Below are 72,089 nucleotides of genomic sequence, written 5' to 3'. Positions count from 1 at the left end.
GCCTCTGCACTTCACCTCCATTCGGTGTTCACTTGGAAAATGCCTCCGCACTTGCACCCTCTGGTGTCTAACTTTGTGATTGACTCACACTAGTCAAATCACACCATGACCCTCACGGTCTTCATGTCCGTCTGAAGCTTTCCTTCACAGGTTAGCACATCAATGTGCTATTTCGACGTCGCTCCCGTAGTATCCGCTTCCGTAGCCCTCAAGATGCCCTTATTGGCATGGCTCCCGTAGCCTTTCGCTCCCGTAGCATTATGACGCCCTCCTTGGCGCGGTTCAAGTAGCTCCATCGCTCACTTGACCTTCAAACGCCCCTGGCATAGCTCACGTAGCATTCTGCTCCCGTGGCTCTCTTTGCCCCCAACCTTGAAGATGTGTTCACTCCCAGACTCATGATTTCGCCCTTATGCCTCTTGCATAGGCGGGATCCTCCCACACTCAATGAGGAGGATACATCTTAGCACTGTCGTCTCACTTGGCATACGGCCAGCTCTTGAGACGACCCTCGGTGAGTACTACATTCCCAAAGTCATAGCGTCGCTGCCTTTCCGGACAAAGTTCTTTGTCTTCCGTCCGTCACTTCCTCAGCAAGTAGCCAATGCTGCTGGTAGTACTTCAATACTCGCCCTATAGCCAGGTACTCTCCCGGTCCTGCTAGCACGGCTTCCCGGTTCGGTGTGCCACGCACTTGGACACTCTCGGTCCCCGATCATTCGACATACCCCTTTCCAGAATGATGACCCCGTCTAAACTTGGGAACTCGTCCCATTCCGCTTGCTTTGCTATGCTTTCAAATTCTTTTCCTCACCTTGGCAATGCCCTCAGGCAATCCAAAGTCTTCTCCCGAAGGAAAGACACTCAGCTTGATGCGTTGCCCGCATCCTTGGCAAGATCTCCGCTAAGATCATGCCCTAAGTTTATAGTCCATGGCCTACTCTTCGTAATATGGTTGCACGACCTGGCAAACATGGCATTCTCTTGGCCATCCGACTCATCGGCATATCACCTCATTCAGTAGCACCTTAGACTGACGAAAGACAATGGAATCACCCATTTCCTTCGTCGACCATTAGTATCTGGTTCTCAATCTTTGATGGCATATGAACATCAATCTCTGCTTTGACGTGATCTTGGCACTGACATCCAAAATGCACTAGCCATATCCACCCTCTACCTTGACATTGTGTCATGGCATAGTATGGCCTCAACCAGTCTGATAACAAGTCGCATCAGAATGATTATGTTTCAGCTCTGATACCAAGTCGTATTAGAATGATTCTATTTCTGCTCTGATACCAAGTGTCACGGGCCCATTTCCTTACATTGGGTAGCGGCACCTGCTCCGCCCGTGCGGCGCCCGCGGACTCCCCATTCGTGCCGCGGGCCAGCCTTTCCTATCCGTCCCAGGATTTCCCAAGCACGATCCTGTGCCTGTAGGTCGGGGCCTCGCCCCGACTAGTGCCGCCCGTAAGATTCCTAGGCCCTTGGCCCTAGACATTGTCGTGGCGCTCCACCTTAGGATCACAATCCTTGCGCGCCCTGGGGACTTGGCTTAGGACATGTCTTGTCCTTAGCCAAAGACTGAGCATCGCTCTCGCGTGCACAACCCAATCCTCAAGCTTACACTCGTCTAGTGCATCCGCGACTAGCTCGTGCCTCGCCCGAGTAAGGCAACCTTTAGTCCTTGGCCATTGTCATGCGCCTCTTTCGTGCCATGCCCATACATAGCCCTCTTGCAGCACGCTTCCATTCCGAAGTAGTGCAGTGTCGCCAACACCTGCACCTTTAGGCCAACGGACCCTTGCTTGCATGGCTGAACCAAAGCCATGCTCACAAGTCGACACATGATGCCCCTATGACAGGTGCGTCAAGTATCCAATCGGCGTGGAGGTCTCTTTCCAACACTCGGCAGCCCGCGGGGCTGGCCGTTCCACGATAGCAGCCTCCACTGCCTACTTGATGCCCAACGCAGGCCCTAAGGCGTTGCGCAACCCATACGAGTTCCCAAACTCGCATGGATGCCCTTGACACTCCCTTGAGTCATCTAGGCAGGCCCTTGGGGTGCGGATGCACTAGACGAGTGTAAGCTTGAGGATTGGGCTGTGCACGCGAGAGCGATGCTCAGTCTTTGGCTAAGGACAAGACATGTCCTAAGCCAAGTCCCCAGGGCGCGCAAGGATTGTGATCCTAAGGTGGAGCGCCACGACAATGTCTAGGGCCAAGGGCCTAGGCATCTTACGGGCGGCACTAGTCGGGGCGAGGCCCCGACCTACAGGCACAAGATCGTGCTTGGGAAATCCTGGGACGGATAGGAAAGGCTGGCCCGCGGCACGAATGGGGAGTCCGCGGACGCCGCACGGGCGGAGCAGGTGCCGCTACCCAATGTAAGGAAATGGGCCCGTGACACTCCCTTGAGTCATCTAGGCAGGCCCTTGGGGTTCGCCCCCAAGGCAGCTCGTTCTATACGGCTTGGTGGCAGCACGTATGGGGGAGGCAGGTCGGAGCTTTCATCACCTATACCCCCCTTATATATGCTTAAAATTAAAAAGCCCAAGTTGCCCGAGTAGACGTCTCTACGTCAGACCATCAGAAGGACCCCTTTCTCACCAGTTCCTGGCCGAAATTACAACTCCAAAATCTGGGTTGTAACATCCTCCCACACTCATAATGTCATCGTCCCTATGACACATAATGGTTTAAGACATCCCGGAGTCTGCCCCCTCAGGTATGCCCATTCCAGCTCCCTTAGTCATGTGGGTTGGACTTCCTCGAAGTCCTTTCTCAAAAAGGAGTCGTGCGCCATGCACTGCTCCTCCCAAGTATCTTCCAAGTGTGCCTCTGCACTTCACCTCCATTCGGTGTTCACTTGGAAAATGCCTCCGCACTTGCACCCTCTGGTGTCTAACTTTGTGATTGACTCACACTAGTCAAATCACACCATGACCCTCACGGTCTTCATGTCCGTCTGAAGCTTTCCTTCACAGGTTAGCGCATCAATGTGCTATTTCGACGTCGCTCCCGTAGTATCCGCTTCCGTAGCCCTCAAGATGCCCTTATTGGCATGGCTCCCGTAGGCTTTCGCTCCCGTAGCATTATGACGCCCTCCTTGGCGCGGTTCAAGTAGCTCCATCGCTCACTTGACCTTCAAACGCCCCTGGCATAACTCACGTAGCATTCTGCTCCCGTGGCTCTCTTTGCCCCCAACCTTGAAGATGTGTTCGCTCCCAGACTCATGATTTCGCCCTTATGCCTCTTGCATAGGCGGGATCCTCCCACACTCAATGAGGAGGATACATCTTAGCACTGTCGTCTCACTTGGCATACGGCCAGCTCTTGAGACGACCCTCGGTGAGTACTACATTCCCAAAGTCATAGCGTCGCTGCCTTTCCGGACAAAGTTCTTTGTCTTCCGTCCGTCACTTCCTTAGCAAGTAGCCAATGCTGCCGGTAGTACTTCAATACTCGCCCTATAGCCAGGTACTCTCCCGGTCCTGCTAGCACGGCTTCCCGGTTCGGTGTGCCACGCACTTGGACACTCTCGGTCCCCGATCATTCGACATACCCCTTTCCAGAATGATGACCCCGTCTAAACTTGGGAACTCGTCCCATTCCGCTTGCTTTGCTATGCTTTCAAATTCTTTTCCTCACCTTGGCAATGCCCTCAGGCAATCCAAAGTCTTCTCCCGAAGGAAAGACACTCAGCTTAATGCGTTGCCCGCATCCTTGGCAAGATCTCCGCTAAGATCATGCCCTAAGTTTATAGTCCATGGCCTACTCTTCGTAATATGGTTGCACGACCTGGCAAACATGGCATTCTCTTGGCCATCCGACTCATCGGCATATCACCTCATTCAGTAGCACCTTAGACTGACGAAAGACAATGGAATCACCCATTTCCTTCGTCGACCATTAGTATCTGGTTCTCAATCTTTGATGGCATATGAACATCAATCTCTGCTTTGACGTGATCTCGGCACTGACATCCAAAATGCACTAGCCATATCCACCCTCTACCTTGACGTTGTGTCATGGCATAGTATGGCCTCAACCAGTCTGATACCAAGTCGCATCAGAATGATTATGTTTCAGCTCTGATACCAAGTCGTATTAGAATGATTCTATTTCTGCTTTGATACCAAGTGTCACGGGCCCATTTCCTTACATTGGGTAGCGGCACCTGCTCCGCCCGTGCGGCGCCCGCGGACTCCCCATTCGTGCCGCGGGCCAGCCTTTCCTATCCGTCCCAGGATTTCCCAAGCACGATCCTGTGCCTGTAGGTCGGGGCCTCGCCCCGACTAGTGCCGCCCGTAAGATGCCTAGGCCCTTGGCCCTAGACATTGTCGTGGCGCTCCACCTTAGGATCACAATCCTTGCGCGCCCTGGGGACTTGGCTTAGGACATGTCTTGTCCTTAGCCCAAGACTGAGCATCGCTCTCGCGTGCACAACCCAATCCTCAAGCTTACACTCGTCTAGTGCATCCGCGACTAGCTCGTGCCTCGCCCGAGTAAGGCAACCTTTAGTCCTTGGCCATTGTCATGCGCCTCTTTCGTGCCATGCCCATACATAGCCCTCTTGCAGCACGCTTCCATTCCGAAGTAGTGCAGTGTCGCCAACACCTGCACCTTTAGGCCAACGGACCCTTGCTTGCATGGCTGAACCAAAGCCATGCTCACAAGTCGACACATGATGCCCCTATGACAGGTGCGTCAAGTATCCAATCGGCGTGGAGGTCTCTTTCCAACACTCGGCAGCCCGCGGGGCTGGCCGTTCCACGATAGCAGCCTCCACTACCTACTTGATGCCCAACGCAGGCCCTAAGGCGTTGCGCAGCCCATACGAGTTTCCAAACTCGCATGGATGCCCTTGACACTCCCTTGAGTCATCTAGGCAGGCCCTTGGGGTTCGCCCCCAAGGCAGCTCGTTCTATACGGCTTGGTGGCAGCACGTATGGGGGAGGCAGGTCGGAGCTTTCATCACCTATACCCCCCTTATATATGCTTAAAATTAAAAAGCCCAAGTTGCCCGAGTAGACGTCTCTACGTCAGACCATCAGAAGGACCCCTTTCTCACCAGTTCCTGGCCGAAATTACAACTCCAAAATCTGGGTTGTAACAAGCTGTCTCTCATGAACATGCTAATCATCCATCTCATGGAAGGATAAGGAGTTTCTGTTCTACTTGCATTGTCCGTAAGATAACTAGAATAATACTGGTCATTTTTGCAACTGTGATGGATTTCAAATATAAATAGCAGTAAAAGAAACAAAACTTATCAAATCTGTTGAATGCTAATCAATACTTCACACCAGTAAAGCAATATGCATTAATTCTACAGCTGTGGAATCAATCTTTTTTAATAGTTTCATGCAATATTCTTGAATGTTTGTCAGTTACTTTTAGCTCATTATGCTGACATGAGATGAGCTCTTCTTTTTTCGTTCTACGTATTATATTATAAATTTTCTTAAGTTTTCTAAATACTCTTTTTCAATTTTATTTCAAACATTACTTTTTTCTTTTTTTAATTTCAACCCAATTATATTCAAGCGCCCTTAACCTTGCGTTTGTTTTTGAAGGTGAAACAAGACAGTTGGTCACGTTTCATCATCTCCTTTACTTTCCTTTTTTAGATTTAATATACTAAGGATGCACACGACACGTTATTTTACTTATTATAAAAGTTTCAAATTTATTTATTAATTACGTATTCTTTGTCAAAAAATACGTCTTTTGAATTTCTTTTCTTCTTTTTTTTGGTATCAAAACTTTATGATGCCACCATGAGGGACAAACCAAACTATCCTTCAATTCACAGAAAATATTACTTTTACTTTATCAGTTTTTATTAAAAGAAAATTGATAGATGCCTTGCGAAGTATTAACCTAATTGCTACTAAGATTTACTAAAATATTTTGTTTCGTGGATGGGGATGTGGTAAGCTTAGGAGTAATATTTAAAACTAATTCTTGTTGGGAGTCACCAAATTATTTTCTTCAACCAAATTATTTCTGTTGGGAATCCGTGTTCGAAATCAGAAAATCAGAGAAGCAGAGAAACATTCATTTAATAAACAAAATAGAAAAATAATTCTGAGCCCGCAAGTTGCGGGTGTGTCCTTTAAGGAATTTAATCCCTCACTGTTGCCTAAGGTTTTGGATTAATTCCTCCCAGGATAGAACGGAATAACTATTCTGTAATACTGACAATCGAAATTACAGAATTTCAGCGAACTCAACAGACGGAGCAAATCACACTTGACACTTATGTATATTTGAAAATAATGCAACAATATAGAAAAGATGGGAGAAATTTTCAGATTTTTCATTGGTGGAAAATGAGGCTAAGCCTTTCTATTTATAGATAATGAAATGGTGAGATGAAGATGTGCAATCCAAGAGGTGCCTCTTTCATTTCCCATTCACACCCTTTAATAAAAATGCAACAATCTCCCACATGAATGGGGAATGGACATATGTGAAAAAACATGCATGAAAATACTGTGTGATTCACAACTAAGGATTAATCGCATCTGGATAAGTAGGTTTCCCATTGAACTTTCCGTAGTGAAGTTATGTCGGATATACTCGGTCAATCGGTAGATTTGATATCTTTGAACCGTCGAGCTTTAGTGTATACCTAGATAACCATAAGTCACACAATCAATCCTTAACTATCTTTGGTTCTCATTGTTGTGTTCGTTTCAACCATGAACACCACCTGGTTTGTAAGTGCATAGAGAACTGGCCTTACTAAATTCTCCTTGAAGCGGCTTACACTTCACACTTACATAAGTGATTCATAAACGTGTAATCCCATAGATACACTATTTGATATACCCTGTATCAAACTTAAAAATTATTAAAAAATCTTAATGCTTTATCCTTGGTACTGAACATTGTCTCATCACGAAAATGGACCAAAATTTTATTTGACAATGTTGAACTGTCACTAATGACTTTGTTTGATCTCCTTGAACCTAGATCTTGGGATCTCTAGTCTTCTAGGTAGAGTTACCGCCACAATGACTTGTCCTCGGCCATAGTCCCATTCCCTGCGATGATCTCTCAACTACCTCTCTAGTTAGGCCTTTTGTAAGTGGATCCGGCATATTATCACTTAACTTCATATAGTCAATTCTGATAATTCCCCTAGAGAGTAGTTGGCTAACGATTATACGTATTCGTCGTATATAACGAGATTTGCTATTATACAAAACGCTCTTAGCCCTTCCTCTTGCCGTTTGACTGGTGCAAATGATTTAGGCCAACATGAAATATCACTATGAAATTTCGGAGCCATTCTGTTTTTTCACCGGCCTTGTCTATAGCTATAAAATCAGCCTTCATTACAGAGCGGGCAATACCCGTTTATTTGGATAATTTTCAAGACACCGCTCCTCCACGGTCTGTGAAAATATATCCACTTATGGATTTAAAACATTCGAATCGGTGATCTAATTTGCATCATTGTATTCCTCTATTACTGCAGGATACTTACTGTGGTGCAAATCATAATTTTGAATATATTTTAAATATCTCAATACTCGTTTCATTGTCATGACAGTTCAATCTGAACTTCTTTATGTTGTAGACTAATACGTCTAGACTTTCTATTACATATCAGATTATTGACTGCACTTAATGTAGCAATAGTATATTATAACAACTGCTGGAATGATTGGCATCAGTTGTGGCCACAACCTTTTGATATCTAACACATTAATCACTCCACCATTTTCAAGCATTTGTATGATATTTATTCATACTTCTATATGATATGCAAATTATAGCACCTTCATTCATGAAACAAATCCAACTTGCAATAAAATCTAGTCATGTTCATCTGTTGGTTCACCTAATTATAGACCAATGTATTAATATGTTCGTTCATGAACGATCATGTTTATACAAAACATATAAACGCACTTTTCATGAAAAGTCTCATCCTTCCAAGTGACACTCTTTCATAAAGGAGCTAAACATTATAAATGTTCAATAAAGAACAAATCATTTCTGAAAAGCACGTAAACAACTGTCGAATGTGTAGTTTCATCACTAGTCATCACTAAGACTAAATAAGTAATGAATTCACCGACTATCATATCAATATCCACTAAGGATTGGTGTGGTTCAAAAATTATATCATTTAGACATTACGTCTAACATTCGCTTGTGTCATGCATAAGCTAAATGCCCTCATATTCAAAACATTTTAAAAGTGACGTGGACTGTGAGAGAAAATCAACCGTCCATCCCAACTAGTTACCACTGTTCATCAGAATTTCATAATATATCCCCATTAAAAGATATGATAATTGGCCTAAAGATATCCTGCCACTGATCCGAGCCCACAAGTTGCTTGTGTGTCCTTAAGAAATTTAATCCCCTCACTGTGAGGATAGAACGGAATAACTATTCTGTAATACTCGCAATCGAAATTACAGAATTTCAGCGAACTCAACAGACAAAGCAAACCACACTTGACACTTATGTATATTTGAAAATAATACAACAATAGAGAAAATATGGGAGAAATTTTCAGTTTTTTCATTGGTGGGAAATGAGGCTATGCCTCTCTATTTATAGATAATGAAATGGTGAGATGAAGATGTGCAATCTAAGAGCTGCCTCTTCTATTTCCCATTCACACCCCTTAATAAAAATGCAACAATTTCCTTCGGCACAAGGGATTCTTTTTTCCCTTTCTTTTCCGGATCAAATTAGGATTCTCCACCCGTGTGAGGATCATAGGTGTCATGCAAATTCATCACACATTGGTGTAAGAAAAAATTGGATTTGTGGCATATATATATCATCGGCGGGGCCGCAGTTGCAGTTCCATTGTTGATTAGATTTCGTGAGTTTTTGGGACTTATGTCAAAGGGTATCAACTATAGCATGAGCTGGTGGGGAAGTGCTGCTTGGGTATGGGATTTCCAGGTTGGCTTTTTACTGCTGACGAACAAGGACACATGAATCTCTTCCATCTTTTCTCGCATTTACCTCCCTGACATGGGCATGTTGGATGCTTTTGATTACGAGGAGGAAAAGGGTTATTGTGCTCATTACGTCGAAAAAGTAGTGATTTCTTCGGATCCTCTAATATCAAAAGAAGACTATATTTTGGCCCTGAAGCAAGTGCTTTACCAGTGTATCAGAGATTTTGCGCCTATTCTGACATCACTTGGCATGATGGGTAGTTCTATGGTGTTGATTTTTGGGGAAATGTTTTCATCTTCGACTTTAGATGAGGAAATTATCCAATGTCCGCAGAGTTGTGAGATAAGAGATAACGTAATAAGAGGAAACCTAGTTTACATCGTCTATTCAATGGGTGAACTATTAGTGATTGTATGGGTCAAAATCTAATTAGAGAAATTCGGCATGCGAAGACATTTGTTATGAGTAACCTACGATTAGAATTGAGCTGTCTGGCCGAGGTCAAGCAGTGATCAATAAGGCCGAGGTTGAACAGTGATCATCAACAAGGCCGAGGTCGAGCAGTGATCAATAAGGCCAAGGTCGAGCAATCATTAACAAGGCCGATGTCGAGTAGTACAGATAGATGTAACAACTAGTTTTGCTTTGGAATCTTCAAAGGAATATTCCCTCTAAATTGTACTTTTTTAGGGTTTTCTAGGGATAACCCTTATAAAGGGGAGACCCTTATAAAGGGGGGCAGACTCTCTATCTCTAGATCTAAATAAAAGAAACACATCTCTCTAAAAAGATTTGTTGATCTGTTATCCCACACTCTCTATCCTAAGATTCTTGTATTTGTCTATCATTCATCTTTATCAAATGAAAGAGGATCTGCCTCACTCATGATTGGGTGAGTCCTCTCTTTTATTTACATTTTATCGCCATTTAATGTTATATAATGCATGGTCTTTTTCATACTATTAAATCCGGCCATAACTACTGCCAACATTTATACTCAACTATATTTTTCTATTCATGTTATCCATCTCAGATCTAGAATTAATTATCCTTAACTAGGATTTACCCTCTATCTTCTTATTTAATTCATTTTAAGAAAAGATTTAACACTATTTTTTGGTAAAATAATTTGGCGTCGTCTATGGAGATTTTCTAGTTAAAATTTTTATTTCTTCTAGATCTAAAATTCAATTGTAACACTTTCTGTTCATTGTAGTGTCACCCTATAGCCACAAATGCAAACTTGAAAATCTGTAGGCAAAGGCTTTAAAGCATGCCTTTGTGATATCTGTGGCTTAACTTTCTCCCTCTCCTTTGGTCCTTGTGGTTTTTTTTTTTAACCCTAAAAACCTTCTTTTTTTTTCGTCCTTTCTGATAGGCACATTTTTTACCTACAATAAGTGTCATTAAGGAAGCAAAGGTTAAAAAGAATTTTATTAAAAATAACTCTTCTCATAAGGATGTTTGTGGCATACTGTCGGTGTCATGCAACACTATACCAAGTACCTAAACTCAAGATTGGTTTTGTGCACCCAAAGATCGGATTGGGTTACGAACGCGTCGGGATCGGGAATGGGACTCGAACTCGAGCTCCCAACAGGCGAAACAATTTTCCAGTCCATAAGATGGCCAGATATGACTAACGAAACCGAGCACGAGGTCGTGATTACAGGTCTACATCTAGCACTTGAGTACGGAGCAAAACGAGCCGTCCTACAGTGCGACTCAGCTCGTTGTCAATCAAGTCACAGGGACTTTCCAAATCAAGGAACGAAGACTGCAAAAATACCATGCCGGGATCTGCGAGCCGTTACCCGAGTTCAATGAATGCTTGTGAGCACCTAATTTTTGACCAAAATCAAAATTTTCACCACTTTTTAGTATGTAAATATTATTTGAGTTTAATTTACATATTTTTACCTTTATTTTATTTTTAGTAAGTTTTATTTAAGAAAATTTAAAATCATAAAAAAAATTATATGTTCTTGATTTTAAATATTTAGCTAGTATTTTTTATTTATTTTTACTAATGAGTCATTTTCATGTGGCAAGATTCTTCCTTATCTTTTGTAACAAACTCACATGCTCTCTCTAAAAACTCACATGCCCATACACTCTTTTTTCTTGGACACCAATTAATCCCTATACCTACCCCTATATAAACACACACAAATACACACAAGAGATGGACACACAAAAAGACCTAAGTTTCCTACACCTCTAACTTCAGACCTCACCCCATATTATGACTGTCCAACGGGACGGGACGGGACGACATTTAGCCGGGACGGTGGCGGAACAAAACGGTAGGCTCATCCCATCCCGCTAACAAACGGGACGGACGGTAGGCCCATCCCGTCCCGCTAACAAACGGGATGGGACGGAACAGGACAGGACGGGTTCGCGGGCCTTAAGTGCCGTTTTAAAAAAAGAATTATTTAAGCATTAAGTTTCGCAATGACCATTCCTTTGACAATGACTAAGTTTTTAAAGTTTGCAACATCTAGTTTTTTGACTTATTTAATAAACTTAAAAATTAAACGGAAATTAGAAAACTAAGTAAAGAATTATAAAAAATTAAAACAAAAGACTTGTAATGAAATATTCTAGTAATTATAAATTTATAATAGAGTTATAATTTATTTAATATAATTTCAAGCCATTAAGTAACTAAGTAAGAGTGTAAGACAATTCATAAAACAAATTCAATGCTTAGAGCCTTTTATTTTATTAATAGAACTTTCAAATCTCACATACAAATATAATTCTTTTGAAGAGCACCTAATCTACGCAGTCACCTTCTAGGAAGGGATCTATTTGAACTAAGCCTCTTAGTAGCCAATTAAAAATTATCATACTAATATTTGTAAGTTCCTATATAACTTCGTTGTAACTTATCTATAATTTCTCTCGGACATTGTTCTGGAATTGGCAATGTTGATTGATGTTCCATGAGTTCCATGTCGTCATAGCTCCCAGTGCTAAGTATCTCATTGTATTCTTCTTCCCTAGTTTCACCACCTGTTATTTCCATAAATTTATATTTATCAAATATTGATCTAACATAAGAATATATGTTAGCTTGGCAGTCTTCGAGAGATGGTTGTTCATTTTCTTGAATTGCTAAATTCTCATAAATTTTACGAACAAGTTCATTTGCACCTCTTAATTTTAAAGATGGGTTAAGTATAGTAAAAATTAAATAAACTTGGGGAATAGGAAAAAATACTTTTTAAATTTTGCAATCATTTCATTAATGGCCGGTGCATAAGTTGGATTAATTTTGCAATCATTTCATTAAGCTAGTTGTTGCAGTTGTGTTAGCACTTAGCAGAAGCATTATCTAAGGTGATAGTTAAAACTTTATCAATGAGTCCATAAAAATCAACAATTTGTAGAACAGTAGTTGCAATATATGCTCCAGTGTGTTTTGAATCAATAAATTTATAACCAATAATACGTGTTTGCATGTTCTAGTGATGATCAACCCAATGACCTGTAACAGTTAAATAATCACAACCATTAGAACTATGACCTATATTAGATGCGATAGACATTTTACAATCTAAGTGAAACAATACACAACGAATATAATGAAGATATTCAGTTTGAAATTTAAAAACATAATTTCTAACCGTGATCTTAAGAAAACCTTGAAAAACAGGATTATAAATTTCTTGTATATAATGAAAAAAAAAAAAAAAAAGACGCGGGACGGGACGAAATAGCCATCCCGTCTCATCCCATGTCCCGTTTAACACGGGCTTTTAGAATTAAGTGGGACGGACCACCTTATCCCTAATTAAAAAAAACAAAGACAGCAGTTCTCTTTCTTCTTCACAAAAAACGGCAGCACCTTCCCCTTTTTCCAAAGAATCTAACGCCTTCCTCCCACCTTTCCTGGTTGTTCTCAAAATCAAAAAGAAGAAAGGAGGAGCCGCGAACCCTAAGAGAAGAAGATCGACAGCCCTTCTTGATTTCTGGATCTCTCATTTTTCTACAACCTAACGCCCCCCCCCCCCCCCCCCTAGATTTGATCAAAATTCTTTCTCTCAAAATTGAAAAGATACACATACATATAGAAATAGGAAATCCAGCAACCTCCATCCGTTAAAAATGTTTCTGATTTTTGATAATTAAGCTGCGAATTTCCAAAAAAAAAGAGGAGAAATATTATGCCTTCTTCACGTTTCAATTTTCGTTTTGAAGATGGAATTTGTTTGAAGTTCGTGTTTGAGTTCGGGTTTGGGTTCAAAATTCCGGTGCCGATTCGAGATCCCGTCCGGGGTTCGTGGTTTCAATTTGGCTCGCGGTTCCTACTCGTTTGTACTGTTGCTTCTCAAATAAATTTTTGGAGTCGAACTTTGGAATTGCTATCTCTTCTGCCGTTATTAAATTATTTGGCTCTAACAGGTTCATTCTTCCCCCTCTTACTTCTATTTTAGCATTGATTTTCAATATGATTTGGAGAATGGTATTAGCCTTTGGTTCAATGGTTGATTTCTTGTTTGAGATTTGTTGAATCTTTTCGTGATATTTTAATTTAGATGCGTTCCTAGGAATTATCTTTGCTATATTGAGTAGCCCATGGATATTGTAGAGGTATTGTCTTCAGATTTGAAAGTTGGTTTAGGCCACATTTGTTTGCACTTAATGGAGGTCTGAATTTTAATCATTCGGATCTCAGACATTAAGTGAGTTTGTTTTTGAAGTATGAATCTTAATTATTCAGATCTTAATCATTAAGTTGTTTGTTGTTTTTTATTTCACAACCACATAATGTGTCTGAATAGGTCTGTATGATTAAGATCCATGACAGAGACTTAATTCATTAAGATGTTATCATCCATATCCATTATTAATTGTCGTCACCGTCTACCATTATCAACTACCACCATGTGACCACCATCATCCTCAATCATAGCCGCCGCCATAATCGACTACCACCACCCACCATTTGCCCCACTCCCACCACCATCATTTTCAAACACAAACAACACCCATCAACCTCAACTACCACAACTAACCACCCCATCACCATCAACAACCATAATCGGCACTGCACATCATTATTAACTACCACCCCCACCACCACCTTACCCAATCACAACTACCACCACCACCTGCCATTATTAACTATCACCACTCACCACCACCATCCTCAATCATAATCGCCACCACTACTAATCACCACTAGTTACTACCCCCGAACCACAATCATCAACCAAACCTACCACTAACCACCGCCTCTAGTCGGCATTCACAAGCACCACCGTTAGCCATCACCACAAGCAACCATATTTAAAAAAAAAATATATATATATATATATATATATATATATATATATATATTATTGATAGAATATTAGATTAATTAGTATTTCGTTTGAATTTTGTGTTTATTAATTTTCAAATAAAGATAAATTTTATACATTCAGATGTTAAAAATCAAACAGTCTTAATCATTTAGTTTTCAGATCTTAATACACATCTTAATATTCAGATGTGTATTCAGATTCAAATGTCTTAATCTTAATATTCAGATATGTATTCAGATTCAGACGTCTTAATCTTTAAAAAAACAAATGAGGCCTTAGTCTCTGTTTATCATGCTTTACCATAGTCCCTTATTTCATTCTTGAAATTTCAAATTTTAAAAGGAGGTCACTGTTTTGGAGAAATTTAGAATATATAATGAGTTTTTGTGAAGGTTATTCATCTAGCTAAGCATCTGATGTGTAAAGACTGTGATTGTGCGAGTTAAGTGAGCAATATGAGTGTCCTTAGTTGGCAGAAGAGGAATTAGTAGAATACTTAAATAGCTCTTACCATATTTTTGATTTACTCTCCCTTATTTTGTTTGTTTGTTAATTTTCTTTCCTTTACGTCGTGTCTGGTTGGTTTCTAATGTTTTAGATGCAACATATGTTTATTAATGATTGAAATGTGCCGTGGCGTTGGGATTTTAAAGAAACATAATTGAAATTTGAGAACTACATATTCACTATTTTATTTTATTGCCCTAGCGAGGAGTATGCTTAAGCCGATCTCATCTGGGTAGGCAATCTTTAGGATTTTCGACGGTCGCGTGACACAAGTACGTTTTTAAAAAAATGAATATTCGTAGAAAATGCTTTAGGTGCGACTTAATCTATCATTGTGATTGTGTACACGTTCGCGTGACATAATTACGATTTTTTCAAAATAAATCAAGGTACGCGTTCGCGCGACTTTGGCCAAGTTTTTCTTAAATAATTAAGCGTGATAAATTATGTACACGTACGCGTGACATGATTTAAGCGTCGATTTTTAAAATAAAACCAAGGTACACGTTCGCGTGACTTTGGCCAAATAATTTTAATATTAATTAAGTGCTATTAATTATGTATACGTACGTGTGACATGATGACAGTGCAACCGGACCAGACGAGATTCCGGTGGAATTTTGGAAGTGTGTGGGGAGAGCAGGTTTGGAGTGGTTGACTAGGTTGTTTAATATCATTTTTAGGGGAAGAGGATGTCGGATGAGTGGATGTGGAGTACGGTGGTTCCATTGTATAAGAACAAAGGTGATATTCAGAGTTGTAACAATTATAGGGGTATCAAATTACTGAGTCATACCATGAAAGTGTGGGAAAGGGTGGTTGAAGTGAGGGTGAGGATGACAGTGTTTGTATCCGACAACCAGTTCGGGTTCATGCCGGGTCGTTTGACTACAGAAGCTATACACCTTGTTAGAAGGTTGGTGGAACTATACAGAGAGAGGAAGAAGGATTTGCACATGGTGTTTATTGACCTAGAGAAAGCGTATGACAAGGTTCCTAGAGAAATTCTCTGGAGATGCCTGGAGGAAAAAGGTGTGTCGGTTCCCTACATTATGGCAATTAAGGACATGTATGATGTGGCTAAGACTCGGGTTAGGACAGTAGGAGGCGACTCTGAGCATTTTCCGGTTATAATGGGGTTACACCAAGGTTCTGCGCTCAGTCCGTTCTTATTTGCCCTGGTGATGGATGCGTTAACACACCATATTCAAGAGGATGTGCCATGGTGCATGCTATTCGCCGATGACATAGTTCTAATTGATGAGTCGCGAGCCGGTGTTAACGAGAGGCTGGAGGTTTGGAGACAGGCTCTTGAGTCTAAGGGTTTCAAGCTGAGCAGGACGAAGACGGATTACCTGGAGTGTAAGTTCAGCGCTGAGCCAGGGGAAGAGGGCGTGGATGTGAGGCTTGATTCGCAGGTCATCCCGAGTAGAGACAACTTCAAGTACCTTGGTTCGGTTATCCAGGAGGGAAGGGTGATCGACGAGGATGTCATACACCGTATTGGGGTAGGATGGATGAAGTGGAGGTTAGCATCTGGAGTCCTGTGTGACAAGAGAGTGCCACCGATACTCAAAGGTAAGTTTTATAAAGCAGTGGTTAGACCGGCTATGATGTATGGGGCTGAGTGTTGGCCCGTCAAGAACTCACATATCCAGAAGATGAAAGTGGCAGAAATGAGGGTGTTGCGGTGGATGTGCGGGTACACTAGGATAGATAAGATTAGGAATGATAATATCCGGTAGAAGGTGCATGTGGCTCCCATTGATGACAAGATGCGGGAAGCGAGGCTTAGATGGTTCGGACATGTTCAGAGGAGAAGCCCAGATGCTCCGGTACGGAGGTGTGAGCAACTGGTTGTGGATGGCACGAGAAGAGGTAGAGGGCGACCTAAAAAGTATTGGGGAGAGGTGATCAGGCAGGATATGGCGAAGCTCCAGATTTTCGAGGACATGACACTTGATAGGAAGATGTGGAGGTCGAGTATTAGGGTTGTAGGTTAGGAGGTAGTTGAGTCGTTCCTTAATTCATACCATTGTGGGACTAGCCATGTAGGGTTTTTATCTAAGATAGCTATTGGCAATGTTGTGGCTTACTATTTCGCTTTTCAGTGCATGTCCTATTGACTAGCTATCGCTTTTGCTTTGCATCTTTCTTCTAGATTTCATGGTGTTACTATTTTTCTTATGATTGTTGTGGTGATACTAATATTTACTAATATTGTCTCCCTTTGCTTTGCATCTTTTTTCTGGATTTCATGGTGTTCCTATTTATACTATGATTGTTGTTGTGATACTAATATTGTTTCCTTTTTGTTATTTTGTCATTTTGTCTTCTTTTTTTTTTTTGAGCCGAGGATCTTTCGGAAACAGTCTTTCTACTCCTTCGGGGTAGGGGTACGGTCTGCATACATACTACCCTTCCCATACCCCATTAGTGGGATTTTACTGGGTTGTTGTTGTAAATAAAATGAGTACACGTACGCGTGACTCGTTTCAAGATAATTCCATAATTACTAATAATCAAGCAATTAAAAGCGGTAAAAGGTAAAACGCACATAGATTCTAAAATGAGTAATTAAATTATTTAATTAAGCCAGGTATGATTGAAAGCGACCGTGCTAAAACCACGACACTCGGGAATGCCTAACATCTTCTCCCGTCTTAATAGAATTTCTTACCCGGTCTTTTGGTTTCGCAGACTTTTAAACAGAGTCAATTTTCCTTGATTTGGGATTTTAAATAAACCGGTGACTTGGGACACCATAAATTATCTCAAGTGGCGACTCTGAATAAATAAAAATAATCCCAATTCGAATAATGTCACTTATATTGGAAAAACTCCCTTATCCCCTATGCCCCTTTTCGGGAAAAATGAGGTGTTACCGCTCTGCCGACTCTGCTGGGGAATCTCTGGTTTAGGGTTTAGAATTCGAGCTTGTAATTTAATCTGTACTTGGCTTTGTTATATGTTGAAATTACTGTGTTTGTGAGCCTAATGTGCTAATTGCTGCTCATTACCGCATTAATATTATTTGGATTGCATTAAACTGTCTTCTTACGCCTCCCTTATGAGTCTTCTAAAAATATGGTGCACACGTACGCGTAGCCCGCTTTTCTGTTAGAGGGCGTACCAAATAGAACGAGGATGGATCAATCACTAGGCCGAGTAGATTTTCGTGCTCTCGGTACGTCGCTCTCACCTCGGCTCAAGTTGTCCTCTTGGGTAAGCCATGTCTAGAACACATCCCCAGGTTTAAACCTAGAATAGCAAAACCTCATGCCGGATCCTTAGTAGGAGCGCTTGTTTGCATCACGTGCATTTGACTTAGGGGACTCAACACAGGGGTTGGGTCCGTCTAGGACAGGTGTACCCGAAACAAAAGACCATCCTGATGCATCTTACCTGCTACGTGTGCATTTATTTGCTTCGGCTTGTTTGTTGACCGGTTAAGAAAATAAAAACATTAGAAAAACCAAGAGTGAGGTAAGATAGAAAATTCACCCGATTCTGAAAACCTCGATATTTGAAATTGCCTTGAAACTCTGCCAAATTTTTGAAAAAAAAAGGAGAAAAAATAAGCCAATTTTTTTTTTTAAAAAAACATGTTTTCTCTATTCCGCCAAATTGACCGAACAACGCGAGTTTGATTCTCACCGGATGTGAGATACGTAGGCAAACTTCATCGGTTTCGGCGCCCAATTTTCCAAAATTCAAAAATATTTTCCTTTACTTCCTTTTTAGAAAAGTCTTTCTTTAAGACTCCAATTTTCAAAAATTCAAAAAAAAAAATTCCTTTAATTTCTTCTTTAGAAAATCGAATATTAAAAATATTTTAAAACCAATTTTTTTTTCATTTTAGAAGTTTTTCATTCGAAAAGAAAATCAAATCAAAATCCAAAAAATATTTTCTACCTTTTTTTTTAGAAGTCTTTTTCCCAAAAATTGAAATTTAAAATAAAATCAAAATCTAAAAAATATTTTCTACCTTTTTTTTAGAAGTCTTATTTCCAAAAATTGAAATTTAAAATAAAATCAAAAATACAAAAAATATTTTCTTTCTTCTTTAGTAGTCTTACTTTCAGAAAACAAAATTAAAAAAAAAACCAAAATAAAAAATTCAAAAATATTTTCATTCTTCTTTCGAAAATTGAAAAGAAAATTCAAGATTTAAAAATATTTTCTTTTTCTTTAGAAGTATTTCTTTCATAAATTCAAAACTAAAGTTTAAAATCCAAAAATATTTCTTTTCTTCTTTAGAAGTTTTTCTTTCGAAATTCCAAAAAAACAAATGTGAAATTCAAAAATGAAATATATTTTCTTTCTTCTTTTGAAGTCATTCTTTTCAAAAATTCTCAACAAAAAAAAACAAATCTAAATCAAAAAATATTTTCTTTCTTCTTTTTAAGTGTTTCTTTCGGAAGTTAAAAACAATTCAAAAAAAAAAATTCAAAATCCAAAAAAAAGAGTTAGGTTATTTACTTTATTCTCGATTTTTCGAACTACGCAAGATCTGATTCTTGTTCTCACATTATACGTAGGCAACCCATATCACGTTCGATTGAATGATTTCAAAAAGAAAAAAAAGAGGTGAAAAAAGAAGAAGAAAAATGATAATAATAAGGACCGACTGAGTCAATTCTAACATGTCTTTTGTTTTGAATTGTAAAGAAAGTTTGAGGTGGTCGCTTTGTGGTAAGCTGACAACACAAAATTCAAGGAAAAAATGACAACTGACTTCGAAGCTGTTACGAGCGGTCATGAGACTCAGGGTCAGAGGGTTCAACAAGAGTCTACCATGGTTGAGGAAAATAGAGTATTGAAACAGAAAATGATTGAAATGTGTCAAGCATGGGCCAACGGCCAAGGATTGCCCTTTTCTTCTCATGGTTTCCCAGAGTTCACACCCATCTCGACTACTGCCATTCCGGTTTCATTGCCTGATCAATCTTATCCACTTGGGTTCAGTCCTTATCCCAACTGTACGACTACAACTGGAACTTCCGTTGCGTGCTCCCAAAGTGTGCCATTGACAACCAATCAGACAACCACTACTGTTATGCCCGTCTTCACCATCCCACAGCCGACGGTGGTGCAAAGGAAAACTCACGAGTCACAATTTTCTACCCAGCAAGAACAGTACCACTCTCCCGAGTACCACTCGTACCTGTTTGATCTTCCTGCAAAGATTGAAAAGCCTGCCCGAAAGACGGCACATGAAGAAATGACCCAAAGAGTGAATAGCTTAGAACGACAGTTGAAAAACATGCAAGGGTTGGCAGGTTAGAAAAGAATTGCCTTCAAGGATCTATGTATGTTCTCCGATGTTTGTTTACCACTTGGTTTCAAGACTCCCAAATTTGAAAAATATGATGGACATGAATACTCCGTAGCCCACCTGAAAAGGTATTGCAATCAGATAAGAGGTGTAGGAAGAAATGAAGAATTGCTAATGGCTTATTTTGGGAAAAGCCTTACGGGAGTAACCTCTAAATGGTTTATGGATCAAGACACATCTCGCTGGTACGTCTGGGATGACATGGCCCGGGCCTTTGGAAAACAATTCCAATATAACATCGACATCGCCCCAGACCGCAATTCCCTTTCAAACCTGAAGAAGAAACCAACTGAAAGTTTCAGGGAATATGCCATTAAATGGAGAGAGCAAACGACTAGAGTTAAGGCACCCATAGATGACCACGAGCTAATCACTGTCTTCCTTCAGGCTCAAGAGCTAGATTATTTTCAAAACATGATGTCCGCAGTTGGCAAGTCCTTCTCGGAAGCAATCAAAATGGGGGAAGTGGTTGAGAATGGTCTTAAGATAAGCAAAATTATAAGTCAAGCAGTTCTTATAGCCGCAACTCAAGCTGTCCAGATTGAATCTGTTAATTTTAGTGACACGAATGAGAAGGATGAAGAAACCATGATGACATTAGGGTTGAGAAGAGGTCCTAGGAGAAGACCTCGAAGGTATGGGCAGCTTCATCAGGTTTTCCATGACTCCCCTGAGCACTACTATCCACCTCAGAACCCACAATATTTTGTTGCTCTACCTCAGTATGTTGTCCAGCCACCAAGACACCCCGGAAGGTGAGTACCAACACCGCAAAATTTCCACCAGCCTCCATAAAATTTTCAAGTGCCCTATAACCCACATCCAAGCCAGGGGTATAGAGGGGAGCAAAGGTTGAAAGATAATTTTACACCAATAGGAGAGTCATATGCAAGATTGTTTGAGAAATTAAATTATGACATGATTGCAACTATCCCTCCATATCATGTGGACCCACGTGCAAGAAGTTTTGACCCTTCTAAAAGGTGTGAATGCCATTCCAATGTCCAGGGGCACAATGTTGAAAGTTGTCGGGATTTGAAAAGAGAAATAGAAAGGATGATCCAGGAAAAACTTATTATGATCCAAGACAGTGACACCCAGAATATCACGCAGAATCCTTTACATGCACATGATAATGCACACTTTGTAGGGATGATGTGTGGTGACATGGAGTATGAGAATCCTCTTCGGAACTTGCCGACTGAAATTGAAGAAGGCCATAATGATTCTGATGAGCAACTTTGTGGCTAAATGTCAAGCTTAGCAATTGGAAAGTCCTTCCCTCTTCACTAGGAAGGAATCTTGGTAGCTTGTTTTGATATTTTTTCTATTATCTGGGTTATTTCAGGGTTGTGATCTAGATTTTATTTGTTTTATTGAGTCAAACCATTCTATCCCTCTATTTTGTTTGTGTCAATCTTGTCTGTATGTTTTGTTGCTATTTTTATTATCCGGGTTATTTTAGGGTTGTAACTCGGATTTTTTTTTTTGTGTTGTTGTTTATTCAATGAAATACAATTTGTCCTTTTGTGTCATTCCATGCTTAGTTCTTTCCCGCTAGTTTTAGTGATATGACATGCATGCGGAGTTTTTGGCCAGATCTTAGAAAATTGATTTAAGTTTGAATTGGATAACTGAGAACAAGATACTTTTGAGTTTGAATAAAGAGTTGAAATACTTTGGAATTAAGGTAGAGTAAATTCACCTTCAAATCATCGTGAAGATCGGGTTTAAAGATGTTTAATCAATTGAAGCTTGGTCGAAAGCTTGACATTTAATGGATGGGAAGTGTCTTTCGACCACGACACTCCAAGACATACATGCTCATCAATGTTGTGATCATGAAAGGATACTATAATTGGCATTCTCGAGGCTAGGAGGCCCTTTTTCTGCTACCTAAACACTTTACACCATTCGTTATCCCTTCTGAGCCGGTGTTATTTTCTTTGACCACTCTCTTTTGGAATCAAATTTAGAGTCAGGTACGCGTGACCCGTTTCAAGATAATTCCATAATTACGAATAATCAAGCAATTAAAACCACGAAACTTGGGAATGTCTAACACCTTCTCCCCGGTTAACAGAATTCCTTACCCGGTCTTTTGGTTTCGCAGACTTTTAAGCAGAGTCAATTTTCCTCGATTTGGGATTTTAAATAAACCGGTGACTTGGGACACCATAAATTATCCCAAGTGGCGACTCTGAATAAATAAAAATTGTCACTCAAATTGGAAAAAACTCTTTAATCCCCTATGCCCCTTTTCGGGAAAAAAGAGGTGTGACCGCTCTGGCGACTTTGCTGGGGAAAGAACCCAGAATATCTGGTTCAGGGTTCAGAATTCGAGCTTGTAATTTAATATGTACTTGGCTTTATTGTATGTTGAAATTACTGTGTTTGTGAGCCTAATGTGCTAATTGCCGCTCATTACCGCTTTAATATTATTTGAATTGAATTAAACTATCTTCTTACGCCTCCCTTCCGAGTCTTCTAAAAATATGGTGCACACGTACGCGTGGCCCGCTTTTCTGTTAGAGGTCGTACCAAATAGAACGAGGATGGATCAGCCACAAGGACGAGTAAAATTTCGTGCTCCCGGTACGTCGCTCCCACCTCGGTTCAAGTTGTCCGCTTGGGTAAGCCATGTCTAGAACACATCCTCAGGTTTAAACCTAGAATAGCAAAACCTCATTCCAGATCCCTAGTAGGAGCACTTGTTTGTATCACGTGCATTTGACTTAGGGGACTCAACACAGGAGTTGGGTCCGTCTAGGACAGGTTTACCCGAAACAAAAGACCATCCTGATGCATCTTACCTGCTACGTGTGCATTTATTTGTTTCGGCTTGTTTGTTGACCGGTTAAGAAAATAAAAACAACAGAAAAACCAAAAGAGGTAGGATAGAAAATTCACCCGATTCTAAAAACCCCGATATTTGAAAATGCCTTGAAACTCTACCAAATTTTTGATAAAAAAGGAGAAAAAATAAGCCAATGTTTTAAAAAAAAACATGTTTTCTCTGTTCCGCCAAATTGACCAAATACACAGGTCTAATTCTCACCGGATGTGAGATACGTAGGCAAACCTCATCGGGTTCGGCCCCCAATTTTCAAAAATCCAAAAATATTTTCCTTTACTTCCTTATGTAGAAAAATCTTTCTTTGAGACCCCAATTTTCAAAAATCCAAATAATTTTTTTCCTTTATTTCCTTTAGAAATCTTTCTTTAGAAAATCGCAAATTAAAAAAATTTTAAAACCAAAAATATTTTCTTTCATCTTAGAAGTTTTTCATTCGAAAAGAAAATCAAATCAAAATCCAAAAAAATATTTTCTACCTTTTTTTAGAAGTCTTTTTCCCAAAAACTCAAAAAACAAAAATCAAAAATACAAAAAATATTTCTTTCTTCTTTAAAAGTCTTTCTTTCAAAACTTTCGAAAAACAAAAACAAAAAGCCAAAATCAAAAATCCAAAAATATTTTCATTCTTCTTTCGAAAATTGAAAAAAAAATTCAAGATTCAAAAATATTTTCTTTTTCTTTAGAAGTATTTCTTTTATAAATTCAAAACAAAAGTTTAAAAATTCAAAAATATTTCCTTTTTTCTTTATTAGTTTTTCTTTTGAAATCCCCCCCCCCCTCTCCCAAATAAAAAAGAAACGAAATTCAAAAAAGAAATATACTTTTTCCTTCTTTAGAAGTCATTCTTTCAAAACTTCTCAATAAACAAACAAATAAACAAATCTAAATCCAAAAATATTTTCTTTCTTCTTTTTAAGTCTTTTTTTCGGAAGTTAAAAAAAAATTCAAAATCCAAAAAAAAAAAGAGTTAGGTTATTTACTATATTTTCGATTTTCACGAACTACGCAAGATTCGATTCATGTTCTCACATGATACGTAGGCAACCCACATCAGGTTCGATCGAATAATTTCAAAAAGAAAATCCCTAAATTTTGAATTTTTCCCTAAATTCAACAAGGCCAACCTTCTTCATCAACAACTCCGAGATCTCAGGGTCGTCCGTAGGCACTTTTGAAAAATCGGATCTAACCTTCTCACTACGGGGGATTATTTCCTCCACCGTAGGAAAGCTCTCATCTTCAGCAACAATGGCAACCTCATCGTCATGAGGAGGCATGCGCACAACCAATGGGACAGGGTCAGGTACGCCCCTCCTCCCCGGAACTAGAAGATACATTGACTATTTTTGGTTTTTTAGAAAGGGTGTTGTAAGTATAGGAGGAGCAGAAATACAGTAGCAGGGTCAAGAAGGCAAGAACTCAGAATGAAGAAGGAAGAAGAAGGTAGAGCTTCAATATCCAGAGAGCAAAGGATAAAACAAATGGTTTCATATCCCTATTTATAAGAATTCAAGCATCGGAATTGAGAAAGCCAACCGCCGTTACCCAACTCAGGAATCGAAACGGCAGAGGCACAGAAAACGATGAAAATTGGAATAACGCGACATCGAGGAAGGGATTGGCCGAGGACAGTTAGGAAGCACCAAGGTTCGTGACCGAGGAGCTGACCACGGCCTAGGTCGGTTGTTGCGTCAACAGCTGCAACTATCACTATTTGAAATAAGATATTAAAGAGAATATTCCCTTGATCTGTACTGTTAGGGTTGTTAGGAATATGACTTGTATAAATAGAAAAAGGGATAAGGGGAAAAGGTATGTAATATTCATTTGATAAGAACATATTTTGAGAAGACTCTCTCTAGCAAAAATACAAACTCTATCTTTTTATTAAGATTTTATCATCTATTATTTCATACTTTTCCATCAAATCCGAGAATAGTTCCAATATAGATCAGATGCAAGAAACGTTCCTTCTGGGAATTTGAACATACATTCCTTAAAATTTACTGAATTCTGGATTTATAGTTGAATAAATTTATGGTAATCTCGATCGTTGGATAGACAGCTTAATCATTGGCTTGATGCGCTATGCATTTAGTTCAATTGGAATGATGATTCTATTGACAATTTTGTGACAATTGGCATTGGGATTTAGTGGGAACTTAATATATCATTTGGAAGATGCGAGGTACATTTTCAGATGAGAACTTTAGGTAAAAAATCCCATGTCATTAATTACAACAACGTAACCAGCCAGCTTGCATTGTGATCATGACATCTATGCGTATTTGCTAGCAGTGAATTTGTAAGCTAACAGTTGTATTCCAGAATTTACCAAATGAAGTAGAATCTTTCCCTTTCATGTCAAAGCATATGACTGATCAAGCCATAATCGATGAGGACAAGCACTAAAAAGTTTCGTCTAGATTACACAACCTGTTTCTTATTAGGACCAATTCCCCTTGACTAAGAAGTTAAATTTGTTAACTGAGGTACATATATAGCAATCAAGTTCAGAAAAAAAAAAAAAAAAAAGTCAATTCAGATTTTGATAAGATAATCTTTTGAAGTAAAGCCGTAGTTACATAGTGTTTTTTTTTATATGTTATATTGTCCAAGACAAGTTAAGGAGACCACATGCAAGCTTATTTGAACATCCAAAGCTTGAATAACAAAGGGTATATAACATGGAATCAATACTAAGTAACTCACAATTAGTCACAGTTACGAATTGTCTCTATATATGCCAATATCCAAAAGTTCCATCCTAATTAATATTGCACCACGAACTGAAGAGTGCCAATTTAATTGCGAAGTCGTGGTTGAAACCAAATAGGTGGATATGGGAAAGGTCGTCTGATCCTTCCCTCTTGCATACAATAAACACCTGATTGACGATTAATGATTTGAGATTTTTGGCCTAGAGTATTGATCGCATCCATGGTAAAATAGACGCAATTTTCTTGGCATTCATTGCCACTTGTTGCAGGAATTGAGAAGGAATTGCTATTTGGTGACACAAATACTGCTTGATCGCCCAAATTAGTGACATATTCAAACTTTTTACTTGTCTTGCACATATCTTCATATCGTTGGATTGTCAATTTACCAGTAGGATAGATAATGATATTATCGTCATCTTCATCTTCATCTTCATCTTCATAGTATGGATCTGTCCAGTCCCAAACTATAAGAAGCTCTCCCGTGATTGACTTAGCCAAATATATATATTTCAGGCCAGAATGAGCAATATTAACCTCATTATCACAAGCCTGAATATGATACAACTTCACCTCACAATAATCAGGCTTGAGAACGATGACATGGTTGATCTCGTCAACAATTCTCTTGTCGGATTCAAACTCGTTATCCAGATTTAATATCAAAGCGTGCAACTTACCAGCATGAAATAACAGGCTTTGGTATCTAATATTTCTTTCATCCGCAAATATTTTCCACGAGCTCTCTTCTTCCACGACTCCAATGTCACAATTACAGAATCCCAAAATTTCACGATTATTCACCTCATCCCGAAAAATGGCAGCCACTATGAGATTTTTGGTCAGATCATCTGAGACTGAAAATACTTGAACCGAAAGGACCAAAGATGGGGTAATTATATAATCAGGCTGAAATAATAAGGTTGGGACTGTTGTCAATGAAGGAAGGTTGACATCGATTTCTGAAATAGGATCGAAAAGAAACATGTCCGGATTATGATTAGGTCCAACTATAAGAACCAACCAACCGTTAGAAGTAGAAAAACAGTATGCAGGTCCTTGAGCTACTTTAGGGTATTTGTTCAGAATATGATTAGGTATCTTAAAAGAGTAAAAACGGCCATCGGACAAGCTATAAAAGTTGAATCCTATATGATCATTATATTCACAATCTTTGAGTTGCAAAAGCCAAGGGGCTTCGACATCTGATGGTTTTACATGCTCATGAGCAAACATCGATCGCCATGACTTGCAAACGGCAGACATGCGTATGTAGTTACCTATGCTTATTGTTTTCTTTACTATCTTCTCCATTATTTCTATGGAGACGTCTTCTTGCCACATGCTGCTCGAAAGAGCCATTGGTATTATATCAATAGCAACTATTTATGTACGTATTTATAAGCATGAATCCTGAAAAACCCCACACGGGTGGGAAAACCTAATAAAAAAAAGCAATCCTAATTTGATAATAATTACTAGGAGCAGTTATAGAAAGATTCCCAAGCGTTGGATTAGGGTTTTTAAACTAGCTTCGAATTTTCTTTTTTATCTTATATGTTTTTCATTTTCGACTTAGTCACAGATTGTTAAATCATTTAAAATCTTTAATTTATTCATTTGCTTTTTCTTCTCAATATTTTTCTTTTTGAAAATTCCATAGAAATGAATAAGGCCACATAATATCATACAAAATCAAAATATCTATATATTACAAAGCACAACATTTGAATATAAGTACGATCAGATGGGAGTGAAATTTTCAAAAAATCGGCTTTCAAATGAGATTTTCTTTTCAATCATTAATCATCACATACTCATATACAATAGTTTATTTATTCTAATTATGGATCTTTTTTAGAAGCAGTTACTATTTACAATTCAATATTTTTTCGTTTTCCGACCAAATTTGTTGGAAACATAGTTGGAATTCCTTTATTTTTAACCAATCAAAAGGTTTTAGCAAAATAATTGGAGTTTCAACTATATATTTTTAATATTATAATTTTTTGCAATATATGACTATTTAGTCTAATTGTGTATCTTTTTCGAGCCAAATATGTATAAAAAATAAAATAAAAATCGCTCAAATTTCTTTTTCGAGTCATATGGCAGCACGTCGTTCTCATGGCCTCCATCATGTGAGATTAATTAGGGGGTTGAGAGTATCAAATAACGAAGTAATATAATTAGGATTACAAGAAGTTCGTTTAGGGGCCATATTAATCTATCTATCTATATCTATCTATACTATATTAAAAGCACGAAGGCCTTTAGCGAAATGTCGTTCGCCTTTTTTACCCTTTAAAAATTAATTTCATATTGGGCAAAATAGTCATTTAATTATTTATCTAATATTTAGGACAATAGTTATATAATTATTTTTCTAATATATAGGACTTTTAGTTATTTTCTAATATTTAGGACTTCTAAATCAACTAAATTTTCTATATAAAAATTTTCCTTATTTTAACTATGTGATATACCATATTTGTTTAAAAACAAAATAATGACACATCATAATACGGTTTTTAGGTTTAAAAGCTTAAGGAAAAACATTGCACATTCACATTAATAAGACTTCTAAGCCACATAGGGTAAAAGAAAACGAAAATTTAAAAGAGGAAAATAGAAAAGAAAAAAAAAAGTAAAAGACTGAAACATTGCAAATTCACATTTGGAAAGTTTCTAAACACATTGCACTTCTTTTAGATTTAGAGTCCCTTTTTTTACATAAAAAGACGTGATTAATGAAATTATTTAATTACAAAAAAAAAAGTCCATTTTCAGGTTAATAAAATATTTACAATTTAATTACAAAAAAGTCCCTTTTCAGGTTAATAAAATATTTACAAATATAATTTTCAAGGAATAGTTCACAACTACATAATACAATTTATCATTATATGCTTCCAATAAGCTATTAATAAATTAAAAGATAATTCATAACTCTAATCATTACTAAAAGAAAATTAATGGATATAAATATTTAAAAGTTGTTATTCACCAAACACTAAATATTAAGTAATAAGTTTCGTCACCTACAAATATGATAAAATTATTTCAAACGAAATAAAGTAAAATTGAAGATTTGTTGAAAAAATTATAAAGAATGCAATAATATCGGCCTAACAAAAATTATAACATGAAATATTTTTGGATGAGAGGTTCTATCAAATTCACTTTCATGATGTAATATTATTGTTTTTAATTTCTGATATGCAATTAATTAAGAGAGCTTTTGACAAGTCAAAAGATTGTTAGTGAATTTTTTATGATCTACAAAGCTAATTACACAAAGCAGCACATGAATTGTGGGACGAGCCCGTGTATAAAGCGTCAAGACACATATCAAGCACATGTCGAGCGCTTGAGGCGTAAGCTTCGCAAAATAGGAGCCCACACATAAGTGCAAGAGCATTTCATGTGTGTCTTGCCCCGTACCGGTCCCTATTTTACCTAATCCCTGCTTTGCAAATGAAAACAAAAGTGGTTTGTAATAGTTAAATACAAAGACTCAAAATTAAAACATTCATCAACTTTTACCCTTTGAATCCTTCTTCTTTTTATTAATACGTTGGAAGTTTAGATATTTAGGATTTAAAATACAATCGAGATTTTACCTTCTTATTTAAATAATATAACATGGACATAATTTTCTGTCATAACATGAATATAATTTATTCGATATTATATTTGAACTCTTTTATTTTTGTACTCAAATAATATTTACTGTTCATTGACTTTTTAAGTATAACATTTTAAAACGACACTCTACAACAAAAACAAATATATAGAAGAGAAAGAGAGATTGACGAGAGAGAATTAAAGAAGACAATCAAACAATTTAGATAATTGGCGAAAATACAATCACAAAGAGTCATATTACTTCATTTATCGAGCTAGCTAAATATAATAAGTATTCATAATTTTTAAGAACTTATATTTTTTTTTAATGTAAATATATTATTTAATAATATTTATACGATTTCTTAAAAAATTAAAAAGTTGTATATTCACTGACATGGGTACACGCACAAAGCGCGTACCATAAACCTAGTAAATTAAAAGCGCAGAGACGCTATTATTAAGGCTCTTCCTGAAAAATTGTATCTCTCCAAAATTATAAAAAAAATTACATTAGCAGAACACAGCGATAACTCTCTTCTCTCCACCATAACAACCAAACATCGTTGGAGCATCATAGAATATGTTCTTTACAATGTAGTTCGTGTATGAAGCATATAAATATATATATATTAAGGAGTAGTGAAACAGATATTGTGATTAATCATGAGAAATCGTGTGTTCTTAATTTTTCTTTCACTCTATTTAGCACTTACATAGCAAATCTAGAATCTGTTTCAAAGATCATCTTCCCAACCCCTTTTGGTTTGCACGGCCAAGAGAATTGCATATATGCCAGCATATATACATTTGTTTGGACCCCTAATTTTACTTTGAAGCACCATCTGTGTTACCCTTAATCCATCATCGATATACTAGCAACTTAGTGTGTTCATCTAACCAAACGATCGAACCATAATGTAAATGCACAATTGGCTTTTTCTTACTATTTTCCTTTTAATTAAATATTTATTCATAGGGTAAAAAGTTTCAGTTATATTAAACATACATATAAAAGCTTGTATAAATAGTCAGTAGGGAAATAACAAGGAAAAAAACTAATACAACTCAGCTCAAATAAGTGTCACACATACAAGCACTCTCAACATCTAAGATAACATATAAAGAGTGCATATAGCTGATAGAGATATAACACACAGATATAATATCATGACTAAAAAAATATGATTACGGCTAAGGCAAATAGCTCAATATAACAAAAATAGCCCTCTCATATCTCCAACAGATAGGCAATAGTCCGAACATAATTTCTAGCATGAATAATAGCTCATGTAGTCAACAAATGTAGAAAACACAGTGTCAAAGAAAACATGATAGAAAAACAAGGCATGCAATAGCTTAGAATCTTCCTGGATCATGAATAATCATGGTGCGCATATATGCACACGTCACCTCGCATATGCGTCAGCCCCAACATATAGCAAATATCTTCATCTCCATCTTCATAGTATGGATATGCCCAGTCCCAAATTATAAGCAGCTCTCCCGTGATTGACTTAGCCAAATATATATATTTCAGGCCAGAATGAGCAATATTAACCTCATTATCACAAGCCTGAATATGATACAACTTCACCTCACAATAATCAGGCTTGAGAACGATGACATGGTTGATCTCGTCAACAATTCTCTTGTCGGATTCAAACTCGTTATCCAGATTTAATATCAAAGCGTGCAACTTACCAGCATGAAATAACAGGCTTTGGTATCTAATATTTCTTTCATCCGCAAATATTTTCCACGAGCTCTCTTCTTCCGCGACTCCAATGTCACAATTACAGAATCCCAAAATTTCACGATTATTCACCTCATCCCGAAAAATGGCAGCCACTATGAGATTTTTGGTCAGATCATCTGAGACTGAAAATACTTGAACCGAAAGGACCAAAGATGGGGTAATTATATAATCAGGCTGAAATAATAAGGTTGGGACTGTTGTCAATGAAGGAAGGTTGACATCGATTTCTGAAATAGGATCGAAAAGAAACATGTCCGGATTATGATTAGGTCCAACTATAAGAACCAACCAACCGTTAGAAGTAGAAAAACAGTATGCAGGTCCTTGAGCTACTTTAGGGTATTTGTTCAGAATATGATTAGGTATCTTAAAAGAGTAAAAACGGCCATCGGACAAGCTATAAAAGTTGAATCCTATATGATCATTATATTCACAATCTTTGAGTTGCAAAAGCCAAGGGGCTTCGACATCTGATGGTTTTACATGCTCATGAGCAAACATCGATCGCCATGACTTGCAAACGGCAGACATGCGTATGTAGTTACCTATGCTTATTGTTTTCTTTACTATCTTCTCCATTATTTCTATGGAGACGTCTTCTTGCCACATGCTGCTCGAAAGAGCCATTGGTATTATATCAATAGCAACTATTTATGTACGTATTTATAAGCATGAATCCTGAAAAACCCCACACGGGTGGGAAAACCTAATAAAAAAAAGCAATCCTAATTTGATAATAATTACTAGGAGCAGTTATAGAAAGATTCCCAAGCGTTGGATTAGGGTTTTTAAACTAGCTTCGAATTTTCTTTTTTATCTTATATGTTTTTCATTTTCGACTTAGTCACAGATTGTTAAATCATTTAAAATCTTTAATTTATTCATTTGCTTTTTCTTCTCAATATTTTTCTTTTTGAAAATTCCATAGAAATGAATAAGGCCACATAATATCATACAAAATCAAAATATCTATATATTACAAAGCACAACATTTGAATATAAGTACGATCAGATGGGAGTGAAATTTTCAAAAAATCGGCTTTCAAATGAGATTTTCTTTTCAATCATTAATCATCACATACTCATATACAATAGTTTATTTATTCTAATTATGGATCTTTTTTAGAAGCAGTTACTATTTACAATTCAATATTTTTTCGTTTTCCGACCAAATTTGTTGGAAACATAGTTGGAATTCCTTTATTTTTAACCAATCAAAAGGTTTTAGCAAAATAATTGGAGTTTCAACTATATATTTTTAATATTATAATTTTTTGCAATATATGACTATTTAGTCTAATTGTGTATCTTTTTCGAGCCAAATATACAACAACAACAACAACAACGAACCTAGTGTATTCCCATAAAAGTTGTCTGGGGAGGATAGTGTGTACGCAAACCTTACCTCTACCTTATAAAGATAGAGATGTTGTTTCCGATAGACCCTCGACTCAAGGAACAATGGAGATAAGGTAACAAGTAGCAAACAATAGTAACAATAATATATTAAGGTAACGGGCACAGATGACACATCATGTAATAGTAAATAATCCTGAATAAGATAACACAAAAATAATCCTAGTACTACTGGTAAGCCTAGGAGGAACACATTACTAACTGTCAACTTACAACTCTAATCCTCGACTTTCACGTCTTTCTATCTTGGGTCATATCCTCGGTAAGCTGGAGCAATGACATGTCCTGCCTAACTACCTCACCCCAATACTTCTTAGGCCTGCCTCTACCCTTCCTCAGACCCGCAATGGAAACCTCTCACATCTCCTGGCCGGATCATCTATGTCTCTCCTTTTCACATGCCCGAACCATCTCAACCTCGACTCCCGCAACTTGTCCTCCATCGATGTCACTCATACATTGTCCCTAATAACCTCATTCCTGATCATGTCCTTCCTGGTATGACCACACATCCATCTCAATATCCGCATCTCAGCTTCTTTAATCTTCTGGATATGGGACTTCTTGACGGGCCAACTCTCAGCCCAATATAATATAGCCGGCCTAACCACCACTCTATAGAACTTGCCCTTAAGTCTAGGTGTCATACTCTTATCACACAAAACCCCCGACGCATGCCTCCAGCTCATCCACCCCGCTCCAATACGATGGGTAACATCCTCGTCAATCTCCTTGTTTCCTTGAATAATTGACCCAAGATACTTGAAACTATTTTTTTTGGGGACGACTTGAGTACCAATCTTCACTTCCACTCCTTCTTCATGCATCCAATCTCTGAACTTGCACTCCAAGTACTTAGTTTTCGACCTACTCAACTTAAAACCCTTAGACTCCAGTGTCTCCCTCCAAACTTCCAACTTAACGTTAACTCCATCACGTGTCTCATCAATCAGGACTATATCGTCAGCGAATAGCATACACCATGGCACCTCCCCTTGTATGTGTCGCGTCAGCACCTCTAACTCTAAGGCAAACAAAAATGGGCTAAGAGCTGATCCCTGATGCAACCCCATCTCCACTGGAAAATGATCCGAGTCTCCTTCCGCAGTCCTCACCCGAGTCTTCGCTCCCTCGTACATGTCCTTAATCACTCTAATATACGTCACTGGGACACCGCTAGCCCATATACATCTCCATAGGACCTCTCTCGGGAATTTATCATAAGCCTTCTCCAGGTCTATGAATACCATATGCAAGTTCTTCTTCCTTTCCCTATACTGCTCCACCAGTCTCCTCAAAAGGTGAATGGATTAAGTAGTAGACCTTCATGGCATAAACCCGAACTAGTTCTCGGAAATAGTAGCACTACGTCGCACCCTCTTCTCCACCACCCTCTCCCAAATTTTTATAGTATAACTCAACATCTTGATACCTCTATAGTTGTTGCAGTCCTGAATATCACCTTTGTTCTTGTACAACGGGATCATCAAACTCCACTGCCACTCCCCGGTCATCTCCTTCCCCCTGAAAATGATATCAAACAATCTAGTAATCCATTCCAAGCCTGCCCGCCCCACTTCCTTCCAAAATTCTACTGGGATCTCGTCAGGCCTAGATGCCTTACCCCTGCTCATCTTCCACATTGCCCCCTTAACCTCCTCGCTTCTAATACGCCTGCAAAACCCAAAATCTCTCTGACTCCCTGAGTTTTCCAACTCTCTTAGTACGATGTTCCCATCCACTTCCTCATTCAGGAGTCTATGAAAGTACTCCTTCCATCTACGCTTAATACTCGCCTCTTCCACTAGAACCCTAATGTCTTCGTCTTTGATGCACCGCACTTGATCCAGGTCCCGAGCCTTCCTCTCCCTGATCTTGGTTAACTTGTACATCTTTCTGTCGCCTCCTTTGTCCCCAAGATCCTCATACAATCGCTCAAAATCTGCAGTCTTAGCCACCGTGATTTCCAATTTTGCCTCTTTCCTTGCCAACTTATAACGCTCCCTACACGTCCTCTGCTCCTCCTCATTAGTGCTCCTTACTAGCTTCAGATATGCGGCTTTCTTAGCTTCCACTTTTCCTTGGACCTCTTCATTCCACCACCAGTCCCCTTTGTGCCCTCCCGAATAACCCTTCGATATGCCTAACACCTCTCTAGCAGCTTCCCTAATGTAGTTCGTTGTCGTGGTCCACATACTACTTGCGTCCCCACTACTCCTCCAGGCCCCCATGGCCAACATCGTTTCTCTCAACTTTTGTGCCTTTTCCTTAGTCAAGGCTTCCCCACTTAATCTTCGGTTGGCCGTACACCGCTCTCTTCTTCCTTACTCTCTTGACCTCCAAGTCCATTACCAGGAGTCTATGCTTCGTCAACAGACACACACTCGGGATAACCTTGCAATAGGTATACATGCCCTTATCTCCCCTCCTAAGGAGAAGGTAATCAATCTAAGTCCTGGAAACCTTACCCCGGAAAGAGACCAAGTGTTCCTCCCTCTTCTGGAAACACGAATTAGCTAACACTAGGTCAAATGCTTTAGCAAAACCCAACAAAGACGTACTTCCCTCATTCCTAACTCCGAAACCGAACCCGCCATGCACCTCATCATAACCCCTAGCAGTCACCCCAATATGGCCATAAAAATCACCCTCAATGACGAGCTTCTCGAAGTGCGGAATACTATGTATAACCTTATCCAAATCATCCTAGAAGCGTCTTTGACCTCGTCGCTCAGGCCCACCTGAGGCTCGTAAGCGCTAATCATGTTAAAAGTGTCCCCACTAACCACTAGCTTAATAGTCATTAGCTTATCGTTTACCCTCCTAACATCCACCACCATCTCTCTAAGGTCTCTATCAACTAAAATACCTATCCCATTCTTGCCCACTGCTCCTCCTGAATACCATAGCTTAAACCCGTTAGCATCCCGTACCCTCGTAGCCTTCCATCTAGTCTCCTGAACACATGCTATATTAATCCCTTTCTTATGAAGAATCTTCCCTAACTCTATAGTCTTACCCGTCAGTGTCCCTATGTTACACGACCCCGCTCTCAGCCTACTAGATCCCTTACCTCCCTTACCACCCTTTCCCCATGCCCCCGGCCCACCCGAGGACATGATACTACTCTACCATCATTTCGACTAGCCACCTCACCCATAAAGAAACTAAGGACTACAAATTAAGATTAAAACTAACGCAAATGCAGACAAGTTGAAAAGCTTCAATGTAGACTAAAATATTATCTTAATCACACAAGAGGTACAGTGACTAAGCTAATGGCCAAGAAAGGTAACATGCAACAAAGGCAGGAAACTAATGCAATATTCAAGGGTAAAAGGCAGGCAACAAAGCTATGCACACGCAAGATACGAATACGAAGCAGGAATGATAGAACCTGGAATGTCTATGGATGCCAAAATGGTGTTGACCAACAACATATACAGTCCGAAATGCCTACCCGCCGCCCACCTCCAGTTGCCCGCATCTGGGCCACACCTTCCTCTCAAGGCTCGCCGAAAAATTGCCCTTGTGCAGATTCCTCTACCGCCGCTGCTACGCCAAAAATTCGACAAGCAACATACCAAGAAAGGACAGAAGACAGCCAAGAAGGCCTAGCCGCCCAAGAAGAACTCCGCTGCCCGGCGGAGATGCCCGTCGACAGAGAAAAAATGAAAGACAATAAAAAATACCAAAAACAAAAAAAACAAAAGCTGGAGATAATAAGACAAGGGTAGAGGAGAAAAGGGATAGTGGATGAGGAAGAAAGAGGAGGCAGAAACAGGGGGAGATAAAGAGAAGATGAAAGGGGGGGGAGGGAGGGGGGACAGATCGCCGGATCTGGGATGGGGAAAGAGGAAGGGAAGGGGAGTTACCTGACTCGATCTGGTGGAGGCCACCGGAATTACGTCGGTGTTAGCCGAGGTTAGAGAGAGAGAGAGACGTTAGGTTAGAGAGAGAAAGAGAGAGACGTTAGGTTTCGAGCCAAATATGTATAATAATAATAATTAAAAAAAAATCGCTCGAATTTATTTTTCGAGCCATATGGCGGCACGTCGTTCTCACGGCCTCCGTCAGGTGAGATTAATTAGGGCGTTGAGACTGTCAGATAACCAAGTAATGTAATATAATTAGGATTACAACAAGTTTAGGTGTGCATTGAATAATCCGTGCCAATTTAGGGGCCATATTAATAAATTAAAAGCACAGAGACGCTATTATTAAGGCTCTTCCTGAAAAATTGTATCTCTCCAAAATTATAAAAAAAATTACATTAGCAGAACACAGCGATAACTCTCTTCTCTCCACCATAACAACCAAACATCGTTGGAGCATCATAGAATATGTTCTTTACAATGTAGTTCGTGTATGAAGCATATAAATATATATATATTAAGGAGTAGTGAAACAGATATTGTGATTAATCATGAGAAATCGTGTGTTCTTAATTTTTCTTTCACTCTATTTAGCACTTACATAGCAAATCTAGAATCTGTTTCAAAGATCATCTTCCCAACCCCTTTTGGTTTGCACGGCCAAGAGAATTGCATATATGCCAGCATATATACATTTGTTTGGACCCCTAATTTTACTTTGAAGCACCATCTGTGTTACCCTTAATCCATCATCGATACGCTAGCAACTTAATGTTAATGCACAACTGGTTTTTTCTTACTATTTTCATTTTAATTAAATATTTATTCATAGGGTAAGAAGTCTCAGTTATCACTATTAGAAAACTGGCAAAATTCATCCAACAAATACCGACTGAAGTCGGTAGAAAAAAAAACCCGATCGAAATCGGTCGAAAATTAAGTAACTTGATCGCAAAAGTCAAAGAAAATATTACTGACAACGGAAATAGTGGTCCCACAACAAAAAAAATAAAAATTCCGACCGAAACATGGTCATACTTGTATATAATCTACAAAATTAATTTTTTATTAAAGGTTTTCAAAATTTCCGACTGAAATCGGTCGGAATATTTGAAATTATCATTTTCCGCCCAAGGCAATTGGTTTTTAATATAACAAAAATTATATATATTTAATTTACCAACCGGAATAAGTTATAATTAAATATTTCAGACCGAGTTCGGTCGGAAAATCAATTTTAAAATAATTCAAATATAAATTTAATAATATTACCGATCGAAGTCGTTCGATTTTTGTCAACCTTTATAGAGAGAACTGTCACACCTCCTTTTTCCCGAGAGGGATAGGGAGTTTTTTCAATTTAAGTGTCATTATCGAAATGGGATTATTATTTTTATCAGAGTCGCCACTTGAAATAATTTATGGTGTTCCAAGTCACCGGTTTATTTTAAATCATAAATCGAGAAAATTTGACTCTGTTAAAAGTCTGCGAAAACCAGAAGACCGGGTAAGAAATTTTGTTAACCCGGGAGAAGGTATTAGGCATTCCCCGATTGCATGATTTTAGCACAGTCGCTCAACTATTATTAATTGGCCTAGTTGTCTGATTTATTACGTATTTTAAACATATTGGTGCATTTTAAACTTTTTAGTCGCTTTTAATTATTTAAGGAATTATTTGAACAAGTCGCGATGTCGCGCACTCGTTTGTTTTTGTACATATTGCGAATCGCGTCACGGGAACCGTACCCACGATGTACAACACATTTATTTTAGTTATTGTTTGAGGTCATGATCGGGTCGCATGAAATGCGCACCCGAATTGGGATTACGTATCATGACTGTGCCACGAGAACCGTACTCATAGTCGTGATGATTTAATTACGCGCATAAAGAAAACTACGATATTCATGAGTTGTTTATTCTTAAACTACTTTGGGATTGATTGTGAGGCCATGATTTATGAAAATATTTTTTGAACAAGTCGCGACGTCGCGCACTCGTTTATTTGTACACATCGCAAATTACGCCACGTGAAACGCACCCACAATCTACAACGTGTTTAATTTTATTATTGTTCGAAGTTATAATCGAGTCACGTGAAACACACACTTGAATTGGGTATTACACGTCATGACTATGCCACGGAAAATCACGATGATTTATTAATCGCACCTAAAGCAAAGCTATGAATGTTGATGTTTTAATTGATTTTTTAAAGTTTTGAGGGAAGTCACGAGTGAACATGTCTTGATTTGAAATAGATTTTCTATAATTGCTCTAAGTTTCAAAAATACGTTAAAAGTCCATTACTGATGTTGTAGGTTAATATTGCTCAAAGCTTATTCAAATACTTAAAATAACGACTTTGGAAAGGAAGAAACATCATGTATTAAAGACTGGCTCATAAATACATTTGCAAAGCTGAATCAAACTTAAAGTTTGCACACACAGCCTACTATTACATGCTGCAACATGGCTACTTTTACACCTTCAGCCAAAATTCAGCTCCTATACATCAAGTAATTAAGCAGATTTAGCACCTAAAAGAGCTCGAAAAATCTGCAGCTACTTAACCAAAATTGGTATCAAACCGCCTAGGGTTTTAATAAATCACTATTAGATCATCACAACTAAATAAAAGTAAGAAAAACATGCTCAGAGCCTTACGACTAAGCTGTTATCAACTCAAACATGCACCTCAAATCAATTCCAATTAACAGTCACATAATGGGGGTAATTAATACATACATTTAATGCCAAATTTCAACTTACTAAAAGAAAACATAAGTAAATCCGAACAAAAACAGAAACAGGTAATCAAAATCTGGAACTCAGCTCACATAACCACACGACATTGAGAGTGAGGCAGTAGATAATTCAAAACTTCATGCATATGACCCCATGCATAGATGTTCAGCCACATACCTGTTTACAGCAGAATTAGACCCAAAAAAAAAAAAAAAAAAAAGCTATGAAGTTGAGAAGATGTATCAGCAAAACAGAACAGCAGCAAAGAGAACAATTCAAAATAGCTTCAAATTTAACCCAGAAATCCAGAAGTTGCTCAAAATTTCGGATGAAAGCAGAAAAATGGAAAATAAAGGTGAATTCTCTGTGTATCTTTTTAGAGTGAGTGTGCACATTTTTTAACGTGTGAAGTTCTGTGAGGGGAGTCCCTTTTTATAGGGCAGATAGGATCGTCTCACCTCCTATGTACTCTCCCTAAAATTTAGGGAAAAAGATTCTTTCCTAACTAATTCTACACATGTCCCTTTCTTATCCAATTTCAGCATTTTTTAACTGAAAATTGGACAGCTGCCCATTTTCTAGAAACTTCATCTTGGGTCTGGGCCAAATGCCATGGCTAAATGGCCCAAGACATACCCAAATCTAATTGGGCTCTCGACTGTCAAACCCGGCAGACCACCAAGTCCCAAAATCAAAAAAAGAAACTCAGGAGGTCAAATAAAAGAAAATGCTGATTTTGAACAATTAAGATTTAAGACTAATCACTCTGAGAATGATAAATGCAATGAGGTTAGGATATGACTGAAATTAACTAAATATTAACGTGTTATAAAATTAATTAACAAAAGAACCTAAAATCTGTAATTGAATTGATTAAACAAATAATAATAGAACAACTATAAAAATAAAAAAAACAGAGAGAAAAAATTACCAAATCACGGCTCATGACATAGATGACCAAAATCGACCCCAAAGAGACCAATGACGCCCAATTCTAAACAAAGCTGACCTCCCCGGTTCTTTTCCTTTGAAGAATACGGCTCGAAATTTACTTCTGGCCGGGTTTTTGAGGGAAAAGGACCCATGAGATGTCAAACGGCCAATGGGGTCAAACGGGTTCCGATCTTAAATCTAAGATTCACGGAGCTCTAATGGAAATTGAGGGGAATTAATGGTAGGTTGGTGATGGGAGGGAGCTTAGGATTATGGGGTGAGGTTTAGAGTTATGTGGCGACATTTAGGGCGGCGCTGCCGTCCAGGGTTAAGAGGTGGTAGGGAGGATGAAGAAAAGTGAGGGTTTGTCTTAGGTTTTTTATTTGGGGGGGGGGGGGGGTCAAACAATAGTAAGGAAGATGGGAATGGAGTTCCCAACCGTCCGATCAAGGGAAATCAAGGGACGAGATTGATCAACACCAAAACGGTGTCGTTTAGGGATTAAACGGGGTCGTTAGGTTAAGTGCAAGGCTGGACCGATTTGGGAATTGGGCTCGATGGCTTTGGGGGGGGGGGGGGGATTTGGGCCTAGAAATTGTTTTGGCCCAAATTCGGGACCAAACAAAACTCTTTTTTTTCCTAATAAGATTAATTAAAAACCTAAATTAAGTCTTAAATCAATCTAATTTGTAGAATTAAAATTAATTATCTATTTCTAATATTTAAATAATTAATTAATTTTAAACTAATTAAAGGAGAATACTAATTTAACTAAAATCTACAAATGACCAATGTTTTTGTGATTTTGTTTAATAATGTAATTAATTTATGTAATTGAATCCTAAATGCAATTAAGACTTAAAATGCTATGCATGAAATATTTTAGATATTTTTTGTATTTTTCTCATGATTTTAAAATGTTAAATATGCAACTTAATGCAAGCAATAATTAACAAGAAATCCCTAAAAATTCTATAAAAATTAAAATAATTAGAAAAATATATTTTGTGAATTTGTAGGAGTATTTTTAATCGGGCAAAAATCACGTGCTCACAATTGTCCCTCTTTGCTCGGAAACACGAAGAATTTTTGGGCTAAGCTAAAGTGAGCGAATACGAGCGATTTTTGCTCGTTTGGATACTCCATGGGAAGCATTTTGAAAAGGTTTGACCGAACCTTGCTTCCGAGGTTGCCTACATATCATTGGCTATAAAGGAATTAGGTCAGTGTAGTTTGGAAGTTTTGGTAGCTGGGACTACCGAGAAGCTGTGATTTCACTGTTGTTGCTGCTGGTACAGCTTGCTGAACTCCGTATTATACCGAAATCAAAATGAAAAGAAACTAAGCAAGTCTATCGGCTATGAGTTACAAGATTCCTATCTATATGTCTTCAGAAACTTGACTTCGAGTCTTCTACAGTTCTGTTGTGCATCTCGAACTATCGACTCGCATTCTTGAGCGGACTTCTGCCACCTCTGACTTGAACTTGAAATAAATTCCCTCATTCTCCAGGTGGGCGGCTGCCAATGATTTGAACTTGAAATGAATTCCCTCGTTCTCCAGGTGGGCGCCTGCCGACTCAAAACCTAAAATAGATTCCTTCATTCTCCAGGTGGGCGCCTGATGACTTAAAACTTGAAGTGAATTCCCTCATTCTCCGAGTGGGCGTCTGATGACTCAAAACTTGAAATGAATTTCCTCATTCTCTAGGTGGGCGCCTGAAGACTTAAAACTTGAAATGAATTTCCTCATTCTCTAGGTGGGCGCCTGATGCCTTAAAACTTGAAATAGATTCCCTCATTCTCCAGGTAGACACCTGATGATTTGAAACTTGAAATGAATTCTCTCATTCTCCAGGTGGGTACCTGATGACCAAAAACATGAAATAAATTTTCTCGTTTTCCAGGTGGGCGCCTGGTGGTTTAAAGATTGGAAATGAATTCCCTCATTCTCTAGGTGGGTTCCTGGTGCAGCCTTAAAATTTGAAATAAAATTCCCTCGTTTTCCAAGTGGACGCGTGGTACTTACTTGCACTTGAAATACGTTCCCTCATTCTCCAGGTGGGTGCCTACAATCACGATAGCATAGACAAAACAAAGGGTCCTCAAAATTTATGAGTGTTAGTTGAAATCCTATTATCGAGGAGGGTCTTGAAAATTTGAAATTAGATCCCATTATCTAGGAGAGTCCTGAAAATTTGAAATTAAATCCCATTATCCAGGAGGGTCCTAAAAGTTTGAAACTGAACTTATCTGGAACATGCTTTCCTCATGGAGTATTCCTACAAAGCAAACGAAATTTCTTGCCCTTGTTTCAATCAAAGAAAATTTCGTTAGTTGGAAAATATAGTGGTTAGTTTGTGGTGTCCTTGCTGAAGGTATCTGCTCCTGCCGCTACCACGCTTCATTCTAATTAACTACTTCGGCTAACAAAGAGTTGTTTGACATTTTGATTGAACCTCGACCACAGAAAACCTATGAATCTGAATCCCTTACACTCAACTAGTTGTGTGGCATCTTTATTCAAACAATTGTTGAACCTCTACTTTTCCTCGAAATCCACGAATCACTTTATCACCTGAACTTCAGTTATCACCTTATTGCTTATTCAATTATCAACTTCGCCTTGTGCAATCAAAAAGCTGTAATGGGCTTTGAAATCCTTTCTTGCTTGCTTAACAAAGACTCACTTGACAGGGACTTAGAAAAATAAACCCTAAAGAAACGAAGCGAAGTGACTTCGTGAAATAGGAGTAAAGAGGAAAATTTTGAACAAAGACGACTATTTGGAGAATAGTGAAGAAGAGACTTATCTGGGTGAAGCAGCTGGCTCCAATGATCATGACATGCATTTCGGATTGATCAGCCAAATCCATTCAACCAATCATATTTCAGCTCATGCCACGTTTTCATACCTCAAAAATGAGACTTTCATAATACAATCCCTCTATAAAGTCACGAACCTCATTCGGCTCGTAATGCCCCGAAGGGTTTTCCCCAGCAAACCTCTCTCATTCGTTCATCTCTCAGCTCACCATCACCTTATGGTGCCTGTGAGAGTTTTCACCAATAAGATTCTCATTTTAAATTTTCTCGACTCACCATCGCCTTATGGTACCCGTGAGTGTTTTCACCGATAAGACTCTTTCATTTTATCCATTTTCCTTGTGTCCATGAGCAAAATGTTGCCCCTGATACCTCTATCTTACTTGACTTGACATTCTTAAAGATTGATCGGAAGGTCTTTCTTTGAACTGTAATGTAGGCTTTTGGACATGGCTAGAAAGAAAGGTGGCATGAACGCTCAAAATAATATAAAAATGAAAGGGGTTCAAATTTACAAATTTCAGAATAAGATCCTTTGCAAAATTAAAACTTCTGCCCTAGTTCTTTGAATCTGGGGACACTTTCGATTTTATTTTGATGGGACCGAACCTCAGAGTAAGGCTGCCTACGTATCCTTAACGGAATCAGGTCGAATGTAGTTCAAACATTGTTTTGTTTTGGTTACTTTTTTTTTCTTTTTCTTCTTTTTTATTTATTTATTATTTTTCTCATTTTACCTCTGATTCCAAAAGAGGGGCATGAAAGAAAATAAATAAGGCTAAAAAAGGGTAACAAATGATAAAAGTATTTGGATAGCAGAACAATATGTCTTCGTCATTCCAATCTTTGAAACATGCCAAATACAAATAACACAATTGAAAACAAACGAAGAAGTCATAAATAATATCTCTTCTGCATCAGAATTAATAGCCATATCTACATATTTGCCTTCTATGTATATCAAATACAAAGCCCCATTGGGCAACACTCTAGTCACAATGAACGGCCCCTGCCAGTTTGGGGCGAACTTGCCTTTAGCTTCAGCTTGATGTGGAAGGATGCATTTCAATACTAGCTAGCCCACTTCAAATTTTCGGGGACGCACCTTCTTATTGTATTCTCTTGCCATTCACCTCTGATACAATTGAGCATGACATACTGCTGCCAATCTTTTCTCATCAATCAGACTCAACTGCTCCAGTCGGGTGTTAACCCACTCATCATCATCAATTTCAACTTTCGCAACAATCCGATGGGACGGAATATCAACTTTCGTAGGTATGACTACCTCAGTTCCATATACCAGCAAATAAGGAGTTGTACCTACAGAAGTGCGAACAGTAGTGCGATAACCAAGTAAAGCAAAAGGCGACTTTTCATGCCACTGCCTAAAACCTTGCACCATCTTATGAAGTATCTTCTTTATGTTCTTGTTGGCTGCCTCAACAACTTTGTTTTCCTTGGGGCGATACAGAGTGAAGTTTCAGTGCATAATCTTGAACTGTTGGCATACCTCTTTCATCAAATGACAGTTGAGCTTAGCAGCATTATCTGTGATGATCACCTTGTGAATTTCGAATCGGCAAATGATATTTGCATGAACAAAATCTACTACCGCCTTCTTGGTCACAGACTTGAAGGTTATAGCTTCGATCCACTTGGTGAAGTAATCAATGGCCACCAGAATAAACCTATGCCCGTTTGATGCTGTTGGTTCAATAGGTCCAATGATGTCCATGTCCCAAGCAACAAAAGGCCAATGTGCTGACATTGTGTGCAACTCAGATGGTGGGGAATGAATAAAATCACCGTGCACATGGCATTGATGATACTTGCGAACAAAGCTGATGTAATCTCGTTCCATGGTGAGCCAATAATAACCTGCTCGAAGAATCCTCTTTGCCAAAACATACCTGCTCATATGCGGCCCACAAACCCCGAAATGTACTTCGGCCATGATAGCGAAGCTTGTTTAGCATCTATGCACCTTAGTAGTCCTAGATCTGGAGTCCTCTTGTACAAGATTCCTCTGCTAAAGAAATATTCACTAGCCAGACGTCGAATGGTTCTCTTTTGATCACCTGTGGCATGTACCGGATAAATCCCAGACTTGATGTACTCCTTGACATCGTAGAACCAAGGTTCACTATCAATTTGAAAAATATGATGTACCACTTAGTTTCAAGACTTCCAAATTTGAAAAATATGATGGACATAGATACTCCATAGCCCACCTGAAAAGGTATTGCAATCAGCTAAGAGGTGTAGGAAGAAATGAAGAATTGCTAATGGCTTATTTTGGGGAAAGCCTTACGGGAGTAGCCTCCGAATGGTTTATGGATCAAGACACATCTCGCTGGTACGTCTGGGATGACATGGCCCGGGCCTTTGGCAAACAGTTCCAATACAACATCGACATCGCCCCGGACTGCAATTCCCTTTCAAACATTGTTTTGTAGTTCAAGCATTGTTTTGTTTTGGTTACTTTTTTTTCTTTTTCTTCTTCCCTTTTTTCCTTTTTTTTTTCATTTATTATTTTTGTCATTTTACCTCTGATTCCAAAAGAGGGGCATGAAAGAAAATAAATAAGGCTAAAAAAAGGGTAACACATGATAAAAGTGTTTGGATAGCAGAACAATATGCCTTCGTCATTCCAATCTTTGAAATATGCCAAATACAAATAACACAATTGAAAACAAACGAAAAAGTCATAAATAATATCTCTTCTGCATCAGAATTCATAGCCATATCTACACATTTGCCTTCTATGTATGTCAAATACAAAGCCCCATTGGGAAACACTCTAGTCACAATGAATGGCCCCTCCCAGTTTGGGGCGAACTTGCCTTTACCTTCAACTTGATGTGGAAAGATGCGTTTGAATACTAGCTGGCCCACTTCAAATTAATGGGGATGCACCTTCTTATTGTATTCTCTTGCCATTCTCCTCTGATACAATTGAGCATGATATACTGCTGCCAATCATTTCTCATTAATCAGACTCAACTACTCCAGCCGGGCTTTAACCCACTCATCATCATCAATTTCAACTTTCGCAACAATCCGAAGGGACGGAATCTCAACTTCTGTAGGTATGACTGCCTCAATTCCATATACCAGCAAATAAGGAGTTGCACCTACTGAAGTGCGAACAGTAGTGCGATAACCCAGTAAAGCAAAAGGCAACTTTTCATGCCACTGCCTAGAACCTTGCACCATCTTACGAAGTATCTTCTTTATGTTCTTGTTGGTTGCCTCAACAACTCTGTTTTCCTTGGGGAGATACGGAGTGAAGTTTCGGTGCATAATCTTGAACTGTTGGCATACCTCTTTCATCAAAGGACAGTTGAGCTTAGCAACATTATCTGTGATGATCACATTGTGAATTTCTGAATTGGCAAATGATATTTGCATGAACAAAATCTACCACTGCCTTCTTGGTCACAAACTTGAAGGTTACAGCTTTGATCCACTTGGTGAAGTAATCAATGGCCACCAGAATAAACCTATGCCCGTTTGATGTTGTTGGTTCAATAGGTCCAATGACGTCCATGCCCCAAGCAACAAAAGGCCAATGTGTTGATATTATGTGCAACTAAAATGGAGGGGAATGAATAAAATCACCATGCACCTGGCATTGATGACACTTGCGAACAAAGCTGATGTAATCTCATTCCATGGTGAGCCAATAATAACCTGCTCGAAGAATCTTCTTTGCCAAAACATACCCGCTCATATGCGGCCCACAAACCCTGGAATGTACTTCGGCCATGATAGCGAAGCTTGTTTAGCATCTATGCACCTTAGTAGTCCTAGATCTGGAGTTCTCTTGTATAAGATTCCTCCGCTCAAGAAATATTCACTAGCCAGACGTCGAATGGTTCTCTTTTGATCACATGTGGCATGTACCGGATAAACCCCATACTTGATGTACTCCTTGACATCGTGGAACCAAGGTTCACCATCAATTTCCTCTTCAACCATATTACAATAAGCGTGCTGATCACGTACTTGGATATGCACGGGGTCGACATAAGTCTTATACGGATGGTGTAACATTGACACCAAAGTAGCCAAGGCGTCGGCAATCTCATTATGAATCATGGGGATATGCTTGAATTCTGCTGAACTGAATTGTTAACAAAGATCATGCAGACATTGTGGGTACGGTATAAGCTTCAAATCCCAGGTCTCCCTGAATCTAGTGAACTAGAAAATTCGAGTCTCCCAGAACTAGTATCTCTTGGACTCCCATATCTATAGCTAACCTCAAACCCAGAATGTATGCTTCGTACTCGGCCATGTTGTTGGTGCAATAAAATCGAAGTTGGGTTGTTATAGGGTAGTGATGCCCTATTTCAGAAATGAGTATCGCCCCTATTCTGGCGCCTTTCATGTTAGAAACTCCATCAAAGAAGAGTTTACAACCTGGCTTTTCCTCATGATCAAACTCATCAACATACATTACTTATTCATCAGGAAAATGAGTCTTCAATGACTTATACTATTCATCCACCGGATTCTTGGGCAAGTGATCGGCTAAGGCTTGGGCTTTCATCGCGGTCTGGGTCACATAGATGATGTCAATTTCTGTGAGTAAAATGTGCCTCTTTGCAAGTCTTCCTATGGGCATAGGTTTCTCAAAGATATACTTTATAGGATCCATGCGAGAAATGAGGTAAGTAGTGTAGGACGACAGATAATGCTTCAGCTTTTGTGCTACCTAAGTTAGGGCGCAACGGGTCCTTTCGAGAAAAGTATACTTAACCTCATAATGAGTGAACTTTTTGCTGAGGTAATAAATGACTTGCTCTTTCTTTCCCGTGATGTCGTGTTGACCCAGTACACAATCAAAAGAATTATCCAAGACCGTCAGATAGAGGATCAAAGGTCTCCTAGGCTCCGGCGGGACCAACACAAGTGGGTTTGACAGGTACCTTTTGATATTATCAAATGCTTCCTGACACTCATCAGTCCACTTAACCGCAACATTCTTCTTCAGCAACCTAAAAATGGGCTCACAAGTCATCATGAGTTGAGCAATAAACCTGCTGATGTAGTGTCACGACCGAACTTCCACCATCGGGACCGTGATGGCACCTAACGTTGCACTTGCTAGGCAAGTCAACATTCGAGATTCACAAGATAAAAATCGTAAAACTTGCAGAGAATTACTACAATTCAACTAATGATAAATTAATAAGGAAACGAAATTTCATAACAATATCGTGTATATATATATATATATATCTACCCATGATCTGGAGTCACAACTCCTAGACTACTACGATTTATCTACAAGTATTTGGCTGAAGGAAAAATAAAACTATTTATGAACCAAAGAAAAACAGTATAATGAGCAAATAGGATGGGGCTCCAGGGTCTGCAGACGTCGGCAGATCTAGCATGGGTCTCCGGGTAAAGAAGTCAACAGCAAAGCTCAGAATCAGCTTGTACCGATACCTGGATCTGTACAGAAAGTGCAGAGTGCAGCATTAGTACAACCGACCCCATGTACTGGTAAGTGTCGAGCCTAATCTCGGCAAAGTAGTGATGAGGCTAGGATAAGACACCCACATATAACCTCTGCAGTATAATCATACAAGTAGCAACAACAGTAATAAAAGGAATAAAGCAGGAAATAATGGGAAGGGGACATACAGAGAGGAATGAGAAACAGTGATAAGGAAGAATCAACAATATGCCTTAAACAACTTAAGCAAATAAAACAGTAAAGGAAAACTACACGGCATCACCCTTCGTTCTTTTACTCTCAACCTCACTATATGAAACAGTAGAACGTCACGTCATCACCCTTCGTGTAGTAACTCTCTCATAATACGATACGACATCACCCTTCGTGCATTATCACTCACAAACCATGGCACGCCATCACCCTTCGTGCATCAATACTCACTAACAAACATTGCACGACATCACCCTTCGTACTTTATACTCTTTCCTCACCAAAAAAGAGATCAATAACAACGGAGAGACAGAAATATCATAAATCAGTATTACTTCAATATTTAATGCCACAATATCAATCTCAACCTTGAGTTAATACTTAACAATTACCAAATTTCAGTAAAAACAGGATAAGAGATGCCCAACATAACAACTAGCTAAGCTAAGCTAAGCATGAACAAGTTGAATAACAACTACAACAGTTATAATAATAGGACTCACTCGCATGCTATGACTCGAAAACAATGCATAGGTTCTCATCACCTCACCTATACATTGTACTCAACAACCAAATATGTAGCAAATAGTCAATCAACACCTAATCCCTCAAGCCAAAGTTAGACATGACACTTACCTCGATCCGCAGGCCACTCACTACTCAAGCATCACTTTTCCTCTAGAATTCACCTCCAACACACTCGTATCTAGTCATAATTAGCTTAATAACATCAATTATCTCTAAAAAAAATCAATCTCAATACACAATTATAGGTTTCCCAAATTTCCCCCCAAAAACTCAAAACCGACCCCGGGCTCGCTTGGTCAAAACTCGAGATTCGGACCAAAATCGGTTCACCCATTCACCCCCGAGCCCGAATATGTAATTAGTTTTGAAATCCGATCCCAAATTGAGGTCCAATTTTCAATTTCCCAAAAATACCTAATTCTACCCAAACCCCCAATTTCTACCATGAAATTCCTAGATTTTAGGTTGAATTCTTGTAAAATGAAGTGAAAGATTGAAAGAAACGAGTTAAGGAACACTTACCTATGATTTGGGGAAGAAAAGGTCGGAAAAATAGCCCCTGGGTCTTCTATCTTTTGAAAATGAGGAGAAAATGGCTTGATGAACTCACTGCCCAGCGACCTTCGCACCTGCGGTGCTTTGGTCGCATCTACGGATCCACATGTGCGGACCTGACGTCTCCTTCTTTGGAAAAGGACTGGGTCGATTGGGGCCGCACCTGCGGACAAGGTTCTGCTTTTGCGGTCCCGCTCCTGTGGAAAATGGCATCCCAGGCTTGGGTCGCACCTGCGGGGATATTTCTCGCAGCTGCGACCAAAGGCTCGCAGGTGCGGGCACACCAGATCTAGTGCACCAGCAACCCTGTTGAGGTTTGAACTCAACTTGCGCATCGCCCGAATTGCACCTGATCCCTCGGGGCTCCAAACCAAACATGCACACAAGTCTAAAAACATCATACATACTTGCTCGTGTGATCAAATTGCCAAAATAACACATAGAACTATGAATTTAACATCAAAACATATGAAATTCTCAAGAACACTTTAAAATTTCTATTTTCTCAATTGAAGGTCCTAATCACGTCAAATCAGTTCCGTTTCTCACCAAATTTCACAGATAAGGTATAAATTTCATAACAGACTTGTACCGGGCTCCGGAACCAAAATACGGACCCAATACCGACCATATCAAACATTAAGCAAATTCTTTAAAATTATTAATTTTCATTCTTTCAATTTTAGTCAAAAATTCATTTCTCGAGCTAGGGATCTCAGAATTCGATTCTGGGCATACGCCCAGATCCCATATTTTACTACGGACCAACCAGGATAGTGGAAATACGGGTCCGGGTCCGTTTACTCAAAACGTTGACCAAAGTCAATAAAAATCACTTTTAAAGGTCAAACATTATTATTTCTTCAATTCCTCACATAAAAGCTTTTCAAAAATACGCCCGGCCTATGCACGCAAATTGAGGAGGATAAAAATAAGATTTTTAAGGCTAAAGAAAGCATAATGGAGTTATTAAACACAAGATGACCCTTTGGGTCATCACATGTAGTTTAACCTCCCGAGCAGGCTCATCACCTCAGTTTTATTCTTTGGCGGTGGTAATTCTTGGATGTCTTTGTTCTTTGACGGATCCAGATCAATACCACGTCAACTGACTATGAATCCCAAAAGTTTCCCCGACGGGACACTAAATGCACATTTTGCCGGGTTGAGCTTAAGGTTGTACATGCGGAGCCTTTGGAAAAACTTACTAAAGTCTCCAACATGGTCGGACTACTTCTTTGACTTTATGATCACATCATCTACATAAACCTCAATTTCCTTGTGCATCATGTCATGAAATATGGTGGTCATAACCCTCATATAAGTTGCCCCAACATTCTTCAAATCAAATGGCATTACCCGGTAGCAATATGTCCCCTATGGCGTGATGAATGCTGTCTTTTCTGCATCTTCCTCGTCCATCAGGATCTGGTGATATCCCACATAGCAATCCACAAAAGACATGATCTCATGCTTGACACAATTATCAATCAGAATGTGGATATTTGGCAATGGAAAGTTATCTTTTGGACTTGCCTTGTTGAGATCATGATAATCAACGCATACCCTGGTCTTACCATCCTTCTTTGGTAATGGAACAACATTAGCTAACCATGTGGGATATCGAGTGACCCAAATGACCTTTGCATCAAGCTGCTTTGTGATTTCTTCTCTGATCTTCACACTCATGTCAGTCTTGAACTTCCTTAACTGTTGCTTGACAGGAGGGAATGCTGGATCGGTTGGCAATTTATGAACTACCAAATCAATACTCAAACCTGGCATGTCTTCATACGACCATGCAAAAATCATCTTTATATTTAAACAGTGTTTGATTACTTCTTCCTTGATTTGTGGTTCTAGATGCACACTTATCTTGGTTTCCCTGATATTATCTTGATCTCCTAAATTGATTGCTTTAGTTTCATTCAAATTAGGCTTGGGTTTTTCTTCAAATTGATTTAGTTCTCTACTGATTTCCTCAAATACTACTTCTTCATCATATTCTGTTTCATCATCACACTCTACTTCTTGGATTATTATTTCAGAATTAGATTGGCTTTTAAGACTCGGCTGAAAATTCCTCATGCATGTCATGTCACTGAAACCAACATAAAAAGTACTGTACAAAAAAAAACAAAATGAAACGCTATCAGGAATAATGGAAAACTGGAGATTGTATTTCATTTATCATAAAAGAATAGAAGGATTTGTACATCAAAAACAAGCAAAAAATAAAAATCTGGATTACAACCCTGGAATAACCTAGATAACAGAAACGAAAACAAAGCAAACTACCAAAACTCCTTCCGGGTGGGGAGAGGAGTAGCTTTCCAATTGCCAAGCTTCACATTTGGCCCAACAAGCTGCACATCGGCATTACTGGAACCTTCCCCAATTTCTACCATATTAACATCATCAAATAGACTTTGGGACCTCTTGATCAGCTCTTTATCAAAGTCGACCACAAGTTTTGGACCGTTGATATTGGACGTTTTGCGAGCCCCAGCTTAACAAAAGACTTGGAGATGTGTGGAATAGTCTTATGAAGTGTCCATGCCTTCCTTTTCAACTTTTTAGCCCTCTTCACATCCTTCCCTGTGGGCTTGAATCCCAGATCAAACGTACCAAGACTTTCACGTGGACGCACTGGATGCACAATACCCTATAGAGATGAACCCAGACCTTTGCCCGACATAAAACCATTCTTCAGCATTTCATTTGTTACCATGACAGACGTGGAGGGTAGCTTCAGACTTGGAATGCACTCTCCATCAGGAAGCTTCTCAACAGACACTGTTTCGAAATTTTGGTAGACCCAAGGCCCTTTATCATCTTCAGCTTCAATAAATGGAACAGTTGTGTCATTATAGGCAGATAAGCTCTCGTCATCGTGCACAACTATTTCCTGCCTGTACCATTTGAACTTTACCATTTGATGCAGAGAAAACGGGACTGCCTTAGTAGCATGTATCCAAGGCCTGCCTAATAACAAGTTGTAGGATACAACCACATCTAGCACTTGGAACTCCATAGTGAACTCAACTAACCCTATTGACAATTCGAGCATTATATCATCAACATAATCTTTCCCTCCTCCATCAAAACCTCGAACACATACACTATTCATGTGGATCCTTTCAGTACTGATTTTCAACTTTTGTAAAGTGGACAGAGGGAAAATATTTGCGCTAGAACCGTTATCAACCTGTACCCTCGAGATAACAGAATCCTCATACTTCACTGTGAGATAAAGAGATCGATTGTGATATGTACCCTCCATAGGAAGTTCATCATCTGAGAAGGTGATCCTGTTTGCTTCAAATATCTTGTTAGTAATCTTCTCCAAATGGTTCACCGTGATCTTATCAGGAATATGGGCCTCATTCAAAATCTCCATCAGGGCTTTGCGATGTTCATCTGAATGTATCAACAAATATAAAAGAGAAATCTGAGTTGGTGTTTTCCTTAACTACTCCACAATGGAATATTCTTGCACTTTCATCTTCTTCAGGAACTCTTTCGCATCTTCTTCGGTGACTGGCTTCTTTATTGGGATTTGGCTATCCTTGCAATGCTTGGCTTTCCTCAATTCCTCTGGGGTAAAACATCTCCCGGAACGAGTCAGTCCTCTTGTTTTATTCACTTATTCCTCCACTTCTTTAACTTTATACATTACTATCACTTTCTTGTAATTCTACGGAACATCCTTGGTATTAACTACTGGTAGCTGGGCCACTAGTTTAATAACAACAGGGGCTTGTGATTATGACAGGTTTGCTTGGGATTCCTGGCACAAACACTTTTCGCTTTTCCTGTTTTGCTCCAACATCTTCCGGGGACCCTTTCACGACTAATACACGTGGCTTAATATTGAAAGTGCTTAGCTTTTCTATCACCCTTTCAACTGTCGAGGGTGTTGCCTTTGTAGAAGCTGGAGCTTTAACTGAATTACTTTTGCTGGCACAGATCATTATGACAGATTTGGAAGGCTTCTCGGATTCCCCACCCTTATGAACTATCTCAATCATGTGCATCTCGGCATGGGCCGTCAAGGGATTTTGGTTGATGTTTGGCGCCTCTGGACTTTGGATCACAATTTGATTTGTATCAATAATCCCTTAAATTGCCTTCTTCAAATGCCAACACTTCTCCGTGTCGTACCCCGGGGCATCAGAACAATATGCGCATCTGAGGGAATAATCAAGGTTCCTTGGAGGTGGATTTGGTAACTTCGACTCAATCAGCCTCAGGACGTCCAACTGCCTCAACCTTTGAAACAAACCGGTATAAGACTCTCCCAGAGGAGTGAGTTTCTTTTCGCTGCTGCCTTTTTTTCTATAATCTGGCCTTGCTCGGAAGCTTGGCCCAGTAGGGTTCCGGTATGGTGGTGGGGGTAGATAAGAACTTTGTGGATTTGGAGCATGCCATTGTGGGTAAGGTGGGGGTTGAGCATATGATTGTGCATGGTGGACATGGTATTGGGGTGGTCTGATTGAATATTGAGGGTCTTGTGGTGGGAAATAGTGTTGAGGTGGATTATATGGAGCTTGAGTGTAGGCTTGAGGTTGGGGTTGAAGCTGGGCATACTGGTGAGGTGAACCCCTTGGGCCATGCCATGATCCTGAGACAACCATATCGACATCATCTTTCTTAATGTTTCCTAGCACGCCTCCGGTGCAACCTTGGATCGCCTGCGTGGTTGCCTTTATGGCGGAGAAACTCATGAACTTGCTTGACTTGAGTCCTTCCTCCATCATTCCTCCCATTTTCACCACCTCATTGAAGGACTTTCCTATGGCAGAGTTCAAATGGCAAAGTAAGTAAGCTCTTGGGCTTGAAGGAAGTATTCAACCATTTCATCTTCTTCCATATGAGGGTTGACCCGTGCAGCCTGTTCTCTCAATTGGAAACCATACCCTCTGAAGCTCTTACTGGACCTTTTCTCTATCTTGGTCAAGGATAGGCGATATGGGACAATGTCTTCGTTGTACTGAAAATGCCGAGCAAAGGCCTGAGCCAAGTCATCCAAAGTGTACCACCTGGTAGTGTCCTGGCGGGTGTACTATTCCAATGCTGCACCACTCAAGCTTTGACTAAAATATGCCGTCAACAATTCATCTTTCCCACCAACGCCCCTCATCTTGCTGCAAAACCCTTTTAATGGGCCACGATATGTCCATGCCCATCGTACAAGTCAAACTTAGGCATCCTAAACCCGGCAGGTAGTTGGACATCAGGAAACAAGCACAAATCGTTATAAGCCACACTCACTTGGCTTCCTAAACCTTGCTTATTCCTCAATGATTGCTCCAGACTCGTCACTTTCCTAGATATCTCCTCTTGCTCCACGTTCTTGGGTGGTTTCTCAGTTTCAACATGAGGCTCAACGTGAAGAATGTATGAGTAAGGATTTGGGACTTTGAAGGTGGGTTCTAGAGCATAGTATTGGGTATCAGGGGCTTGGAATACGGACTCACTAGAGGACCTGTGGAGGGTAGCTTGTGGAGGGGGTACAAAAATAGGAGCAGGTGCCAGAGCAGGGTATGGATTTATTTTGGCTGGTGAAGCGTGGAAGATTTGGGACGAAGTTCCGGGGTAGTTGTGGTAAGGGTAAAGCCTGGTGCGTATTGAGGGAAGAGATCAACAGTACTGTGCATTTGGGCCTAGGATAATGGTGGGATGTAGGCAGGGTTTTCTTCATAGTCGGTAGTTAATGAGGGTGGAGGATGTCCCTTGATCCATGCCTGGTACATTTCCGCCATCTGATGTTTCAAACTTTGGACCTCTTCTTTCAGTCCAGATTCAGATTCTACCATCTCCCTTGGTGGGTCAACAACTCCTGTGTCTGTTTCTTTGCTAGCCATGACTTCTTTACGTTTTTGATCTGGTGTTATAGGGGTCACTTGCTAGGATGCCAACAAACTAACCACCTAAACAGAGCCTGTCTTAATGCACACACAATAACTTGGTCAATTTTGAAACATTTAACAGATAGGGAATCACATATTGGGGATGCAATGCACCTGAGCAATAAACGTTTCTAAATGTTTTGCAACGACTGTGTGTTTCATCCCGGCTCTTTTCTCAAAGTTCAAATCCTGATTTCTTTTCCTTTTTTTTGTTTTTTTTGTTTTTTCACTTATTTAATTCTCACTCTTTTCTTCCTTCTTGTTTGGCCTATCTTTTCTTTCTCTTCCTTTTTCCTTTTACTTACTCTCTCTCTCTCTCTCTCTCTCTCTCTTTTTTACAGCCATTATCAAATCCTATGGGGATTGCCTACGTATTATGATACCGCATGAATCAGATCATTACTTAGTTCAGGTAATAAATGCGAAATAAAAGAAAAGAATATTTTTTGGGGTTTTTCAATATTTCATTAATAAAGACAAATATTTTTTTGATTTTCTATTACAAGGACTTAAAAGTACTAACCACTACTGAAGAAAACATACATACTCGAAATAAACAACAACACAACTTTGAACAAAACTCAAGAAAATACAGACTCAAAAACAGAAAAACAAACAATCAAAAATACATAAGAGCCTTCACTAGTACTCCGGGGGCCTGCGGGACATCAGCCGGTCTCCGCACGGGCCTTCGTGCAATATCCTGTTGAAGGTGGTCTAAGTCAACTATCTCCTCGCGAACGAATGTCATCACAGAAGCCAAAAACATAGACCTGGTCATGTCTTCACATTCATGGCATTTCATTGCAACATAATCAGCTATCTCTTTAACCCTCATTCTGATGACACCCTTCTCCTGAGCTTCCAATACCTATGTATCGGTGTTGTTTTGGTTTTGTAGCTGTTGCGTGCTTTCTTGTAGTTGGCAAATCAATGCGTAACAATGCTCTTTTTCTGTCTTGAAATCCTTTGTTTGCTTGACCATTTCATTCTCAAGGGCGACAAGCTTTTTCTTTAAAATTGCTACTTCTTTGTCGTATTTCCGCTTCAATTGGTGGGCTAATTTGGAATATTCTTCCGCACCTTTGGCCAACTTTGCTTGAGCATTTAGCAAGTCTCTTTCGGTCTTTGTCAAGTCATCCGTATAGTCATGCACCTTCATCTTTAGGTTGTTGATGAGTTTTTCATCTCTCTCTCTTCTCACAGGCGTTTCAGTGGCTATCCTCATGTCCCGTTGTTGGGCCCGGAGTGCCTCATTTTCCCGAGTCAATCTCTTCTTTTCTCCTTCGTCCTCAGCAGCCTACAAATTATAATAAAATTTGATTTTTTCAATTTGTTGTTCTAATTTTCTTATGGTGGCCCGATATTCCTTTTCTTTGGCTAACCAAGCCCACTGCTCCATGTATTCGGGTGTTTACCCCCAAATACTGGCATTCACTCAAAATTTGGCGAACCACTTCTTCGGAAAACTGGGCATCAAAGCGAATTTCGACTGCGTAAGTGCTAAAATCTTCATCTCTAGGAACGGTCTGGCATCTTCTAAGTTTTCTTAAAACCCGGTACGGAGCATAGGTTTGGATGCTTCAGAAACCCATTAGCAAGAAATAGGGACCAACGACATCCATATAAACAATCTCATCAACGGGAAGACAACCCAATGTCCATTCTATCTGATCAGCGGTTATAGAATGAAGGCCGGTAACCCAATTTTTGACCCCTTCCGACATTTCGAATCCTGTCACTTGTGTACCAAACTCTCCAATGCAATTTTTCCCTATAGACCCATAGTTCATGTATCGAGGACGGTGACAAAGGTGCTCGATCATCAATATTTGCAACAACAGAGTGCATCCCTCGAAAATCCTAACTCCGGCCTTATAGGAGGTGAGGGTTCAGAATATATTTGATACGATCATGGGCGCAAGGGTATACTTGGTCTAAGTAGTCAGAACATGGACAACCCTGGATACCCACAAATCAATATGCCCGTCTTCCCTTGGAAATACCAAAATGCCTTAAAACGCCACTATGAAGGCAAAGCATCTATGCATCTCCTACTTTGACTGATTTCCTTTACTTCGAATCCCCTTAAATACCTGTATCGCCGGTATATAAAATGAAACAGGAAAGCTCCACCTACCAGACTTTCAGTCTTGGTTTGTCTGTTTATTTTCAGTAAGTCCAGGAACTTGTGAGGAGTAACAGTCCTTGGAGATACTAGATACTTGTGTCTTAATACTTCTGTACTCCCAGTATAACCCGCCATTTCTTCCAAATTAAGAGGCATCCCATTAGCAAGATGGCATTACCTCCCAAGTCCTCCCACCACATGTGGAGTGCTAGTGGAATCTGGTCCATAACCTTCAACGGTAAATTTTGAACAATGCTCATTCTGCATATTTTTAAATTAGGGTGAGCACATTGAACATGGGAGTTTTATTTGTAAACTGACAAGTAAAAGATTTTATACACACACAATATATATATATATATATATATATATATATATATATATATATATATATATATATATATATATACTTTTTGAAAATCCGACTAAAAACAAATTATGGATACTTTTGCAAATACGCCCTCTCGGCACTTCGGGAGGGAAGGTTTTAGGGTTGTGTTTGCTAAGTGGCCAAAAATTAGAAAACAAAGAAGACCATGAGTGGCTATTCTTGCAAAAACAGCCTTTCGGTGTTCCATCGAGACATTTCCAGCTATTTGGCAAAAACGGCATCGCCTAACTTTATTTACGACAAACATTTCCCTATTTTGATTATTTTTTGCAAAACGGGTTGGACCCGATGAGGGTTGCCTACGTATCCCACACCTGGTGGGAATCAAACCCGCGTAGTTCGGTGAGTTTTGACGCACGAAAAAATAAGACTTATTTTTTAAAAGACTCTTTTTTGTTTCTAAATTTTGGCAGAGTTTCACGATATTTTGAACACTGGTATTTTAGAACCGGATGTTTTTCTATCCTACCTCACTCTTGGTTTTGCTTGATTTTCTTTTCCCTACTCTAGAAGCCGGTCAACATACAAGTCGAAATAAATAAATGCACAAGTAGCACGTAAAATACATCATGATGGTCTTTTAAATTGGGTACACCTGTCCTAGACGGATCTATATCTATGTATATATATATATATACACATATATGTACATAATATTTAATTGATTTAAGATCCTAAATTTTAATATTCAATATTTAATATCGAATATAGTGTATGTATATATATATATATATATATATATATATACACACACACAAACACACTAAGTGTATAGTATATATGCTATATAAGATGTACATATAGTATAGTATAGTATATTATATATAAGCTGTATTCGATATAAGATGTATATATAGTATAGTAGAGTATAGTATAGTATATATATACACACCTTAGGTCTGCGGACGTTGGCAGAATTTTGTGTTTTGAATTTCTAATGTTGGCTTGCCTAGCAAGTAAAATGTTAGGTGCCATCACGGTCCCGAGGGTGGGAATTTGGGTCATGACAACAGCCACCGCCGTGCCCAAAAATGCCTGGATTTGCACACAAGGTGTAGGGAATAACGTGGGTACACCAACACAGTAAGTAACAAGTCCAAACTATGGACTGAAGATAGTGTCGAATCCAACCGGTACAAATAACATGAAATAAATGTACGAAAACATAGAGATTCTCTTAAAACAGTTTAGTCATCCGGTACCGAGGACTAGGGGCAATCAATCCCTATGGAGAAGATCCATCTCCAGGTAATAAGTACTTCAGACAAGATCCATGTCTAGGGAAGATTCATCCCTCAATCACATTAACCACGCTCACTGGGGGTGTGTTACAGACTTCGGAGGGGCTCCCACAGCCCAAACGCTATCATAATCATCAATATAACCGTTGCGGCGTGCAGCTCGATCCCATAACTGTCACTCATAACAGGCTTTCGGCCTCACTCAGTCATCAACCTCTCCAGTCTCACCACGGGCTCACAATGTTATGAAAACGACCCGGAACAAATGATATGATAAGTCAAAAAATAACTGAGACTGAGATATGATATAAAGATGCATGATCATAACTGAGTATGGAATACTACATGAAACTAGTGAGATAATAGCAAGAATATGACCGTTAAGGGTCCCAACCATACCGGCACAAAGCCTAAACATAATATCTAGCATGGTTTATAGTTCAACTACTTCATCACATGATAGAAACAAGGATATTAATAGGATAGAGTCACTAACGGTGCCATGGAATCATCCAGGACACAATTCCCACGGTGCACGCGCGCACACCCGTCACTTTCTATGTGCGTCACCTCAATACTAATCACATAACACATAGTTCGGGGTTTCAGACCCTCAGAACCAAGTTTGGAAGTGTTACTTACCTCAAACCAAGCCAAAATCCTACTCCTAGATGTCCTTGCCTCTCGATTCGACCTCCAAATGCCTCGAATGCAGCCACAAGTAATACAACACAATCAACTTAGGCTAAGGGATCAAATCCACAAGAAACGTATCAAATTATAGGCCAAATCCCGAAATCCACTCAAACTCGCCCCCGGGCCCACATTTCAAAATCCGCCAAAAGTCACAAAACTTGAAAGCCCATTCACTCACGAGTCCATACATATAAAATGTATCAAAATCCGACATCATTTGGTCCCTAAAATCCTCAAATTAAACTCTCCAAAATCCCAAGCCCTAATCCCCTATTTTCACCCTTAAATTCCACTAATTAGATGATAAAACAATGGGAAAACACCATAGTTAGGAGTGTTAGAGCTCAAGCCACCTACATCACTGAAAACCTTCGAATCCCCCTTCAAAATCACTCCAAAAGCTCCAAAAACCGACTAAAAATGGTGGAAATGAACCAAAATTCGCAAGGTGTTCTATTTATAGGTTCTGCCAAGGTCTTTCGCACATGTGGCCAAAAATCCTCACCCGCGGTGTCGCTTTTGAGGAAGTTCCTCCGCACATGCGGAAAAATCACTTTAGTCCTTTATTCCACACCTTCCGGCGCGCACCTGCGCATCTCTTTCGCTTCTACGAAACTGGCTCAACTCCTCTCTTCCGCATCTGCGACCCATCCTCGCACATGCGGACTCGCAGGTGAGACCACTCCTACGTACCTGCATACACAGTACTTGTCTTCCATGTACGCATTTGCGGCTACCCCAGCGCACATGTAACCTGTGGAAAACACCAGCAGCCACAGACACCAGCAGATTCATCCATCTCCCAAGTCCAAAATCGATCCGATAACCACTCAAAACTCACCTGAGGCCCTCGGGACCTCAACCGATAATACCAACATACGAACTTAGTCTCACCTTCAAATCACTCAAAAAAACATCAAAACACCAAATTACACTAGGATTCAAGCCTAAGAACTTCTAAACTTTGAAATTTCACAAACGACGCCGAAACCTACCAAACCACGTCCGAATGACCTCAAATTTCACACACACGTCAAAAATGACAGCATGAACCTATCCCAACTTCCAGAAATCCATTTCGACCCCGATATCAAATTTTCCACTAGCGACAAAAATCGCCAAATTTCCAACTTTCGCCAATTCAAGCCTAATTCTATTACGAACCTCCAAATTATATTTCAGACACGCTTCTAAGTCCAAAATTTCCTAACGGATCTAACTAGACCATAAAAATCCAAATCCAAGATCCTTTACACATAAGTCAACATTCAGTTGACTTTTCCAACTCAAGCTTCTAAATAGGAGACTAAGTGTCTCATTCCACTCTGAAACAACTACGTACCCGAACCAACCAACCCGATATGATACAATACAGCTGTAAAGCACAAAAGAAGTAGAAATGGGGGAAATGGGGCTATAACTCTCAAAACGACCGACCGGGGCGTTACAATAATATAGTATAGTATAGTATACTATATAAACATCTTAAGATATATATATATATATATATATATATATATATATATATATATAAAGTAATATCAATTAATTATTAAATATTAAGTTATTTTAAAAAACACATACACACACATATACCCCCCCCCACACACATATATATAAATTATGTATTAATTATTATTTATTTAAAATCTATTTATATGAATTGAATTAATATTTTAAAGATTGAAAACTGACCAAAATCGATCGGTATTGGGCCGGTCAAACGGTCAAACATTTTTTAACTTTTCTGCTCATCCATTTCCCTTACCCACTGATATTTGGCCTTATCACATCCAAAATAAAGTCACCCACTCCCAAATAACGAATCCCCACCTCTCCTCTCTCACGCCTAAGCCGCCGCCACCACTGTTCCGCTCCTCCACTGTCATGACCCAAAACTAACCTGGTCGTGATGGCACCTATCGTGGAACTAGGCAAGCCGACTCACTCTCAAACAATTCAATTCTTCATTTAAATTTTTAGATAATAACCTTTTCCAAGATGAAATTCTGAATAAAAGAGTTAAGTCCAAAACTAAATTGCGGAAATTAAAACCCTAACATTGGGTGTAAGTAAGTCATGAGTAATACTACATCTTTTCTAAAATATAACAAGACATCGTAGTTTGAGAATAGTCAAAAATACTCTAAAAGGAAGATAAGGAAGGAGAAAGACGGGGCTGCGATCGCTAGGCAGCTACCTCACTATCTCCGATGATAATCCGCGACCAGAATAGTCAACAACCACTACCATGACCTGAGATACATGGATCTGCACGCAAGGTGTAAGGGGTAACGTGAGTACACCAATTCAGTAAGTAACAAGCCCAAACTATGGGCTGATAGACAGTGACAGACTAAACCTCAACAGATAACAGATTAAACTATACAGTAAAGTAGACATGCGTTCCATTCAAGTGTTCAGCTCAAGAAGTAAGGTAAATGCAAATCTGTACAATGTAAAGTGATAAGCTCAGTATATCTCTAAGTGCAAATGCATAGAATGCATGAAAATGTACCATGTACTCCCCCCTCTCAAGTGCTCGACCACTCGATACCGCATATGGCCATCCGGCTCAGTGAAATCCATCCTGGAATATACTCGATGCTGACTATACAGTCACTCAGTGCCGAGGAAAAATGGGTAATCCAACCCTGCAGAGAAATCCATCTCCAGGTATCAATACTTTGGATAAATCCATGTCCAGGGAAATCCATCCCTCAATGATACTTCGGACAAATCCATGTCCAGGGAAATCCATCCCTCAATAATACTTCGGACAAATCCATGTCCAGGGAAATCCATCCCTCAATAATACTTTGGACAAATCCATGTCCAGGGAAATCCATCCCTCAATAATATCATCTATGCTTAGTGGGGGTGTGTTACAGACTCCGTAGGGGCTCCTACAGCCCAAGCGCTATCATAATCATCAACATAACCGCTGCAGCGTGCAGCCTGATCCCATAACTGTCACTCATTATCAAGCTCTCGGCCTCACTCAGTCATACTCTCCAGTCTCACACACACGAATTCACAATGCCGTGAAACTAGTCTGAAGCAATGATATGATGTACCAAATAATAATATCTGAGACTGAGACATGATATGATATGCATGAATAAGACTGAGTACAAAATATCAATGAAATTAATGAGATGACAGCAAGCAACGACCACTTGGGTCTCAACAGTATCGGCGTGAAACCTTGGCAGGATATCTAGCATGATTTACAGTAAATTTACTTAATCACATGATAGAAAACACAGATATCAGCAAGAATGATTCACTAAGCGGTGCCTTAGATTCACCTCAATACTAATCATATAGCACATAGCTCGGGTTTTCGAACCCTCAAAACTAAGTTTGGAAGCATTACTTACCTCAATAAAGCCAAACTCCTACTCCGCAATGCCCTTTCCGCTCGACTCGGCCTCCAAACACTCCGAATCTATCCAAAATCAGTATATGATCATCAATATATGCTAAAGGAGTGAATTCCACATTAAATTTATCAAATTAGGCCAAGAATCCCGAATTCGGTTCAACCCGCCCCCCCGGGCTCACGTCTCGAAATACAAAAAAAGTCACATAATCCAACAACCCACTTGATTATAAGGCTAACCATCCTAATTTCACTCAAATCCGGCCTCGAATCGGTTTCCAAATCCCAAAAGTTCATTTTATGAAACCCCACCAATTCTCCCCAAATTACATCCAAAATCTCTAATTGAATGATGAATTTAATGATATATTCATGATTATTAACCAAAACCGAGTTAGAATTACTTACCCAAATGATTTCCTAAAACTCCCGAAAAGTTGCCTCAAACTGAGTTCTCAAAGTCCAAGATGTGAAATAAAACCCTGAACCTCAACTTTGCGGTATGCATAAATTCGTCGCGGTCACACACTCCTCGCCGTGGTCCTCGTAATTCCTGCTGAGGCCGCGAACCTTGCGCCAAACCTTGCGCGGCCCGCCAAATTCCACCGCGGTCACATTACCTCTTATACGGCTCGCGTAATTCCACCACGTCCGCATAATACATCCGCGGTCCGCATTAATTTTACGCGGTTCACACTTCCTACACTAGATGCAGCTCACACTAGAAACCTGCCAACTTTTAAAGACAAGAATTGATCTGTTAGCCACCTGAAACTCACCCGAGGCCCTCGGGACCTCAACCAATGATACTAACCTATCCTATACCAATATACGAACTTAGTCAAAACCCTCGGAACACCCAAAATAACACCAAAACATTAAATCACCCTCGGATTCAAGCCTAAGAACTTCTAAACTTCCAAATTCCGCAAACGACGCCGAAACCTACCAAACCTTGTCTGAATGACCCCAAATTTTGTACACACGTCACAAATGACACTACGAACCTACTTCAACTCCCGAAATTCCATTCCAACTATGATGCCAAATTTTCCACTGCCGACCAGAAATCACCAAATTCCCAACTTCGCCAATTCAAGCCTAATTCTACCACAGACTCTCGAATTACATTCTAAACACTCTCCTAAGCTCAAAATCACCTAGAGGAGCTAACAGAATCATGAAAATCCCAATCTGAAGTCGTTTACTCATAAGTCAACTTTCGATTGACTTTTCCAACTTAAGCTTCTAAATAAGAGACTAAGTGTCTCATTCCACTCCAGAACCACTCCGGATCCAAACCAACTGACCCGGTGCAACATAATGAAGCTCAATAACTCATAAAGAAGCAAAAATAAGGGAAACCTGGCTAAATGTTCATCCTCGAACGAGTCTAGAAACATACATGGAGTCTCAAATAGGTGTGGATATATACTCCACATCTCCCGCTCGGTATCCAAGGTGGAATCCTCCACATGCTAGCCTCTCCACTGCACTTTCACTGAAGTTATATCCTTTTATCTCAACTTTCGAACCTGCCGACCCAAAATTGCCGCTAGCTCCACATCATAAGTCAAATCACCCTCTAATTGAACCGTGCTGAAGTCCAAAACATGGGACGGATCTCCAACATACTGCCGGAGCATGGAAACATGAAATACCTGATGCACACTCGACAAGCTGGGTGGCAAAGCAAGCTCATATGCCACCTCTCTAATCCTCCGAAGTACCTCAAACGGACCAGTAAACCGAGGGCTCAACTTGTCCTTCTTCCTAAATCTCATAACACCTTTCATAAATGAAAAATTCAGCAATACCTTCTCCCCAACCATGAAAGATCCATCACGGACCTTCCTGTCCGCATAGCTCTTCTGCCTAGACTGTGTCGTGCAAAGTCGTTCCTGAATCAATATCACATTATCTAAAGCATCCTGCACCAAGTCTGTACCCAAGAGTCTAGCCTCACCCGGCTCAAACCAACCAACCAGAGATCTACACCTCCTCTCACATAAGGCCTCATACAGAGCTATCTGAATACTAGACTGATAACTGTTATTATATGCAAACTCCGCGAGTGGAAGGAACTAGTCCCATGAACCCCTAAAATCATTGACACAAGCGCGCAACATGTCCTCCAATATCTGAATAGTGCGCTCGGACTGCCCGTCCGTCTGAGGGTGAAAAGCTGTGCTCAACTGAACCTGTGTACCCAACTCTCACTGCACAGCCCTCCATAACTACGATGTGAACTGAGTACCTCTATTAGAAATGATGGAAACTGGGATGACATGCATACGAACAATCTCTCGGATATAAATCTCAGCTAGCCACTCTGAAGTGTAAGCAGTACCAATAGGAATGAAGTGCATAGACTTGGTCAGCCGATCCACAATGACCCATATAGCATCGAACTTCCTCGATGTCCGTGGTTGCCCAACTACAAAGTCCATGGTGATCCGCTCCCACTTCCACTCCATGATATCTAGTCTCTGAAGCAAGCTACCCGATCTCTGGTGCTCATACTTAACCTACTGACAGTTGATACACCGAGCTACAAACCCAATGGGTTAACGTGAGTACACCAACTTAGTAAGTAACAAGTCCAAACTATGGGCTGATAGGCAGTGACGGACTAAACCTCAACAGATAACAGATTAAACTGTACAGTAAAGTATACATGCTTTCCATACAAGTGTTCAGCTCAAGAAGCAAGGTAGATGCAAATCTGAACAATGTAAAGTGATAAGCTCAGCATATATCTAAGTGCAAAAGCATAGAATGCATGAAAACGTACCATGTACTCCCCCCTCTCAAGTGCTCGACCACTCAGTACCGCATATGGCCATCCGGCTCAGGGAAATCCATCCCGGAACATACTCGATGCTGACTATACAGTCACTCGGTACCAAGGAAAAATGTGTAATCCAACCCTACGGAGAAATCCATCTCTAGGTATCAATACTTTGGATAAATCCATGTCCATGGAAATCCATCCCTCAATAATACTTCAGACAAATCCATGTCTAGGAAAATCCATCCCTCAATAATACTTCGGACAAATCCATGTCCAGGGAAATCCATCCCTCAATAATACTTCGTACAAATTCGTGTCCAGGGAAATTCATCCCTCAATAATATCATTTGCGCTCACTGAGGGCGTGTTACAGACTCCGGAGGGGTTCCAACAGCCCAAGCGCTATCATAATCATCAACATAACCGCTGCGACGTGCAGCCCGATCCCATAACTGTTACTCATCATCAGGATTTCGGCCTCACTCAGTCATCACTCTCCAGTCTCACACACTCGGATAGAAAATGCCATGAAACTAGTCCGAAGCAATGATATGATGTACCAAATAATAATATCTGAGACTGAGACATGATATGATATGCATGAATTAGACTGAGTACAGAATATCAATGAAATTAATGTGATGACAATAAGAAATAACCACTCGGGTCTCAACAGTATCAGCGTGAAACCTTGGAAGGATATCTAGCATGATTTACAGTACATTTACTTAATCACATGATAGAAAACACGGAAATCATCAAGAAAGATTCAGTAACATGTGCCATGGAGTGAACCAGGCCACAATTCTCACAGTGTATGTCTGCATGCCCGTCACTTGGCAAGTGCGCCACCTCAATACTAATCACATAGCACATAGCTCGGGGGTTCGATCCCTCAGAACCAAGTTTGGAAGCGTTATTTACCTCAATCAAGCCAAAATCCTACTCCGCAATGCCCTTGCCACTCGACTCGGCCTCCAAACATTCCGGATCTATCCAAAATCGGTATATCATCATCAATATATGCTAAAGGAGTGAATTCCACATGAAAATTATCAAATTAGGCCAATAATCCCGAATTTGATTTAACTGCCCCTGGGCTCACGTCTCGAAATCCGATAAAAGTCACATAACCTGACAACCCACTCGATTATAAGGCTAACCATCCTAATTTCACTCAAATCCGGCCTCGAATCGGCTTCCAAATCCCAAAAGTTCAATTTATGAAACCCAACCAATTCTCCCCAAATTTCATCCCAAATCACTAATTGAATGATGAATTTAATGATATATTCATGATTATTTGCCAAAACCGAGTTAGAATTACTTACCCAAGTGATTTCTTTGAAAAACACCCGAAAAGTCGCCTCAAACCGAGCTCCCAAAGCCTAATATGTGAAATAAAACCCTGAACCCCGTATTTAAAGTGCTCTGAACCTCAACTTCGCAGTCCGCGTAAATCCGTCGCGGCCGCGCACTCCTCACCGCGGTCCGCGTAACTCCTATTGCGGCAGCGAACCCTACGCCAATCCTTTCGCGGCCTGCGATATTCCACCACTCCGCATTCCCTCTTCCGTGGCCCACGTAATTCCACCGTGGCCACGTGATACCTCTGCGGTCCGCGGCAATTTTACGCAGTCCGCACTTCTTACACCAGATGCAGCTGACACGAGAAACCTGCCAACCTTTAAAGCCAAGAATTGATCCGTTAGCCACCCGAAACTCACCCGAGGCTCTCGGGACCTCAACCAATGATACCAACCAGTCCTATACCAATATACGAACTTAGTCGAACCCTCGGAACACCCAAAACAACACCAAAACATTAAATCACCCTCGGATTCAAGGCTAAGAACTTCTAAACTTCCAAATTCCGCAAACGACGCCGAAACCTACCAAACCTCATCTGAATGACCCCAGAATTTTCACACACATCACAAATGACACTACAAACCTACTCCAACTCAAGGAATTCCATTCCGACTACGATGCCGAATTTTCCACTGCCTACCGGAAATCACCAAATTCTCCAATTCAATCCTAATTCTACCACGGACTCCCGAATTACATTCTGAACACTTTCCTAAGCCCAAATTCACCTAGCGGAGCTAACGAAACTATGAAAATTCCAATCCGAAGTCGTTTACTCATAAGTTAACTTTCGGTTGACCTTTCCAACTTAAGCTTCTAAATAAGAGACTAAGTATCTCATTCCACTCCAGAACAACTCCAGATCCGAACCAACCGACCGGGTGTAATATAATGAAGCTCAACAACTCATAAAGAAGCAGAAATGGGGGAAACAGGGCTAAAACTCTCGGAATGACCAGTCGGGTCATTACAACGACCACCACCACTGCTGCGCCGCCGCTCCCACCACTGCCATTGTTGTTCAAGGTTAGTAATCTACCTTAATTACTAGATTTTTAATTTTTAATTTTTGAAATATAATTTTATGTAATTATTTAGGTTTTTTGTATATTTAGGATTTATGTGACTAAATAGGGTTTTTGAACTACATTAGATTTAGAATTGAACTACCTAAAATTATAATTTTTTAGGGTTTTTGGTTTGCACTACATTAGATATAGAATTAAGGTATAAATTATGAATTTAATGTATAAATTATGAACTGCTTTAAATTATAAACTTATGGTTCTTAATATAATTCAAATTAATGTAGAACAACCTTAAATTATGAACCTTGAGTTAGTATAATTGAATGGCTTAACTAATTCATTGTCTAGCGAGTCTAGTTATATAATTAATGATAGAAATTTAGGGTTTATTAATTTATGGGATAATATTGTTCTATTAGTGTTTATTGATTTTACAAAATCTGGTTTAACTAATTATGCTAGATTAATTGAGTGTGCTAACAAATTATAATTTATTATGCAACTTAATTCTATAAATTAGTTTGAATTATGATTAATATAACATGTAATTTATTTGTTCTTTATTTAGATGGAATATCATAGTTGGATGTATAATAGATATTATCCTAATCGTCGGTTTTTTAGGGAGAAATTTATAGAAGGGGTTACGGAATTTATTATGCATGCAATGTCACTTGAACCATTTCAGATTGGAGGGATGATTATGTGTCCTTATATGAAGTGCAAGTGTTTGCATTTTTTTGGATCTGAGGATGTTAAGACTCATCTTTATAAAAAAGGGTTTATGGATAATTATTTTGTGTGGACTAGTCATTGAGAGATTGATGGTAGGGATGGTGTATTTCACAACGTAGTTGTTGGTGAAAGTAGTAGGTCAGTGGGGAATAACGTTCAACATCCTAGATACCATGAAATGGTTGCGGATTCTTTTAGGATGCACTTCGATTTTGAAACTCATGAAAGTGTTGAACAACCTCCTAACGAAGAGGCAAAATATTTTTATGAACAGTTAGAGGCCGCTAGTCGTCCACTAAGGGAAAGGAGTATGCACTCTCAGTTGTCTGTTGCGGTTAGATTATTAAGTATCAAATCATATACCAATTTTTCTCAAGCGGGAATGGATTCTTTCATTGGCCTTATGAGTGAACTAGTTAACCCAACTTTCAACATATCTGAAGATTTCTATAAGGCTAAAAGATTGGTTTCTAAGTTAGGACTCTCGTCTATGAGAATCGATTGTTGTGAAGATGGTTGCATGTTGTATTATAAGGGTGATGCAGATTTAGAAAGTTGTAAATTTTGTGAAAAACCTCGTTTTAAGAAGCTTTCCAGCGGGAAGAAGGCTGTTGTGAAGTCGATGCATTACTTACCTCTTATTCCTAGATTAAAGAGGTTGTATGCATCGATGAGCTCCGCTCCTCATATGAGATGGCACTATGAAAATAGAAGGCCGCCCTGTGTTATGTATCATCCTTTAGATGGGGAAGCTTGGAAGCATTTTGATAGGATGTATCCGGATTATGTGAACCGAGGAATGTTCGATTGGGTTTGTGTGCTGATGGTTTCATGCCATTTTCTGTTTTTGCAACACCATATTCATGTTGGCCGGTCTTTATTACGCCGTATAATCTTCTGCCTGAAATATGTATGACTAGTCCATATATTTTTTAATTGTGTTATTCCCAGTCCCCGCAGTCCAAAGAGTTTGATTGATATATATTTGTAACCTCTGATTGATGAGCTTAAACAGTTGTGGTATGATGGAGTTGAGACATATGATATATCAACTAAGCAAAATTTCAACTTGCATGCTAACTTAATGTGGACCATTAATGATTTTCCTGCGTATGGAATGTTGTCTGGGTGGATGACTACCGTAAAGTTAGCATGTCCTTCATGAAAAATGATAAAGCGTTCACTTTAAGACATGGCCGAAAGCAGTCATGATTTGATTCTCATCGTCAGTTCTTGCCAATTGATCATGAGTTCAGAAGGATGAAGAACACATTCAAAAATAATACAGTTGAACATGATATGCCACCTCCAATTTATTTCGGTGAGGAAATTTGGGGTGAGAAAATTTGGGAGAAGGTTCAGAACTTTACTAAAGTTACTGAGGCCCCACCTTCTAGATTTCCTAGATATGGTGTTACTCATAACTGGACAAAACAAAGCATATTTTGGGAGTTGCCCTACTGGAAGGATAATCTTCTCTGACACAATCTTGATGTCATGCATATTGAGAACTGTTTTGACAATTTGTTCAACACAGTGATGGATGATAAGAATAAAACAAAATATAACTCGAAGGCTAGACTGGACTTACAAGAATATTGCAGGCAACCTGAATTACATTTGTAGTCTGGGAACAATGGTAAGGTGTTCAAGCCCAAGGCCAGCTACACATTCACTTTGGAACAAAGACGACAGATTTGTGAGTGGGTTACAAACCTAAAGATGCCCGAGGGCTATGCATCGAACCTGGGAAAATGTGCCGATATGGTTGAGGGAAAGCTGACTCATATGAAATGTCATGACTGTCATATCTTCATGGAAAACTTAATCCCTATTTCATTTTGTGGTTTGCCTAAAAATCTATGGAAACCCATCACAAACATAAGTTTGTTATTCAAAGACTTATGTTCTACCACATTAAGGGAAGAAAACCTATTTCAAATGAATCGGAACATTTAATAATCTGGAAAGAATTTTTCCATATGGTTTTGTTGATGTGATGGAACACCTTCCAATTCACCTTGTACACGAGGCGCAACTTGGAGGCCCGGTTCAATGCAGGTGGATGTATCTATTTGAGAGGTAATGATCAAACCTTGATTTATTCTTGTAATTTTATTTAACGTTACCGTCTAATATGACAATGTGCAGGACTATCGGCAAATGTAAATGATTTGTTAAACAGAGGAATAGGATTGAAGGATCCATATGTGAAGCCTATCTTGCAAAGAAAACTGCCCATTTTTGTTCTTACTACTTTGACAGTCATGTGCCATGTGCTAGAAATAAGCCCAATCGGCACAATGCCGTGATTGAGATTGATCCATTATATCCACCAATGTCCATATTCAATCAACCAGGATAAGGTTCTAAAGATCGAACCAAAAGGGGCCTAAGTAGTATAGAGTACAAATCAGCTTCGAATCATGTGTTGCTAAATTGTCCTGAAGTTCAACCCTTTCTTAAGTAAGTGTTGACGTAAGATTAATTTACATGGACTACTATTTAATTTGGTTGATGCAACTAAAAAATAATTTTCAATGCGTCGCTTAGTGACTTTGTGAGTCAATTTGGTCATGGTGTTGTATATTCTACATTTGAGGCATAGTTTAAAGAGTGTGTAAGTGCATCTTACATACTTTCTCACATGTGAATATACATACTTGTGAATATACTTGCTCACTTGTGATTTATTTAATGCTACATGTAGGTCAATAATCCAAACAACGGTGTTAATCAATTTTTGAAAGACATATCTTGGGGA

At 39.4% G+C, this 72,089-nt stretch overlaps 3 protein-coding genes, 2 long non-coding RNA genes and 1 pseudogene across 5 annotated transcripts in view; 2 read left to right on the top strand and 4 right to left on the bottom strand.

Annotated features, from left to right (window-relative positions):
* Window positions 1–5,340, top strand: part of LOC104097356 (uncharacterized) — a 10,629-nt gene extending 5,289 nt beyond the window's left edge. The window contains exon 12 of the mRNA XM_070187426.1: window positions 5,128–5,340. The gene's annotated coding sequence lies outside the window, so the exon portion shown is untranslated. The remainder of the gene's footprint in view (window positions 1–5,127) is intronic.
* A 7,388-nt stretch (window positions 5,341–12,728) lies between these two features.
* On the top strand, window positions 12,729–19,979 carry LOC138900464 (uncharacterized). The gene is made up of 2 exons (XR_011411449.1): window positions 12,729–13,359; window positions 19,443–19,979. It is a non-coding gene; the product is annotated as an uncharacterized lncRNA (long non-coding RNA).
* A 5,791-nt stretch (window positions 19,980–25,770) lies between these two features.
* On the bottom strand, window positions 25,771–27,048 carry LOC138900453 (uncharacterized). Its single transcript, XM_070187198.1, has one exon. It carries the CDS (start codon window positions 27,046–27,048, stop codon window positions 25,771–25,773), a length of 1,278 nt encoding a protein of 425 aa, XP_070043299.1.
* A 6,783-nt stretch (window positions 27,049–33,831) lies between these two features.
* On the bottom strand, window positions 33,832–34,728 carry LOC104113751 (uncharacterized). Its single transcript, XM_009624023.2, has one exon. It carries the CDS (start codon window positions 34,726–34,728, stop codon window positions 33,832–33,834), a length of 897 nt encoding a protein of 298 aa, XP_009622318.2.
* Window positions 34,729–39,043: 4,315 nt separating this feature from the next.
* Window positions 39,044–40,409, bottom strand: LOC104113738 (uncharacterized). The gene is made up of 2 exons (XR_690265.4): window positions 40,046–40,409; window positions 39,044–39,291 (listed from the first exon to the last, which is right to left on the bottom strand). It is a non-coding gene; the product is annotated as an uncharacterized lncRNA (long non-coding RNA).
* Window positions 40,410–43,650: 3,241 nt separating this feature from the next.
* On the bottom strand, window positions 43,651–54,410 carry LOC104084713 (uncharacterized; annotated as a pseudogene).
* Between the last annotated feature and the right edge of the window lie 17,679 nt (window positions 54,411–72,089).

Source organism: Nicotiana tomentosiformis, chromosome 10 (genome assembly GCF_000390325.3).
Source record: "Nicotiana tomentosiformis chromosome 10, ASM39032v3, whole genome shotgun sequence".
In the NCBI taxonomy this organism is placed as follows: domain Eukaryota; kingdom Viridiplantae; phylum Streptophyta; class Magnoliopsida; order Solanales; family Solanaceae; genus Nicotiana; species Nicotiana tomentosiformis.
The sequence above is the reverse complement of the archived record's forward strand: the minus strand, read 5'-3'. Positions and strand labels throughout refer to the sequence as shown.

Bases quoted from the DNA above. Each gene is read 5' to 3' on its own strand.
- LOC138900453 (XM_070187198.1), bottom strand. From the start codon at position 27,048: ATGGCTCTTTCGAGCAGCATGTGGCAAGAAGACGTCTCCATAGAAATA.
- LOC104113751 (XM_009624023.2), bottom strand. From the start codon at position 34,728: ATGTTGGCCATGGGGGCCTGGAGGAGTAGTGGGGACGCAAGTAGTATG.